Raw genomic sequence first — 72,089 nt, 5'->3', positions numbered from 1 at the left:
CTTCCAAGGTGCCATCTTGATGCTCAAGTGGAAACTATTATTGTAGGAAAAATCTACCATAGGTAAATGTTCATCCCTATTACCTTGGAATTCCAGGGTACATGTTCTCAGCATATCTTCCAATGTTTGAATCATTTATTCGCTTTGACCATCGGTTTGTGGACGGTAAGTTGTACTTAAACACAACTTTGTACCCAATTCCTCCTGTAGACTTCTCCAAAACCTTTATGTGAAACGACTATCACAATCTGATACAATCTTTAAAGTAACACCGTGAAGTCTTACTATATCCTTCATGTAAGCATTAGCAAGTTTATCTTTAACCCATTTTTCATTGGCTGCTATGAAGTGTGCACTTTTATTAAATCGACAATGACCACCCAAATCATGTTGTGACTGCTCTTCATTCTGGGCAGTTTAGTTACAAAATCCATGGTGATGTCTTCCCATTTACCCATGGGTACAGGTGAAGGTTCTAAACTCCCATACGGTTTCTGATGTTGTGTCTTAACCCTCGCACATGTCAGACACTCAGTCACATACTTTGCAACATCGAGCTTCATCGTCGGCCACCAATAATAGGGTTTCATATCCGTATACATTTTCGTGCTGCCGGGATGAATAGCGTACTTGGTCTTGTGAGCTTCCTCCATCAGAATATCTCTTATTCCTCCCATTTTAGGTACCCAAATATCATCTTCGAATACATTCAATCCTTGACCTTTTGTATCGAACACTAACGTTTTGCCCAAACGTTCTTCTTTTCGGTCATTCTTCTCTAAAGCTTCTATATGTGTTTTCTAAATGCTTTCTACAATCGTTGAGAGAACTTCTATTCTTAATGCTCTTGGACTTTTCTTTTTAAGGCTCATCTTTCTGCTTAAAGCATCAACTAGAACATTTGCTTTACTAGGGTGGTAAAGTATTTCACGGTCTTAAACCTTAAGCAAATCTAGCCAACGTCGTTGTCTAATGTTCAATTCCTTCTGATTAAAGAGATACTGAAGACTCTTATGATCAGTGAAAATTTTTTGCTTTGTGAAAATTTTTTCCTTCATATCTTTAGGGTGAATACTAGCGCTGCCAACTCCAGATCATGATTGGGGTAGTTCTTTTCATGTTCTTTCAGTTGTCTCGATGCATATGCTATCACATTATCCCTTTGAGTCAGAACACAACCTAACCCAACTCCAGATGCATCGCTATAAACTACGAAGTCTTCAACTCCTTCATCTAAAGAAAGAATTGGTGTTTCACATAACTTCATCTTTAATTTCTCAAAGGATTCCTTATGCTTTTCACTCCAAGTATAAGTGGCTCCTTTGTGGGTCAATATGTCAATGGAGCGACTATCGAAGAAAAGCATTGGATAAACCTTTGGTAATATCCGGCTAATCCCAGAAAGCTTCGGATCTTCATAGGACTCTTTGGTTGTTCCCACTTTGTTATAGCTTCAATCTTAGCTGGGTCAACCATAATCCCATCCAGGTTAACCACATGATCCAAAAATTGGACTTCTTGAATCCAAAAATCACATTTGGAGAACTTTGCATACAGCTTCTCCTTATTTGATACTTCTGACACTTCTCGCAAGTATCTGCCATTCTCCTCCTGGTTTTTCGAGTAAATCAGAATGTCATCTATGAACACTATCACGGATTTATCGAGGAATGGTTTACAAACCATTTTCATCAAATCCATGAAGGTTGTTGGAGCATTGGTTAGTCCAAATGACATAACCAAAAACTCGTAGTGTCCATATCTTGTTCTAAATGAAGTCTTCTCAATATCCTGCTCTCTTACCTTTAGCTGATGATATCCTAAGATTGATCTTTGATAAATAACTCAAACCTTGCAGCTAATCGAACAGGTCATCAATCCTTGGCAATGGGCACTTTTCTTTATTGTTGCCTTGTTCAGCTCTCTGTAATCTATGCACATTCTCATGATCCCATCTTTCTTCCTTACGAATAACACCGAAGCTCCCTAGGGTGATGAACTAGGTCTAATGAAACTGTTGTCCAACAACTCCTGAAGTTGCTTCATAAGCTCTTTCATCTCTGTCGGTGCTAATCGATATGGTACTTTTGCTAATGGTGTGGTTCCTGGTAACAAGTCTATTCTAAACTCCACTTGTCTATCAGGGGGCAATCCAGGAAGATTTTCAGGAAAGACTTTCGGATAGTCACACACTACTAGTATATTTTTCATTTCCTTTTTCTCCTTTTTGGCATCGATCACGAACGCCAAGTATGATGTACATCCTTTAGACAAACATTTTTTGGCTTTTGTCACACCCCAAAACCTGAACGGCGGAATTGTTTCGGGATGGAGGACATCATGTACAGTATCACAACAATGAATAGTAGTAAACAAGCAACAACATCATCCATTGCATTAATAATATAATTTCATACATGTGTGTTAGTCAAAGTTATAGACACCAAAAATATACATATCAAAAATAAAAGATGGGTCTTGAACAAACTCCATCTTCTCAAAAGCCCGACACCTATACATGTCTAGTGGTGACCTGAGAATACAAGTTATTTTGAAAGCGAGTATCAGCTTAATGCTAGTGAGATCATAAGTATATTAGTTTTTGTGTTTGTATGAAAGCATTTGTAAGATGTTTGTAAGATGTAATGTATAAGTTTTGTAAAGTGTGTATTTGTTTGAACTATCCTAGAAAAACCTATGTTTCCTACTAAAAGTAGCCTTCTACCAAGGCATCTAGTAACTGTGTGTGTGTTTCGTATAAAAGTGTGTATTTTCCCAAATCCGACTATCATTAACCAAAAATATAGTTTTTACATTACCGTGCATTGTGTGAATGTTCACGAAGTGAATGTAATAGGAAAAATATTACAGTACTGTAGTGTTGTATTAAGTAACTACTGTTGTACTAACTACCTTAAACCAATTGTTGATTAAAGTACCATGTGATTGGCCTGTACCCTGCTACCGAGTCAATAGTAAAACGACGATGTAAGACACCGTAAGAAATGACATTTGGCACCCGTAGACTTGCATCCCACTGTAGTGAGCAACAAGGTGTAGGATAGTCAATCCAGTATAGATCTATACGCAAACTCATACGCTCCCCAATTAAGGAGATTCTGGATACAAAAACGGTCATGGCAGGTAGTGCCATGACCCGTTTAACGGCTCACATAACTAAATGTAATGTATATGTAATGTATGTGCTAGTTGTATTGTGTGTTCTTTCACTGTCTAGCCTGTATGTTTGTTTCTCATCACTATGTATTATGTTTGTTTCTCATCACTATGTATTATGTTTGTTTCTCATCACTATGTATTATGTTTGTTTCTCATCACTATGTATTAAGTTTCTTTCTCATCACTATGTATTAAGTTTGTTTCTCATCACTCTGTTCTATGTTTGTTTCTCATCACTATAAGTTATGACTCATGTATGAACTGACTCTTTGTATGATTCATTGTTCTAGTATTAGTATTAGTAAAACCCTAAACTACGCCTATTGTAGTTTACTAGTAATATAACTTGTACGTACGAACATGGGAGTATACCCTTGCTACCCAAGGGTAATGAATGAACTGGAAGAACCTTTATGACTATATATGTACACATGATATATAACTAATATTTAAACGACCTTCGGACGGGTACCCGATATCCCACCAGACCACATCTGAAGCGCAAAAAGGAAATAGGGCGGATAGGCCTTCCTAAGCCTTTTAAACATTGCTTATATAACTATACATACATAGACATGCAATTGATAATATAAAAGTATAAAATAAGTTTCATAAAATCATTTGATATGTAAAAGAGTTTTTAAGACAATTTGAAGTAAAACAGTTTGAAAGTAAGATATTCACTTGTTGATAGTTATTAATCACATGTGATTGAGATAATAACTATCGTAACTTTACTTGTATCCCCCCCCCCCTCCCCATAAAAGTATTCATAAACATTTGAAAACATTTAAAAGGTTAATTTAGGGGTACGAACTCACCTATAATGAGTGGATTGGATTGAAGTGTCGTTACAATGCTAGGTGACAAGTGGAGACTTGTACACACACAACGTGCCTAGTTATCATATAATCAATATATATATATATATATATATATATATATATATATATATATATATATATATATAACTAATTAGGCACTTTATCTCTAGTAATATAATTTAAGACACTATAGAGCATGGTAACACTTTGATTTAAGTGTTTAAAGATCACAACGGTTGCATCCAAGCGTTTGTAGGGCAAAGCTAGAGTGTTTGGGGTTTAAGGGTAAACTCCTTTGGAGTTTACGGTTTTCATGACCATTACCCAAGGAGTTTACGGCAGTAAACTCAAGGGTTTACGGTCATAAACTCTACACTTTATGACCATATGTTCTTTTGAGGTTTTAGAAATCCTTTGAAGCATTTCTACTTGGTGGTTAGGCCTTTGGAAGGATCTAGGGCACCATTTCACTCATAAATGGAGTTTACGGTCCCTTTACCATTTTCCTTTGAGATTACTACCTTAAACTCATAAGTTTATGGTATTTGGGGGTTTTCAAGTCCTTAGCTCAATCATGTCCATAGTCTAGGTTAGATTTTAGACATAAGGAATAAATATGAGGCTTTTATGGGACTTTTATACACCTTTTGTGGTGTTTACGGTTTTGGGAGATCCCCAAACTGTAAACACATAACAATGTAAGGTTTTGGTGTTTTTTGTGTGATAAACTCATCAAGGATGAATCTAGACAAGTCCCTAAGGCATTGTGAAGCATCTAGGCACCCTAAGGCACCACTTTGCACTTTATTTGGTGTTTACAGTTTTGGGAGCCTCCCAAAACTATGAACACCTTGTTCTTGGTGTTCTTGGGATATTTCCTTGTTATTAATATGTATAGCAAGCTTTAAATGACTCGTGGATTGAAGTACTTACTTTGTGGAAGCTTGTAATGAACTAAAAGTCCAAGAACACTAGTGTGTGTTCTTGGTGTTTTGGAAAACTAGTCAAAACACATAAATGGATGGATTAAAGGATGTATAATCACTAGATGTTATGTTATATCAACTAATCAAGTCGAGAAACACTTATGTTTTCGGGAAATCGGATGAAAACCGGGATGATACTTGAGAGAGTTTGGAGTTTACTCTTTTAGGGTGAAAATGAGAAGTGTGGTAATTTGGGGAGTAAACTCATGCTTAAGCATGAGTTTATGTTTTTGGGAAGATTTTTCGGCCCAAACATAAAAGTTTGGCCGTGAACTTCTAAGACACGAGGTGTTTGCGGTTTTGAAATTTCAAGACTCGAGACGGCACTTCCTTTCACCCGTTCGTTTAAAGAATAATATTAAAATAATCAAACGAACTTTAAATTTGCTCAAAATAAGTAATAATGAAATTGACTTATAAATTGAAGTGATCGACTTTTAGGGTTTGACCGACTGAAAATTTCGGGTTGTCACAGCTTTCATCAGGGAAATGATTCCAGAATTCACTCTGTATTTGTCCCTATACACCATAAATGACTCTTTTCTAGGCGGGTTTACCCTTACTATCTTTTTCTTGCATAGTATTTCAGCATCATTGGCACTAAGCCAATCCATCCCCAAAACGATGTCGAAACCATTTAACTCAATGGGTAACAGCTCCTCGTCGAATTCGTTTCCTTTTAAGTTGATGGCAATGTTCTTAATACAATCGCTAACAGGTATGAATTTTCCACTAGCAACTTCTATAATTAGGGCATCATTTAGTTTTTCTATAGCCAATGCTAGTCTTGCACCAAATTTATGTGATATAAAGGAGTAATTTGCTCCGGAATCAAACAATAAATTGGCAGTCAATCCATTTACAAGAAAGCTACATGAAGCGACATTAACTGCCTCCTTTGCAGCTTCCAATCTTATCTGGAAAACTCTGGCTTTTGATTTTAGTGGGAGATTAGGCCTTGCTGCCTTGTTCTTCTTCGGGAAATCCTTCAAAATGTGCCCTTCCTCATTGCACCCATAACAGACTTTCTTAACGAAGGTGCATTCATTTGCATAATGACCAGGCTTTCCACATTTGTAACAAGTGACTTCTCTGTCACATTTTCCAAAGTGCTTCTTCTTGCACTTCTCACACCACTTCGCTTCAACTCCTCCTCCAAATTTCCCCGAACCATATTTCAAGAACTTGTTCTTCTTGTTGGAACCTGAAGTTCCTTCAAACTTTCTCTTTTCGCTAACTACAACCTTTCTGGTGACTCTTCACTTGATCATATATTCAACAGACTTGGCAGCCCAGATAGCTGCCTCCGGAGTAAGTGCCTGACACAATGGCGCCACATACTCTCATGGAAGTCCTTGTGCGTATTTGTCAATTTTTGTCAACTCTTCTGGGACAATACACAAAGCAAACTCCATTTTGTCTATGAAGTTATTGGTGTATTCATCAATAGACACGCTTCCCTTCTTTAATGTTAGAAATTGGTTTTCTAGCTCAAGCAGATTTTGGGCTGAGCAGTACTTGATCTTGAAATGCACTAAGAAGTCTACCTAAGTCAATTGTAGTGGCTCAATAGGACTTAGGGTCTTCCCCAGAGTATTCCACCAGCGAACAGTGCTACCTCTGAACTGACGCACTACAAATATGGTTTGTAACTTTCCTTGGCAACCACATGTTATAAAGGCTAATTCCATCTTTGAGATCAAATCCATTACTCCGATAAGATCTTCTTTTCTAGTGAAAGTTAACAGATTGCAATTCATAAAATATTTGTACTTGAATCCATTTTTCTCGAATCCTTCCTCTTGATTATTCCTCCTATCCATAAGCAGTTCAGTCTGACCAACATATCTACTGTAATTTCCTTCCTCTGACTGGCCGTCATTTAATTTCGGTTGCTCAAAAGGCATTGAAGGTTCACTCCTATTGTTCAGCAACAATTGACTCATTTCCTCCCTTTGTTCAGCCATCATGGCTTGAATCATGGCTCGCACTCCATTCATTGTGATTGGTTTTGGTGAAACTTCTGCTATAGGAACCTGTTCCATCACTTAAGGTTGAGGTTGTTGATTTCTGTTTCATTCCCAACTTCACTTCGAGTTCTTTCCATTTTGATCTATACACCACATTAGGCGAATTTACATCCTTATTCATGATAGATATAAAAATTATCCTTAGCACTCCGAAACATTACATGCAAGTTCTAGTATCGTAGTCATGCGCTTAGAATCCTGAACACATAAGGTTTCCAGATCCGATCGGCAACAGACCATAGATCCAAACAAATAATATCATATATGGCAAACATATAACATTTAACACATAAAAGCATTTTAGGTATCTTTCCTAAAATAGACTAGTGCTCGTGTCTAAAATATGGTAGACACTCATCTCACAATCATCACTTAGCATTCTAAGTTTAAATCTATAAATCCTACAAATTCCTAGTTCACTTAAACTAATGCTCTGATACCAATGTGACATCCCCAATTTCTCGGCCAGAAAATACCGATTTAGATTATGCTTTTAAAATAAAATCATAATAATCTCTCTAATAAAATATGTGGAATTTGTCCCAAAACAAGTATTATAAACAAAAAATTATCAAATAATTTCTTAAAGAAATGTATTTTCATTTCATTACAAAACTCGGGATGTCCACATCGATACAGACCAAAAGCATAAACAGTACATTATAGGCATTACAGCAGTTATTTACATCTACTAGCCTATAATCCAAATATATCTCGTCATCATCCAACTATGCTCTGGGTCCACTACCTATAATATAGAAAGCTGAGTGGGTCAGGCTTGGGAGCATGGTGAGTATATAGGGTTTTCAACCCACAATAAATAAATTTAATAATTTCATCAACCAATAATAACCCTGATTACCCATTCCCCATTCCTGTTATCCTCACTTTATGTCCTTAAACACCTATCACAAGGGACCTAGCCTAAGGATCATCATCGGGATGGACTTTACTGTTAAGGGGAGTCCTCGGCCATATATGTCCGTAAGGAAACCATGAGGGGGATAGAGTACACCAGCGAACGTATAGTTCACCAACACCTACAGGTTGCGAGCATGCTATCATTCCATTGGACTGTCTAGAAAGGTCCGCGGTCGTCATCTATGCTCTGCTAGATGACAACAACAACAACATCGAGGCCTCTCATCAATTTATCACACATCATCTATTTCATCTACCCATGTTTTACCCAACATATTTGTAGATAAAAATTACATATCCAGTTTAAAACCTGTATAAAACATTCATTAACCATCCATCTCAAATAAGCAAACAACAAATATACACATTGCACGTATTTCATAGAAAATACTTCATATTTATGTGTAAGATGAAAGTGATCACACATTCACTTGATAAGAAGATATTAGGCAACACTTTGTCTCTTAAAACGATCGTTTTCGATAAAACCAGGATGTTTTCTCAAAAAAAAAAAAAAAAACCAGGTTTCACGTGCCTAAAACTCTTTTTCTCGGGGTCTTCGGGTTCTTCGGGACTTTCTTATGATGCTAGGATAGTATTTTAGGGTTAGGGGTATTTAGTGTAACAAAAAGGAAAGTAGAGGGTGTGAGGAGTGAATTTTGTAACATAAATACGGATAGCTTCACTCACTATTTATAGTGGCTGAACACTCGAGTTATGCTGGGTGTAACTCTATGGTATGTGGGGCGTACTGCTACTTCAACCACTACGTTGGGCATACATCATCGTATGCGGGGCGTACTAAAGGATCATCTCGGACACGTCAAGGCTACGAACACATGTCCACCATGCAATGGAGTAGGCTACGTTGCCAATTATGGACCATGAACAAAAGTAAGCGAGACGTACATATCTCGTATGTTGGGCGTACATATTTATATGCTAAGCGTACCACTTGGTATACTGGGCGTTCTTCCAGCCTCAAAGTTTGTACCTGAACTTCAAAAATTCATATTTTTTGCACACGAGTTCCATTTTTAATGTTCTTTGTATCCATGCGTAGGTGAAATTATGTTCTACAACTTTCGTTTAGACTCCGTCGGCTAAATCTAACCTTATTTTTAATGTTATATTTTAACAGACCGGGATAGGAAAAGTCCGTTAAAAATTCATAACTTCTTCATCCGACGTCCATTTTCGTCTGTCTTTTTACCGTTGAACTACAATCGACAAGATCTTCGATTCTTATTTAGGTTGTGTTGGCTAAAAAATGCTCGATCCAAAATTCGAGTTTCAGGCTACATACTACTATACCAAATCTTAGAAATTTTCATAACTTCCTCATACGAAGTCAGATTTGGACATTCTTTTTATGCACGCTCTCGGTTAAACGTACACTACGAATTTTATTTAGACTGCTAAGGCTAAAAATCACTTTATCGTAAATTCACTTTTTACGTCACACAGCGTCGTGCCGGTTCTGTCGCAAAACTTCGACAGGTCATAACTTTTTCGTTATAACTCAGATTCTGGTATTCTTTATATTTCCGAAATCCTTGTTTCAACCACTAACACTTTGTTTATAGGTATCGGGTTTATCTAACATTTATTTTCCTTGCTTATTTTTATCCTTAATTTATTAAATCATAATAATTAAGTATAAGCACATAATACTCAAATAATACATATTTATTATTTCAAAATAAGTTACAAAGGTTGACCTAGACTATTACATCATCATTAATGCCTATCCTAGAAACACGGGCATTACAGACGCCCACAAGTCTAGGTTCTCAATCCATCTCGAGGCGATGAAGATGTACAGAGATCTTTGGCCCGATTATCGGTGGCCCTGCATGAAGCGGGACGTAGCTTGGTACGTGGAGAGATGTCTGACCTGCAGGAACTCAAGGCAGAGAACCAGAGGCCTCAAGGCAAGATGCGGCCGTTAGACATCCTCATGTGGAAATTAGAGGACATTACTATGGATTTAATCACCAAGCTTCCCAGCACCACACGTGGCGTTGATGCGATTTGGGTCATCGTGGATTGGTTGACCAAGAGCTCCCATTTCATACCAATCCAGGAGAGCATCTCAACCGAGAAGTTGACCGAGATTTATGTGTGAGAGGTAGTGGCATGACAAGGAGTGCCTGTCTCAGTGGTGTCAGACCGATATGTCTGTTTTACTTCCAGATTTTGGAAGCGGTTTCACTAAGAGATGGGAAATCGTCTCCATTTCAGCACCGCTTTCCACCCCCATACGGACGGCCAGAGCGAGAGGACGATTCAGACTCTCGAGGACATGCTTCGAGCATGCATTTTGGATTTTAGTGGCAGTTGGGATACATATCTTCCGTTAGCATAATTTTCTTATAACAGTTACCACGCCAGTATAGATCGTCCTCACTTTGAGATGCTCTATGGGAGGAAGTGTACAACCCCAATCTGTTGGCGTGAGGTTGGTCATAGGGTCATGGGGAGTACAGAGGTAGTACTCAAGACCACAGAGTGGATCCAGTAGGCTCCAGACTGCTTAGAGTCGGTAGAAGAGTTATACCGACAAGTGACGTTCAGACTTGGAGTTTTGGGAGGGCGGTATGGTCCTCCTAAAGGTGTCACTCTAGAAGGGTGCCATACGGTTCCAGAAATGGAGCAAGCTGGGCCCTAGGTATATCGGCTCCTTCAGAGTCATAGCCCGGGTGGGCAAGGTAACGTACAGACTGGATATTCCTACCGAGCTCATCCAGATCCAAAACACTTTCCATGTTTCCCAGTTACGGAAGTGCTTAGTGGATGACATAGCGGTTATACCCTTAGAGGATATTCAGGTTGATGACAACTTGAATTACATTGAGAGACTGGTGGTGATTCTGGATCGTAAGACGAAGGAGCTGAGGAACAAGAGGGTCGAGCTAGTGAAGGAGTAGTGGCAGCATTGCAAGGGCTCGGAATGGACTTGGGAACCCAAGGAGGAGAGGAGGGAGCACTACCCAGAGTTGTTTTCAGACGCATCAGACTTTGAGGATGAAGTCTAAGACGACTGTGGGAGAATTGTAATGTCCCGTTCCCGGTATGCATTTAATTTATTAAAGTATTTATTTTGTAAAAGCTACTCGACAAGTTGGTAGCCCTAACTCGTCGAGTAGATGTCAGATTGGACGCGAATATTAAGTGGTCTACTCGACGAGTCGTAAGCTTGGACTCGACGAGTAGGTCCGTCAGGAGGAAATCCTAATCTTTAGGGTTTACACCCTATTTAAGAATCATAACAGGTCTCCACCCCAGCCTCCATCACCTCTACAGCCTACTCTCGAAACCCTAATCAGCCTTGTGTGTTATTGTGCTATTTCTAGCCATCTTTGTGATTTAAATCTAGAAGAAGGAAGCAAAGGCTTGGAGTTGCAGAAGGAAGGTTGGAGATCTAGATCTAAGGACTCATTTTCTTCTTCATAGAGGTATAAAGCTTATACCTTTGTTGTTATTCACTTAGATCTCCTTCATAGCTTGTATGTTGTCATTTTTGGGCCATTTCCAAGGTCAATACGAGATTTGAACCCTTGGGGAAGAAAGGACTTCAGATTTGGGAACTCTTGAGCTTTAGAACCTCAAAGTTTCCACCTTTATTCAGCTATGGACCCATTCTATGTCTTAGACCTTCATTTTGTCTTAGATTGGGTGTTTTAGCTTCATAACACCATGCATGTACGTAAAGTTGGCAACTTTACTTGTAATTCTAGTCTAAGTAATCCATATCTATGAGTTAGAAGCATTGGAATGGATTAGAATCGACTAAATAGATATGTCACATGGAGGACTCGACGAGTTGTTCTTGGACTCGGCGAGTCGGATCATGAACCCTAACCCCTTTTTCTGGTTATGAGTGAAACCATTGAGTTTAGGAGAGGTCTCAGTGAGTTGGATAAGATTGGGACTCGAAAGCTGAAGAACTCGACAAGTCCAAGGAGGGACTCGACGAGTTAGAGTCGATATGTCCCGATGATATGACATGAAGAACTTGATGAGTCTAGAAAAGGACTCGACGAGTTGACTCATTTGACCACGTGTCTGAGTCGTTCATGAACTCATCGAATAGGGAGATGACTCGACGAGTTGGAGTTGACCTTGACTTTGACTTTTACCTAAATGGTGACTTTGACCAGGGGTAAAATGGTTATTTTACCCTGAGAAAGATTATCAAATTTTGACTAAGTATTGTTGTGATATTAATAGTCGGGGGAGTCATTGGAGCAGTTATTAGATATTCCTCACCGTGAGTTTTTGCAGATAGCTTTGCGAGGTGAGTTTTCCTCTAGTAGGAACGGGTCGAAGGCACCCATGCCGACCCGTTTATGTATTTATAGTATGTGGGACTTCGGTTCGATGTCGGGGTTAGCCCGATGCAGAGTATATGTTTCCCAAACTTAGTTCCGATACCGGGGCGGTCCCGAGAAGAGTATATGTATGCTTTATGTCTTTGTGATTCATGCATGTTATTTGTTATGAGTTCCGGGGCAAGCCCAATGCATGTTAGGTAGATGTTATATGTTGTACTTATTTGTTATGTGTTATGGGGCAAGCCCGATGCATGTTAGTTAGATGTTATATGATATGGTTTGTGTATATGATTTATGATATGTTGTGTCTGTGCCGGGGTAAGCCCGATGCCGGGGTGAGCCCGATACCAAATGTAGTCTAATGCCGGGGTGAGCCTGATGTCGGGTAGGAGTCCGATGTCGGGTTTGTCCCGATGCAGCTGGGCGGTGTCCCATAGTTGTATTATCTATTATTTGATATATGTGTATGGTATGTGGTATTTTGGGGGAGCTCACTAAGTTTAATGCTTACATTTTTCAGTTTTGGTTTCAGGTACTTCCACTAGCAAGGGGAAACTCGAGATGATCGCATGGCACACACCGCAGTTTCGGCCTGGGATTGTTTTAGACTCTGATATTTTCTCATTTGATTTTGATACAGTATTTGACATGATGTTTTAAGATACATGGTTCTTGAATTTTCTTATGATGATGGATGATTTATGGTATTATTAATGATTTAAAAACGAAAATTTTGGATTATATTTTTGGGATGTTTCATAAGGTTTCATGTGTGTTCTGTACCTGAGATTCACTTAGCTATGACTGAATTAAGGGCGTGTGCAGATCACCTTCTATACATATGATTGATTAGGTGTGTGAAATTCCTCGACAACAGAAGCCTTTTCTTCCGACATAGCTTAGCAAAATACTGCATCAACACAATACATTTGAAGTTGGACAGTGTCAATAAAAACAATGACAACATGCGTAAAAAAACATAAAATTGGAGAAAAAAATATTATCCTTGAAATTGTTTGACCCCTGATGGAATAGACAACAAATCGGTGGAAAGGTTTTAAAAAACCTAATCACACATCAGATCATGTACCTTAGGCTTATCGGTTCTACCATGGATCGATGCGGCTGTAGGCATACGACTAGTGACCTTCATGAAGCAAAAGAGAGGCGGTAGGCAAGTGAGTGGAAGGAGCGGGTTAATCATAAGTTTACTCACCTAATATATAACATATATAAAGTACATAAAAAATAGAAGAGTATCCAAAATCTCATAAAACCTTAAAGTTGTTTGGATTTTACCATCGAACAACCACCAAAAAAACTAATTTACATATTGGTAACACATCACAAAAGGAAAGAACCTTGAGACACCATTCCAAAGAACCTTGTAGCACAGGATCTTGACAATTACATAAGAAACAAAGATAAGTGATAAAACAGATCAAAATAACTCAATTTCACATTAGAGTTGCTAAAAACCTAAATTTGAATATGAAAGAATAAAACTAAAACCATGAATCTTGAGAAATCACCCTAAAAGTGTGACGGAGGACCTTTGAAGATGGTCAACGATCTAATTGGAAAACGAAGGCAGCGGCTCTGTGATGCACTCTCAACACGTGTTTCGACATCGTCATCAAGCAGAGAAAGCAGCAATTGGCAGTGACTGTTGGAGATGATGGGGAACGCCCAGGATATTGCTGGTGGTGATGCGTCCGCAAAGCACAGAGCAGCAGAGAAGCCAAATGGCAAAGCTTTGAAGCGAGTTCTTCCACTAGTGTCGATATTGAAGAGAGAAAGTGGAGGAGGAAGTAAGCGGCGCATATATGAAGGTGGGGAGCTATAGAGTCGGAATAGCAAACCGACGAAGTGGTGGCTGTGGCAGAGAGAATCCATGAAGGATGGAATAAGAGAAATATGATGAATCGATTAGGTGAAAGGTAATTGGATGTGAGGGGCGGTGAGAAGATGAGGAAGATAGATGAAGAACACGCATTAAAGCGATAGATAGAGGAAACACCACATAACACAACACGTGTTTAAACAATAATCCAGACATCGATCGTATAGAGAAAAATAATTGCATAAATGGATAAAAAAAATTAGAATTGGTCTAATAGAAACAAAAGGTGGTTCTAAATTAATCTTTATATATAACATGGTGCTATGACATATCTTGAACCATATTCACTTAAAATACTTGTTTTATAAAATTTATAAAAATTACTGCTAATCATTTAAAATCATATAACTTTTTTTTAAAAGCTAACACACATGTATGTGTATTGCTATATTCCTTAAATTAATGATACATCTCATAAGAGTAAATTACACGAATGGTCCCTATGGTTTGGGGTAATTTGCACGCTTGATCCCTAACTTGTTTTTTTAACTCGGAAGGTCCCTACTGTTTGTTTTTGTTACATGCTTGGTCCATAGAGTTTGTTTTTGTTACTCGCTTGATCCCTATCTTACCTAAAAAGACTATTATTTGAATAGGAAAAAATGGTGAGGTAGGTAAGATAATATGAGGTGGGTAGGGTTGGGGGTGTGTTTATTTAAAAAAAAAAAAATTAAAAAATCAAGGGCAAAATAGTCCTTTTAGGTAAGATAGGGACCAAGTGCGTAACAATCTAAAACGTGCAAATTACCCTAAACCATAGGGACCATTCGTGTAATTTACTCTATTTTTTTAGAACCGGTCTCAAAACGATTTAGGCTTGGACTGGTCTTAGAAGTCAGAACAATCTAATTTTGGACCAGGCTCAGAGCATTTTGGTATTTTGTGGGACTTGTATCAGATGGTTTTTTTCAGTCAGGTATTTCTTGGATCGATTTTATTTTAGTTCGGATTTGATTTTTTTAGGACCGATCCGAGACCAATCTATATGTGTAAGTTTCGTCTATGAAAGCATAATGACTTTAAAGGATAATATTGTTTTTGTATTGTGCATCTTTTGTCACTATTGTTTTTCTTTTTTCAAAGTACATTAGTTAACTTGTTGTTTTTGTCCACATTACGTCCTTATGACATCTTATAGGTTTTCAACAAAAAGATTGATTTTCCGGTGACATGTGGCATCTCCGGCAAGCCTCTAGTCATCTTCTCCAGCAACATATGATTTTTTCGGCGAGCTTCAACTTAATCTTCATATGTTTTCATGAGATTTGTTTAGATTTCTTTTGACTTTATATTATTAGAAACAAGCTAGAAAATTGGGATCAACAAGAAACAACACACGCTGACCACATATATCCGCAAGAAGCAAGAAACAAGAAACAGGAGCAGACTAAGGTGAAGTCGGCACTGATTGAGGTTAGATTTCCGGTGAGCATTTTTGATAAGGTGGATCTGTGTTGCGATGTGAACAAGAACATAAAGTGTTTTCCGAAAATCCATGATATATATGTTTTCATATGAAGATGAAGATAAAGTTTGCCGGAAAAATCATATATCGCCGGAGAAATAACCGGAGGTTCGTCGGAGATGCCAAAATTGTCTGGAAATTCATCTTTTGTCCTTAAACCTACAACAACAACAGATCATAGAGACATAATATGAATAAAACCAACGAATTAACTAAGCGATGTCTATAAACAAGTGCAAAGTAGAAAGTGTAAATTAAGCCCATTTTTTAATTAAGTTGAGCCCATTTTGTACTATGGTTATGGTACTTTCTCCTGTTCAATGGGCTTTGCGCTCCCTTGAGGCTTGAGCCTTAAGGTCACGTGCTCAATCATTGGATTCAATGTCTTTCATAGATCCTTTACAAAGTTTTGTTTGAAGAAAAATAAAATTGATCGACTACAATCAGTAAAATTGATGAAATCGATGTTAAAGAGTAGACCAAAACAACACTTGAGAAATTCAACAAAACAATGATGCTCACACATGGATAAGCATTAGTGCTTACATTCCCTTTTCCTTATAAAAAATTCAATAATCACCATATATAATACCCATCCAAAAAAAGCACCATATCCTTAGATGCATATTTATGCGCATTATTTTAATATCTTTGGAGAGAACACCTTACGTTAGCCTATATTTCATAACCAAGGAACTTAAATGAAATTAACATAACCAAAAGGGTTAAACAAAGCTTCACACAAATCATAACCTTTGCCTTCTTCACCTTCATATCTATAAACTACAAAAATTCCAACTCCCCACTCCTTTGGATCCTTTAAGCCTTAAAGATTCGTAGGTAGGTCAACAATCCCACACATTCCTCAACCCTATTTCACTATATATGCCACCTTATATCTCGCCCTCACCATTTCATGAAAAAACACAACATTTACCAAAATGACCATTCTACCCCTCACATTCCTCTATCTCCTTGCTTTCTCAAGGGCAATATCGTCAACCAAAATCGGCGTAAACTTCGGCCGGGTAGGTAACAACCTCCCATCACCATCTCGATCCATTGAACTGCTCCAAACCCTAAAAGCGGGTCGGGTCAAACTCTACGACGCCGACCCGGAAATCCTCCGACTACTATCCGGCACGAAACTCGAAGTCATGATAATGGTCACGAACGATGAAATATCCGCCATTGCTAGAAATCAAGAACTTGCAAACCAATGGGTTTTTGACCATGTCATTAACCATTACCCCGAAACCATGATCCGATTTATCCTTGTTGGAAATGAAGTGTTAAGTTTTTCGAGCACCGATCAAGATCGACAAATAATGGACGATCTCGTCCCCGCCATGCAACGGATTCGCGATGCCCTTACAACCGAAGGGATTAGCAGTATCCAAATCAGTACCCCTCTCGCTATGGACATCATGGAGAACACATTTCCACCCTCGAGCGGACAATTTAGGGGCGAAATCGTCCACGAAATTGTCCCGTTACTTGAGTTTTTGCGCGAGTCAAATTCGGTTTTTTTCGTGGATGTTTACCCGTATTTTTCATGGGCGGATAATCCGTCGAGTATAAATCTTGATTATGCTTTACTTGGTGGACATCAGATATATATGGACCCGATGAGCGGGTTGACCTACACGAACCTTTTGGATCAAATGCTTGATTCCGTGGTTTTCGCGATGGCTAAATTGGGCTACAATGATGTGAAGATCGGTGTAGCCGAAACCGGTTGGCCACATGAAGGTGGAATTGGAGCGAATAGAGAGAATGCCGCAATGTATAACCGGAATATCGTAAGAAAAATGACCATGGTCCCACCAAAGGGAACCCCGGCTAGAACCGGAATCGTGATTCCGACTTATATTTTTTCGTTGTATGATGAGAACCAAAAATTTGGTCCGGAATCGGAGAGGCATTGGGGGTTGTTGCATCCGGATGGGAGTCCGGTTTATGAAGTGGACTTAAGTGGGAAGGCGTATAAGAGTTAAGAAATGATTGTTGATTCTAAAGATGTGTAAGGTTTTGGATTCGGAATTGGAATTTGATATTTTATTTTAAATTGAGGAAATTCAATTCCATCGTATTCTTCAAATTCTATGGTTGATGGATTTTGTCGGACCTATGGATGGGTGAAAGGATTTCGATTTTCATTCTTCCACCAAAAATCCAAAATACGCTATTTTATATATTTTGAAAATTAATAGTTACACCAACACCCCTTGTAATTTCTAATTCGAAAATTGATACTTACACCATTAAGGTATTAAGGAAATTTTATGAGTGTCATATATCTAAAGGATTAATTTCATAGAATAAAAACGTACTTTTTATTCTCTCACTGAAGTCACTAAAGTGATTATTATACATTATCGATCTTTGTACATTGAGTAACTAGTTGACTAAATCAAATGCGTTGAAGTGATATCTACATCAAATACAAAGTTCATATATTATTTTTCTTTAATAAAGTTATATATTTACATTAGATCTAGTTAAAAAAATGCGTAAACATAGGATCGATGTCACGTAAAAAACCTCAAGTCTAGTTCCAAAAGACGCATATAACTTTTAAGGAAAAAAAATTAAAAAAAAAAAAAAAAAAAAAAAAAAAAAAAATCATAGTGTATGAATTCAAAGTTAGGTGAAGTGGTATCTTTATACCTACAGTGTGGCATCCACTTGCAACCTTTAATATAAAGTGCATTCAAAGTGGGAAATACAAAAAATCCAAAGAAGTCCCATTACACAAATGGAATCACAAATTCGCATCAAGATTCTTCTCCTCCACCTATCTCTCTTCTCCGCCGCCCTCCACCACCATGTAGATGCAAGTTTCTTGCCGGAAAACACCGCAACACTGCCTCGTTATGGTTCATTAGAAGATTTAGTGGAGGAGTTGTTGGAATCGGATATTTCAAGAAGGTATTTGGAAGAAAAGAGGTATATTTCTACCGGAGCTTTGAAGAGAGATCAGCCGGCATGTGGTGGTGGTGGTGGTGGTGAAGCTTATACAAAATCCGGCAGCTGTACTCCTCCTCCTTCTAATCCTTATAGTAGAGGTTGCTCAAAGTATTATAAGTGTAGGGGTTGAATAGTAAGGTGTTTGGTTTGTATAATGTTTTTGGAAGAAATGGTATATGTTAAAGGAATTGGAATACAAAGAAATTGTAATTTGTCACGTGATGGAATTTGATAATGAAAATTTATGATTTTACAATTTTACTTTTATGTGCGTATTTTTTTTTTTTTTTTATTTCGTACATATCATAGGTGCATTTTGGTTTTTTTTTTTTTAACAAAAAAGGAATGAATTTTGCATTCCTTCAATATCTATAATTGGAATTTGTTACAAGTTTTTACTTATACTTTTATAATTAAAATTCTTTTAATTATAATTACGTTTTCTATGTTTTAACATCAATTTGGCAACCAAATAGCCATTGAATGGAATCTTGAATTCCATTACCGGATTCCATCGGAATCCACAAGCCAAAAACATTCTATGAATTCACAAAGTGTTTATGGAAGTCATAAAATACTTAAACATGAATAATTAGTTATGCTTTTTTCTATGTTTACTTATTTTAATATATAATTAGGATATTTTGGTCTTTCAATAAAAAAAAGAACAATATAATTAAATTCCTTCTTCAACTGTGAAATCAATCAAACATGGAATTTGAAGGAATTGAATTCCATCCATTTAGCAAACCACCAAACGCTCGAAGAATGGAAACACAATTTCCAATTCCTCTAGGATCCGCAAAACGAGAGTTGTTGATTTCCGGTTCGTCCAAATAAACACATTATCCCATAACTATCGAAGATGCATTTCAATTTCTTGAGGTTAAATTAGTAATTTCCACATGTGAAAATGCACATGGTAAACCATAAAGAAGTTATCTTTACAATAAGAGAAGTGAAATTGTCAGAAAAATCTTAATATTTTCAGAAAAGTTTCACTTTAGTCCAAAAAAATTGAACATAAAAGTCCCAATTATTTCATTTTAGCTCAAATTATCAAAACAGTTCTTTTTTTCTTTTAACTAGAAATGACATTATCATGTAAAATCAAATAATCGGGACTTTTATGTTAAAAAAAAATTATGGGGACTAAAGTGAAACTTTTCCGAAAATATCAGGACTTTTCTGACAATTTCCCAACAAGGTTGAAGCAAATCATAATAACTCATCTATTAGTATGAAAAACAACTTAAACAAAAATTAAGTTAACACTCATTGAACTTCCTTCATGTGGAGATGATTAATAATTAATGACTATATTAGAAGACAAAATTCAAGAAATAGCAACAAATTTTTAATTTTTAAACATCATAAAATGTCACTTAAATTGAAGCTTCCACACCTCACGAACATTAGACGATCCACCCCCAACCTCCGCAATGAGGCTAGCTGCCATAACATCTGGCATCAAATTTATAATCTCAATTTTCTAAACTTATAATAATAAAAAAAAATTATAATAATAATAATTGAAAGTATGTTGTCATTTCTTACTCACCATCTTTCTCAACCAATGATATGAAACGTCTTGATCCCCCTCCAACCCCAAAATAGTACTTTTTTGCAGCCATGTAAACAACACCATGAGGATGACTCATACACTGACAAACAAAACAAAAAGTCAACATTATTATCAAGGAATTCTAAAAGGTGTAAACAAAAAAAGTCAACATTATTGTACTTTGAAAATTTTACCCAATTATAGCATTGTACTTTTAGTTTTTTTCTTATTATGACATTATACTTTAAAACATTTACTCATTAGTCATTCCTTTGTATTTAAATAAAATGGTTGATCTCGTAAAAGACCTTATATTTTATGTTTTTTTCTAGATTAAATTTCATCTTTATTTTTTTCATGAAAAAAAACTTATATTTTTCATTTTTGAGTAAATTAAACGAATGGTCACAATGGTTATAGGGTAATTTGCACGTTTGGTTTCTAACTTATTCTTTTATCTCAAAAGGTCCCTCCTATTTGTTTTTGTTATGCGTTTGGTCCCTATCTTACCTAAAAAGACTATTTTTTTTCTTGATTTTTTAATTTATTTAAACAAACACACCCCTAACCCCATCCCCCTCCCCTCGCCTTATTTACCCCACCATCTTTCCCTATTTAAATATAAGTCTTTTTAGGTAAGACGGGGACCAAATGTGTAACAGAAACAAACAGTAGGGACCTTCCGAGTTAAAAAAAATAAGTTAGGGACCAAACGCGCAAATTACCCAAAACCATAGGGACCATTCGTGTAATTTATTCTTCATTTTTTCCGAAAAAAACCCTCAAATAATAATAAACGTCAACCTTATGAAGGTTTCCAAATAAACCCTCAACTTTTTTAGCTTTTCCTGAAAAAAGTCACATTTTACAACTTTTATTTAGAGAAAAATGACTAAAAGGGCCAGATCGGAAAAAATGAACAAATGCAATGTCTTTTTCATGAAAAAAATAAAGTTGAGGTTTAATCCGTAAAAAACACAAAATATAAGGTCTTTTATGAGAATAATGAAACTACATTGTTATTTCTTGCATTTGATCTGAAAATTAAATAACATTATGAAACAACAAGTCACCTTCTTTATAAGTTGATAAAGAACAGGAAGAGTAGAAATTGAGTAAACTGTCTCAGCCATGAGAATGACATCATAACCAAATGACGAAATTGACCCTGAGCTACAGTTTGAATCCAGGTCATTAATTTGTAAATTGGGTAGTATTTGATGTACTTCACTCCAATCACCAGCAAAGAAACGAACTTCTGAAGATAAAGACTCAGACTTTACAGGAAGATTAGCAACAACATTGGGAATCGTGAGACACTGTAGGACCTCAGAGTTGAAATCTTGGAAATGTACACAAGAAGCACCCTGAAGTATAAAGTAAAAGACATAAATACCCTCCTCATTTCCCACATTAAAAACCATCATCTTGTATGGCCCAAACAAAAAGGTGGGATAAGGACTCCTTTTCAATCTCTTGTCTGTACAAAAGACATGAATGCCCTCATCAATAAAAAAATAGCCCTAGAAAGCTTACTTGGAGGAAAGAAAATATTCCAGGAAGTCCATGGCCACAACCAAGCTCTAATACTTTCTTTCCAACCAATGAAAGATTGCCACATTCCATCTCTAATCGAAGAGTCTTGATCAAATCCAATGAGCCTTCCCATAACTTTAGCCCTCCTAATCCACAAAATGAAATGCCCATAAGCACAATAAGACAAGAAGATGTTAAAAAGTGCTTAATAATCAGCCATTAAGACACTTGGTGTAACTGTATAACTGATTAAGTGATTAAGTGATGAAGCAGTATTCACAAACCTTCATATTTTCCTGGTACTAAATCTGAATTCGATAATGCAAAAACTTCATGGGTACTCACTCGACCCTACAAGAAAAAGAAACTTCAAACAAACGATCGTATATTTTAGCATCACATGGATCGATGAATTGGGGAAGTCTAACAACCCTAAAAAGATCGGTAGTTGTACTCGATTGTGACTGATGTATTTGCCCTTTTGCAACAGAAATTAACCACCCATAGCGATAACAAAGAGATGTTAGTTAGCAAAAAGTTGTGTTTGGAAGTTATGGAGATTTGAGTTAGTAAGTTAACACATTTGAGTTCGAGGTCGAAAAAGCCGCAAGATAGGAGATTCAGTTACCTTTAGCAGAGTAAGTCCGTCGAAATTGACAGGCTCGAAAGTTGGTTTTATGGATGATGAAACCTGTTATTAGTGCAGGTAGATGGAGATGTGAGTTTTTTAATGGAAAGGGGATACTGGATAGATAGAAAAATGATACCTCGGAAAGAAGGACTTCCAGGCAAGGAGGTGGAAGTGGAAGAGGAGGCTTTTCCGGCGAATCGTCAAGAAACGACAACCCTAATTGTGTTTTGTTGTCATCTGTTGAAGGAAACAGGCGGAAAGAATCAAGTTCTGATTGATTTGCCGCCATTGTTGGCGCTGCTAAGACTTGTGGGCACTTTGGGTTTTTCAAGCCTAGAGAGGGTTGTTGGTAAATTTTAAACAGTACAGGATGCTTTTCTGAGAGGAATGGAATAGGTTAACGTAAGGGGTGTTCGAAACAAATCTGTAAGCCGGTAGAAAATTGAGTTTTTTTTTTTTTTTTAAATAAATCTAGGTTAAGGGGTCGTTTGACCCGTTCAGTAGTCAGACTGTTTGATGGGCCTCCATTGTAGCTGACTCGGTAAGCAATCAATAACCAAGAGGCTGACTCGGTCAAAAAAAAAAAAGGTTGACCGATGCATTTTTCTTCTCCTGCGCCCTAACACAAATCGCCGCTCATTCTTCCTCTTCCTTCAATATTCAGCGCAACAAGCAGCAATAACTCCTGCTGCCATCGACGACACAACAATTTCCTCCAGCTTCTGGCCAACCTCCTGCGCCGACGAAGATACAGCTCCAGCGACGAAGACACAACCCCGGTGAGGAGATCGACTGCAGGTACGTTTCTTCGTTTTTTTTTTTTCTGAAATCACAAAACCCTTCAATGTTTGCTGTCAAATTAATGATTTCATTCTGAAATTAGGGTTTGAAATTACTTCTTTCATTATTCTTGGATTCAATTAGAACAAAGGGTTGGCATGAAATCAATTTATAATGTGTTTTTGTTTATGAAATCTGATTTTATCTATATGAAGGAATGAATTGCTTGTGTATGAAATTTGTATGAACTAATGTGTGAAATCACAGCCCCTTATATAGTTAAATCGAATGAATTGTGTACTGTGTGTATATGATATGTTTATGTGCATATGTGTGTAAGATCAAAATGCTCAAGACAATGATTAGAATTTGTTACATAGGTATATGTGTATTACCAAACTGATATATGAGATCTTGTCTTCAAGTTATGTACTGTGTGTATATGATATCTCCCAAGTATTGTCTTCAAGTTGTATTATCTTTAGGTTAAACAAAAAAATATATGTTTTATCTTATTGACATCAAGCAAATAGTGTTAGCTATTTGTAAATGTGTGTTATGTGGATGATTAGATTTTTTTTCTTTTTACAATTGACATGGCAGATAAAAGAATTAGGGTTAGTTGGAAGTCGGAATTGGTGGACAAAACTTTTTTGGAAGCATGTATACAAGAATTAACAAGCAATGGCCAGGAGGGTAGCGGACTAAAAGCAAGCTCATGGGCTGTGGTCGCGGAGAAATTGAAAACAGATCATAATTTTATTGTCGACAAAAAACAAATGAAAAACCGATATGACTTAAAAGCAAAGTATGCAGTGTGGTTAAAACTTAAAAACAAAACAGGAAATATTTATAATCCGGTTACAAATTCTTTTAACATGACTAATGAAGAATGGGAAGCGGAAGCGAAGGTACATATATACATATTTTTTAAAGTAGATTATTTTTTTACTACTTTAATAATATTTATTAAATTTGTCAAACAGTTGAACAAGTATGTAGATAAGTTGAGAAATGCACCCCTCCCTTGCCCTGAACTTTGTACCCAACTATTTGATGGGGCGACCTCGACCGGTGTTCACAGTTGGGGGCCATCTTCGACATTACCTCATCCCAATGAAACCTTCAGTACACATGATTTTGAGGATACAGAGATGGATGAGCCAGCACCTCATGCAGATACCCCAAGCTCAACAGTACCTCAACCTACAAGTGAGGAATCATCTGGGCAGACAAAAAAACAAGGGGGGCAAACGAAATGGTCCTAAAGAAACCACACTTGATGATGAGTTGAAAGAAGTTGGAAAAGAGATTATCAAGGTTGCACACGCATTCACCGAAGCAAATAATCTTGACAAGGAGATGGATGCTTGTATAGCGAAGTTGACAAGCTTGGAGTGGATAGAATATGATCCGAAATACACCAATGCTCTTATGTTATTTGCTGAAAGTGCTGGTAATAGAGAACTTTGGTTGCGCCTTAACTTATCAACTTGTGAGTCGTGGGTAACAAATGCGGAAAAAAAGTTTGGATTAGTTGGTTGACTTTAGTATTTACATGTTACGTTTGACTTTAGTATGTTATGGTTCATTGTTTGACTTTAGTATATTATGGTTCATTGTTAGACATTAGTATTCTATGGTTTAGTTATGTTATGGATTGTTTTTCTTAGGTGCGGTTATGTTATATGAATTTATATGTTATGGAATGTTATGTTTTTCGTATTTATATGTTACGGTTTGTTATGTTATGGATTGTTATGTTATTGTTTAAAATGTAATTTGTACGTATTTGACATCTAACAGGACACATGGATAAAGAAGGTGACTTTTTATATTTTCTTATATTCTCATGGTATTGGTTGATGTTGGTCCGACAAAGGCAAAGAATAAGAGCTAGCTGTGACAACCCGATATTTCAACTACATGTAAACGACCTAAAAAGTCAAGTATTGTAACCACGTTAGTTGTAATAAAATTTACTTCGAAAATAAAATATCAAAAAAATCACTAATTAAATTTCCTATTATGTTAGAGGTCATTAAACCGTGATCGTACATAAAAAGAACGCCCCGCGTAACCTCGTACACCCCGCGTACCGAGGCCTCTCAGCCCCTATAAAAGGGTTGCGAGGGTTCCGGGGAAACTTGCTCATTTTCTCTCGTTTTTCTCGCGTTTTGCCTCGTTTTCTGTGCAATAATTATCCCGAAGCCCCGGTTCCCATACTCAAGCCCCGAAGGAAGTTTCACGCTCCCGAGATTCCCGAGAATCCCGAGAGAATCCATTTTTTCAAGCCAAAGTTCTGCTCGGTTTCCAACACACCTTCTTCAATCTATCAAGTGAGTTCATACCCCTATAATTCACACTTTTAAATGTTTTATAAGTACTTTTACATACTTTTAAGGGGGGAATACAAATAAAACACTCGATTATTATCGTGTGTTATATAACCTTTCACTATACGTGTTTTATTCAAAGGAATCATATGTGATTTAAAACTATTATAGGGAAACTTTCATATGCAAATTATACCACGACAACATTTTATCTTTTGAAATGAGAAACGATTTATGTATTTATATAAGTCAGATACTTTGCTTATGCTACATTTCTGTGTGTCGGTTTGGCACTACAAAAACTACACTTTTCATAACAAGTGAACATTTTCACTAAGGGTTTATTATACAAACGAAACACACTTTTAGGAAACTATAATAGGTATAGTTTTACGAGAATACTACGAACTTTTATATACATGGAAATACTGTTTCAAGGAGCTACTTTCATATCCAATAACGAACGAACGTTTTCACACGTAAATCTGTTTTATACTAAGTTTTGTGAGACATTAACTTAACGTACGTTCGAGTACACATTTCAAGTCGTGTATTATATACCAGAATCCCTTGGAGGGGGAGCATGGTGTTTTTGTATAGATCTATAAGGGCTTGACAACCCGCGCCTTGACTGTTAGCTACAGTCCACCATTTGGGATGACAAACATCAGAACATTCCAACGCTTGAAGAATGTTGTGTATAGGCATTTCTAGTCAATAGCATGGTTATAAAACTCACATAGAGTATTAAAAACACAATGATTTATGGGGTTTTTCAGATGTATTGGAAATTTTATACGTACATACTTTTACTAGAAACAAACATTGGTCTTGAAAGAAGGCTACATTTATACTAGTAGAAAATATAGGATTTTCTAGGAACAAACAAACAAGAACAAAAACATTTCATTTTATACAAACATTGTCATTAAATACTTATGAAACTCACCAGCTTAAATGTTGATCTACTCTTTCAAAACTACTTGTATGTCCCAGGGATTCAGTAATTACAGGTAACAAACAGGTCTTGGAGAAGGGACGCTGAGGCGCCAGTTTAATTTCATATTTTGACATCATATTGTAATTGGTTTTGAACATGTACTCCTTTAAACAATGTAAACTTTCAATTATATATATGATGGTTGTATTGCTTTCTTTACTATGTATTCATTTGTTACGTTACCACATGAAGTCATCCGCCCCCGAACGTTTCCGCCGTTCCGGTTTGGGGGTGTGACAGATTGGTATCAGAGCAATGTTTATAGTGAACTAAGTATATCGAACCTCATAAGATATACAAACTATAAATTCTTAGGGACTCAAAGTCTCTGACAAAAGTTTTCGTACCTAAAATCCTTATTTCATGTAAATAGATTATTTTTGGTTATGAAAATCCAAAATACATGCATACGATGACATATTTTCATGATGAAAACTATACAAAAGTATTAAGATAAGTTGGACACTACGATTAGTTCTCGAGATATGTAATCAAATTTGGGATGAATATAGCCTGATCAACTATGTTTATCCGAAATTAGACTAATGTATATCGAGGAATGATTGTAGTGAGCAACAAGTCAAAACTTAACAAAATAGACACAAGTATCTAACGTACAATTTAAATACTATAGGAGTATTTGGTGCATACAATAGATTAATTAGTATTACATGTCTCAAGTTTTATTCGGATCTTATAACCCTATTCTCGTATAGTCAAATGGCTGGATTTCACCCGCATGGGGACCCCTACTACCCAAACCAAGGCAACGGAGGATGGATAGAGGAGGATCCGGAAGAGGATGAAGAACCTATCGAGTTGGATGGAGGGGACGACTCTGGTACAGACTCGGAACCAGAGATAATCAACCCTCCAGCCATTAGGAGGAACTTCCAAGGACCGACTCCCGTTTGGGGAAGTCACCTCGTCCACTGGAGCCAACAACAAGGGATACGCTCTCCCTACGGTATGTATCGAGACTTCTACGACATCAGGGACGGAGGTTCAGCCGACCGAGCACTTCCGGCAATGGTAGGTAAACTGGCCAATCAGTCCTACCAATCGGGGGTTCAAGCAAACCGAATCCGAGAAGTCAACGTGGAAGTACAAGTCCACATGGCCGATATCCGCCGTTTGGATATGTTGCAGAATGACATCCACCTCCGCGCCGAAGCATTCCAAGCACAAACGAATGCAGCCCTCGCAGAGTTGAGGGAACAACAAGTCGCCTTCGATAGGCGTCTTATGAAGTCGAAGCAATCGGATGCGGAGTCGAGCTCCAAGCGCAACACACGTCGCAAGTAGTACTTGCGAAAACCTCAAATTTTGTTATAAGATAGGACTTCGGCTAAAAGTTTTTACTTCCTTTAAATTCTTGTAATCGGAGACCCTTTTAAGGGTCAAATTTTCGTGATCGTTGTATCATCTATCATATTAATATAATTCGCATGCTATTACTACTACGTTGAGTATCGCGTTCAATCTCTAAAATATTATGGAAAAACCATACGCTTGTTCATATATTTGGATTTACGAATAACCTTCACTCTTCTATCTGTGAGACTCATACTATCATCTGTTGTTGAACTATAGCAATTTAGTTCATGAGACACATTCCTTATTCATTTATTCTTATCCATATCGTCATCTTTTAAACGTATAGTTAAGGATGCCGCCACGTAGGAATCCCAGGCGTAACCCTAACAACGAAACATCAACACCACCACCTCCACCTCCTCAATTTGATGTTGTCATGTTCCAGGCAGCAGTCACTGCAGCTGTGGCAGCTGCCATGTCACAGATCAATACCCTTGTTACTACCGGTTCAGGAATTGGCATACATCCCTCCAACCATGGCGATAGTCATGGGCAACCCCGGGAGTGCACCTATAAAGACTTTACGAATGCTAAACCCCGGATGTTTAATGGAATGGGTGCTGTGATGGTTTTAAGGCAGTGGATTGAAAGAACGGAATCAGTATTTGAAATCTGCTCCTGCCCCGAGTACAGCAAAGTCAAGTTTGCAACTTACACATTTACTGATAGGGCTTTAACTTGGTGGAATGGCCACGTTAAGGTACTTACCCTGATAGTGGCAAACTCGATAAGCTGGGAGAGCTTGAAGATCATGTTGATGAGAGAGTACTGTCCACGAGGAGAGATTCAAAAACTCGAGCACGAACTCTGGACTCTGGGAATGATTGGTACCGACATAGCAACTTATACCAACAGATTCTATGAGCTGGCAATCCTTTGGCCAGATATGATTGCTCCCGAGAGCAAGAAAATAGAGCGATACATTTGGGGACTGTCGCCCCAAATTTAGTCAAGCGTGTTAGCTTCAAAAGCTGACACTTTTGAAAGTGCCAAGGAGTTGGCACAATCGCTTATTGATCACGGAAATCATCAAAACTCAACAACTCTGCACCAGAACCACACAAGGGAAACAACAATAACAACAACAAGAAGAAGAGAGAGTGGAATAAAGGGAAGGGTGGGTCTTCCCAAGAATCCTCGAAGAAACAACAACTGGTTGCTGTAAACGCTGCGACGGTGCCTACTACCGTTCCTACAAATCTCTACCCAACAAAGCCTTATGTGGGCAACCTCCCAAAGTGCACCAAGTGCAATTACCACCACCACAGACTGTGTCGGGAAATGCAGTGCTCCAACTGTAACAGAAAGGGGCACACTGTCCGTTTCTACAAGGCCCCCACAAAACCGATCACTCAAGTTCCCGGTGCTGGTGTAGGCCAAGCATGCTACGGTTGTGGCGAGGTGGGCCACTACAAAAGAAACTGCCCAAAGGCAGCAAATACCGGCGGAGTGGGACGAGTATTAGCTATTGGTCACGAGGAAGTCGTAGCTGATCCTACAATAGTTGCTGGTACGTTTCTTCTCGATAATTCATATGCATGCATCCTATTTGATAGCGGAGCAGAGAGAAGCTTTGTGAGCCAAAACTTTATTCACTTACTTAAACGTAAACCTAGCATGTTAGAAGAATCATTCACTATGGCAAATGGGAAAACGGAAAACACTAATTGCATATACATGGGTTGTACATTAACTTTAGACGGTCACTCTTTCCCAATCAACCTTATGCCAGTCCAAATAAAAAGTTTCGACGTTATAGTTGGTATGGATTGGTTAAGTCCTCTTCGCACCGACATCATGTGCTTTGAAAAAGTCGTTCGTCTAAATCTCCCTAACCATGAAACATTAGTGATCTACAGCGACAAATCAAGTACAAACCTTCGCATCATTTCGTGCATCCAAGCTCGAAAGTGTTTGATGAAGGATTATCAGGCATTTGTTGCACACATCGTCGATACGAGTCGGGAGGTAAAGGATATAAACAGCATCCCATAGGTACGGGATTTCCCTGATATCTTCCCAGAAGACCTACCGGGATTACCACCACAACGCCAAGTCGAGTTCAGAATCAACTTAATTCCAAAGGCTACCCCTGTAGCAAAATCGCCTTATCGTCTGGCACCAGCAGAGATGCAAGAACTTTCCAGTCAGCTTAACGAACTTCCCCAAAAAGGATTCATTAGACCAAGTTTCTCACCTTGGGGAGCACCGGTCTTGTTTGTAAAGAAGAAAGACGGATCGTTCCGGATGTGCATCGACTACCGAGAGCTGAACAAACTCAGTGTCAAGAATCGTTACCCTCTACCCCGCGTTGACGACCAATTTGATCAACTTCAAGGAGCGAGCTACTTCTCGAAGATAGACTTACGATCCGGATATCACCAATTACGAGTGCTGGAGGAAGATGTTCCCAAGACAGCCTTCTAAACCCGTTATGGACACTACGAATTTGTAGTGATGCCGTTCGGATTAACCAACGCACCCGCAGTATTCATGGACCTAATGAATAGAGTATGCCGTCCTTACTTAGATCGGTTCGTCATAGTATTCATCGATGATATACTTATCTACTCCCGAAGTAAGGAAGAACATAGTCAACACCTACGGAACGTCTTAGAAACACTACGATCAGAGAAGCTCTATGCGAAGTTCTCTAAATGTGAATTTTGGATTCAAAGAGTCAAATTTTTCGGCCACGTTGTTAGCGAAAAAGGGATACACGTGGACCCCTCCAAAATTAAGGCCATTAAGAACTGGTCGGCACCAAAGATACCTACTGAGATTCGTCAATTTCTAGGTCTAGCTGGCTACTATCGCAGATTCATAAAGAACTTCTCTAGCATCGTGAAACCTCTTACTACATTAACCCAGAAAGGCGTGGTTTTTGACTGGGAAGCAAAACAAGAGAAGGCGTTCCAAACTCTGAAACAAGCCTTATGCACCGCACCAATACTATCCCTCCCCGAAGGGATAGAAGATTTTGTAGTGTATTGTGATGCATCGAATCAAGAGCTTGGTTGTGTTCTTATGCAATGAGGGAAGGTTATTGCTTATGCCTCCCGTCAGCTTAAGACACACGAAGTAAACTATACGGCACACGATCTCGAGTTAGGAGCAGTGGTATTTACTTTAAAGATCTGGAGACACTACCTGTACGGAACAAAGAGTATTATTTACACCGACCACAAGAGCCTTCAACACATTTTTGATTAGAAGGAGCTCAACATGTGACAAAGACGATGGGTCGAGTTACTCAATGATTACGAATGCGAGATTCGTTATCATCCTGGCAAGGCCAATGTAGTAGCTGACGCCCTCAGTCGATGTGACATCCCCAAAATCTCGGCCAGAAAAGACCGATTTTCATTTATGCTTTTAAAATAGATTCAGAGTAAATCCTTTTGATTTGAAAGAGTTGCGGAATTTGTTCCCAAAAACAAAATATGATAAAACAATGTTTACCAAAGCATTTCATAAAAGAAATGTATTTTTCATTATATAATCAAAACTCGGGGTGTCATGTTCCGATATAGACCAACAAGCATAAACGATAACATTACAAGTCATTCAACAAATATTTACATATACAGACTTGTAAACAAAACAACTTGATGGTTCATCCATCTTACGCCCTTGCGCCACTTCCTGTAATACAAATAAAACTGAGTGGGTCAGGCTTGGGAGCCTGGTGAGCATATAGGGTTTTCAACCCACAATAAATAATTAAATTAATTATTATCAACCAACAATAACCAAGTTACCCATTCCCGTTATTCTCACTTTACGTCCCTAAAATAACTAACACAAGGGATCTACTTTAAGAATATTTTCATCGGGGTGACAACACATGCTGCGGGGGTTCCTTAGTAATATAAGTCAAATAAGGCAACCATGAGGGGGATGGAATACAGCGGATGAACACCCAAGTTCATTAACACCTACAGGTTATGAGCCTGTTAGTGTTCCACTGGACTGTCTAGAAAAGTCCGTGGTCGTCATCTAAATTCCGCTAGATGACTGGATCAAAGCAACAACGAGGCCTCTCATCTGTTTATTACACACCAACTATCTACCCATGTTCTACCCAACATATTAGTAGATAAAAACATACATTTTTATACATATTTTCAAAACTTGTATAGCATGCTTGGTCAACACATTTTCCATATAACAGATGGGGCACACACATAACACGTATTTCATATAGAAATAATCAGATCTGTAAGATAGAAGAAAGTGAATATACATTCACACACATAACAACAAAATATACACATAACACCTATCTCGTATAAAATACTTCATAGTTATACGTTATGAGAAAGTAACAACGCATTCACACGTATAAACGACAATAAACTTAATACACTCGAACCATACTTGTATTATTATTGCGTTTATGAAAGGTAGTATACACTCACTTGATCAGAAGATGATCGGACAACACTACGGCTTGCAGAAGTCGTAATCCTCAGCAGATCTGGAAGATCTCTACGAAAATCGAACTTCTCACGGGTAGAGCTTCGGCTCGGAAACTGCACTTCTCGGGATCTTCGGGATCTCGGGACTCGCTTCGGGACTCGGGAATATTATCGGGGCTTCGGGATGGCTTCGGGGGTAAAAACGCAGAGCTTCGGCACAAAAACGAGAGGAAATTAGCAATTAAACCCGGACCCCTCACATCCTATTTATAGGAGGCTGGAACCCCCTCGTACGCGGGGCGTACCTCGGATCAGATTTGTGACTTGCCTTCGGATAATACTGAAATTAAATAATTAAATTTAATTATTAATTATTTAATAAACTTCGAAAATTCATATCTTCTTCATACGAACTCCGTTTTCGACGTTCTTTATATTCACGCGGAGGTGAGACTACGCTCTACAACTTTCGTTTAGACTCCGTCGGCTAATTTTGACTTTATTTTTATTATTAATTTTTAATAGGCCGGGACAGAAAATTTCGTTATAAATTCATAACTTCTTCGTTTGATGTCCGTTCTCGCCTAACTTTTTATCGCTTTGATACTAACAACGAGATCTTCGATTCTCGTTTAGATCACTAAGGCTAAATATCGCTCTAACGTAAATTTCACTTTTTACGTTATTCAGCGGTGCCAGTTCGGTCGCGAAACTTCGACAGGTCATAACTTCCTCGTTATAACTCGGATTTCGGCATTCTTTATATCTTCGGAAACCTTGTTTCAACTATTACAACATTATCTAAATATATCAAGTTTATTTTACACTTAAATTTCGACGCTTATTTTTATTCGTAATTAATCAAACCACATAATTAAGCAATTAAGCACAAGACACATAATATTCAAATAATACAATCTTATTATTTCAAAACGGGTTACAAAGGTTAACCTAGACCATTACATTGCTAAAAAATGGCAACCCTGGAAACACAGGCGTTACAATTCTCTCCACCTTAGAATGATTCCGTCCTCGGAATCACACCTCAACAAATAAATGCGGATAGCGACCCATCATATCACTCTCCGTCTCCTAGGTGAGATTCGGCCCATTCGTGTGTTTCCATCGGACAAGCACTAACTCGACCATCTTGCGTCGCAACTTCTTAGTCTTTCGGTCAACAATTGCCTCTGGTTCTTCAATCAACCTTTTGTTCTCATCGATTCTCAACTCCGAAAGTGGAATCATGTCGGGAACTTCCCCCGTGAACTTTCGTAAATAACACACATGAAAAGTGTTATGAATTCCATTTAGTTCTTCTGGTAGTTCGAGCTTGTAAGCTTGGTTCCCAATCCTCTGAAGAACTTTAAACGGTCTAATAAACCTTGGACTCAACTTTCCCTTTTTACCAAATCTTATAAGTCCTTCCACGGCGAGACTTTAAGCAAAACCGAATCCCCAACTTCAAAAGTCATCGGTCTTCGCTTTTTGTCAGCATAGCTCTTTTGACGATCCTGAGCCGCTAACATTCTTTCCCTAATTATTTTCAATTTTTCAGCAGTTTGATGAACCATCTCCGGTCCCATAAACTGCTTTTCCCCAGCCTCAAGCCAACAAGACGGCGTACGACACTTTTGTCCATACAAAGCTTGGTAAGGTGCCATCTTAATGCTCGAGTGAAAACTATTGTTATAGGAAAATTCTACCAATGGTAATTGTTCATCCCAATTACCTAGGAATTCCAAGGTACATGCTCTCAGCATATCTTCAAGTGTTTGTATCGTTCTTTCACTCTGACCATCAGTCTGCGGATGGTAAGCTGTACTTAAACATAACTTGGTACCCATTTCCTCTTGTAGACATTTCCAAAACCATGAGGTGAAACGACTATCACGATCCGACACAATTGTTAGCGGAACACCATGAAGTCTCACAATTTCCTTCACATAAGAATTCACAAGCTTTTCCATAGACCATTTCTCCCTGGCTGCTATGAAATGCGCACTCTTAGTGAATCGATCAACGACCACCCAAATCATGTCGTGACCATTCTTTGTTTTGGGTAGTTTAGTGACAAAATCCATAGCAATGTCTTCCCACTTACCCATAGGCACAGGTAAAGGCTCTAAACTCCCATACGGTTTCTGATGTTGTGTCTTGACTCTCGCACAAGTCACACACTCAGCCACATACTTCGCAATGTCAAGCTTCATCGTCGGCCACCAGTAGTAGGGTTTCAGGTCCCTATACATTTTAGTGCTACCGGGATGAATCGAGTACATGGTCTTGTGAGCTTCTTCCATCAGAAGATCTCTGATTCCCCCTGACTTAGGTATCCAAATCCGATCTTGGAACACCTTCAGTCCATGACTGTTTACCCCAAACACCAACGTTTTGCCCAAACGTTCCTCCTTTCGGTCATTTTTCTCAGAAGCTTCCTCTTGAGCTTTCCTTATACTTTCCACAATGGTCGAGACAACTTCAATTCTCAACGCTCTTGGCCTTTTCCTTTCAAAATTGACTTTCCGACTGAGAGCATCAGCAACAATATTAGCTTTACCGGGGTGGTAAAGTATCTCGCAGTCGTAGTCTTTAAGTAATTCCAGCCAGTGTCGTTGTCTCATATTTAATTCCTTCTGATTAAAGAGATATTGGAGACTCTTATGATCAGTGAAAAGTTTTCACTTCGTGCCATAGAGGTAATGCCTCCATATTTTCAGAGCGAAAACTACCACTGCCAACTCCAAATCATGAGTCGGGTAGTTCTTTTCATGCTCTTTCAATTGTTGAGACGCATATGCTATCACTTTTTCTCTTTGGGTCAAAACGCAACCCAATCCAACCCCAAACGCATCTCTATAAACAGCGAAGTCTTCAACTCCATCGGGTAGAGAAAGTATCGGTGCCTCGCATAGCTTCTTCTTTAGCTTCTCGAATGCTTCTTTATGCTTCTCACTCCAAGCATAAGCAGCTCCTTTGTGGGTCAAAGCTGTCAATGGAGTAGCGATCGAAGAAAAGCCTTGGATAAACCTTCGGTAATATCCGGCTAATCCTAAAAAGCTTCGGATCTCTGTGGGACTTTTCGGTTGTTCCCACTTCATCACAGCTTCGATCTTCGCTGGATCAACCATTATCCCTTCTTGGTTGACCACGTGACCCAAGAATTGGACTTCACGAATCCAAAAATCTCATTTGGAGAACTTAGCATACAACATCTCCTTCTTCAAGACTTCTAACACTTCTCGCAAGTGTCTGCCATGCTCCTCCTGGCTTTTTGAGTAAATCAGAATGTTGTCGATGAACACTATCACGGATTTATCAAGGAACGGATTACAAACCCTATTCATTAAATCCATGAATGTTGTCGGAGCATTGGTTAGTCCAAACGACATAACCAAGAACTCGTAGTGTCCATATCTAGTTCTGAATGCAGTCTTCTCTATATCCTGCTCTCTTACTTTCAGCTGATGATATCCTGACCTAAGATCGATCTTCGAGAAATAGCTCGAACCTTGCAATTGATCAAATAGGTCATCAATCCTCGGCAACGGATATCTATTCTTTATTGTTGCCTTGTTCAGCTCTCTGTAATCAATGCACATTCTCATACTTCCATCTTTCTTCTTCACGAATAACACCGGAGCTCCCCAGGGTGATGAACTAGGTCTAATGAAACCTTTGTCCAATAACTCCTGAAGTTGCATCATCAGCTCCTTCATCTCCGTCGGTGCTAATCGATAAGGTGCTTTTTCTATTGGCGTTGTTCCGGGCAACAAGTTAATACGAAATTCTACTTGTCGATCGGGCAGTAATCCAGGAAGATCTTCGGGAAATACTTCCGGATAATCACACACCACAGGAATACTCTGCATCACCTTCTTTTCCTTCTTAGCATCAATCACGAATGCTAAATATGATGTACATCCCTTGGTCAAACACTTTCTGGCTTTCATTAGGGAAATGATTCCAGCGTTCACTCGGCGTTTGTCCCCATACACCATAAACAAATCTTTTCCAGGCGGATTTACTTTAACAATCTTCTTCTTGCATAAAATTTCGGCATCATTGGCGCTGAGCCAATCCATTCCCAACACGATGTCGAAACCGTTAAGTTCGATAGGCAATAATTCCTCGCGGAACTTATTCCCATTCAAGTCAATTAAGATGTTTTTCATACGATGGCTAACAGGTACAAACTTGCCACTAGCGACTTCGACTAATAAAGCATCATCTAGTCTATCAACAGGCAAAGCTAGTTTTCTACCAAATTCATGCGATATAAAGGAGTAGTTGGCTCCAGAATCAAATAAATTTGGGCAGGCAAATTGTTAACGAGAAAGGTACCTGAAGTGACATCAGCTTCATCCTTAGCAGTTTCCAGTGTCATCTGGAATGCTCTCGCCTTCGGCTTTGGTGGAATGTTGGGCTTAGCTGCCTCCTTCTTCTTCGGACAGTCTTTCAAAATGTGCCCCTCTTCATTACAACCAAAACACATCCTTTTGTTGTTCGGACATTTATTGGCAAAATGTCCAACCTTTCCACACTTGTAGCAGGTCACATCCTCGCTACATTTCCCAAAGTGTTTTTTCTTACACTTTTCACACCACTTCACTTCTCCTCCTTTTCCCCCACTAAACCTTTTCAAATCAGATTTCGAAAATTTACTTTTCTTACCAGAACCAGATGTTCCCTCAAACTTCCTCTTCTCACCAACCTCAACCTTGTTGGTGGTTCTCCTCTTTATCATGTTCTCAACAGACTTGGCAGCCCAGATAGCTGCCTCTAAAGTATGTGCCTGACGTACTGGCACCTCGTACTCCCATGGAAGTCCCTTCGCATACCGATCCACCTTATTCAGCTCGTCTAGAACGATACGCAAGGCAAACTCCATCTTATCGGTGAATTTATTGGTGTATTCATCAACTGACATGCTGCCCTTAGTTAATGTCAGGAACTTGTTCTCCAACTCCAACAGATTTTGAGCCGAGCAGAACTTGCGCTTAAACTGCACCAAGAACTCTGCCCATGACAATTGCAGTGGCTCATTAGGGCTCAAAGTCTTCCCTAGAGTGTTCCACCAACGAACGGCTCCACCTCGGAAATTGACGCACGGCATAGATAGTTTGCAACTTACCTCTGCAGCCACACATCATGAAGGCTAGCTCCATTTCGGAGATCCAATCCATAACCCCAATCGGATCCTCCTTTCCATTGAAGGTCGATGGTTAGCAAGTCAAAAAGTCCTTGTACTTTCATCCCATTCCATCATTCCTTCCATCACGGTTATCTTGCCTAACTATCGGTGGGTTGGCTGGACCAACAGACCCACTAAAGCTTCCACCTTCCGAGTGCCCTTCATTCAGTTCAGGCTCTTCCACACGAATCGACAGTTCTTCACGATTTTGTTGAAGCAACCGTCTAGTTTCATCCATCTGGCGATCCAACATTGTTTGAATCATCATTTGCACCCCAGCCATTGTAATTGGCTCAAGGTCTTTGTTCAATCACTGGTGGTAGATTCCTGTTTTCATCAGCATTTTCCAACTCTACTTCTTGTTCTCACCATTTTGATCTACACACCGAATAAGGTGAAATTAGTATGCCGTCCTTACTTAGATCAGTTCTTCATAGTATTCATCGATGATATACTTATCTACTCCCGAAGTAAGGAAGAACATAGTCAACACCTACGAAGTGTCTTAGAAACACTACGATCAGAGAAGCTCTATGCGAAGTTCTCTAAATGTGAATTTTGGATTCGAAGAGTCGAATTTTTCGGCCACGTTGTTAGCGAAAAAGGGATACACGTGGACCCCTCCAAAATTAAGGCCATTAAGAACTGGTCGGCACCAAAGACACCTACTGAGATTCGTCAATTTCTAGGTCTAGCTGGCTACTATCGCAGATTCATAAAGAACTTCTCTAGCATCGTGAAACCTCTTACTACATTAACCCAGAAAGGCGTGGTTTTTGCATGGAAGCAAAACAAGAGAAGGCGTTCCAAACTCTGAAACAAGCCTTATGCACCGCACCAATACTATCCTTCCCCGAAGGGATAGAAGATTTTGTAGTGTATTGCGATGCATCGAATCAAGAGCTTGGTTGTGTTCTTATGCAATGAGGGAAGGTTATTGCTTATGCCTCCCGTCAGCTTAAGACACACGAAGTAAACTATACGGCACACGATCTCGAGTTAGGAGCAGTGGTATTTGCTTTAAAGATCTGGAGACACTACCTGTACGGAACAAAGAGTATTATTTACACCGAACACAAGAGCCTTCAACACATTTTTGATTAGAAGGAGCTCAACATGTGACAAAGACGATGGGTCGAGTTACTCAATGATTACAAATGCGAGATTCGTTATCATCCTGGCAAGGCCAATGTAGTAGCTGACGCCCTCAGTCGATGTGACATCCCCAAAATCTCGGCCAGAAAAGACCGATTTTCATTTATGCTTTTAAAATAGATTCAGAGTAAATCCTTTTGATTTGAAAGAGTTGCGGAATTTGTTCCCAAAAACAAAACATGATAAAACAATGTTTACCAAAGCATTTCATAAAAGAAATGTATTTTTCATTATATAATCAAAACTCAGGGTGTCATGTTCCGATATAGACCAACAAGCATAAACGATAACATTACAAGTCATTCAACAAATATTTACATATACAGACTTGTAAACAAAACAACTTGATGGTTCATCCATCTTACGCCCTTGCGCCACTTCCTGTAATACAAATAAAACTGAGTGGGTCAGGCTTGGGAGCCTGGTGAGCATATAGGGTTTTCAACCCACAATAAATAATTAAATTAATTATTATCAACCAACAATAACCAAGTTACCCATTCCCGTTTTTCTCACTTTACGTCCCTAAAATAACTAACACAAGGGACCTACTTTAAGAATATTTTCATCGGGGTGACAACACATGTTGCGGGGGTTCCTCAGCAATATAAGTCAAATAAGGCAACCATGAGGGGGATGGAATACAGCGGATGAACACCCAAGTTCATTAACACCTACAGGTTATGAGCATGCTAGCGTTCCACTGGACTGTCTAGAAAAGTCCATGGTCGTCATCTAAATTCCGCTAGATGACTGGATCAAAGCAACAACGAGGCCTCTCATCTGTTTATTACACACCAACTATCTACCCATGTTCTACCCAACATATTAGTAGATAAAAACATACATTTTTATACATATTTTCAAAACTTGTATAGCATGCTTGATCAACACATTTTCCATATAACAGATGGGGCACACACACATAACACGTATTTCATATAGAAATAATCAGATCTGTAAGATAGAAGAAAGTGAATATACATTCACACACATAACAACAAAATATACACATAACACGTATCTCGTATAAAATACTTCATAGTTATACGTTAGGAGAAAGTAACAACGCATTCACATGTATAAACGACAATAAACTTAATACACTTGAACCATACTTGTATTATTATTGCGTTTATGAAAGATAGTATACACTCACTTGATCAGAAGACGATCGGACAGCACTACGGCTTGCAGAAGTCGTAATCCTCAGCAGATCTGGAAGATCTCTACGAAAATCGAACTTCTCGCGGGCAGAGCTTCGGCTCGGAAACCGTACTTCTCGGGATCTTCGGGATCTCGGGACTCGCTTCGGGACTCGGGAATATTACCGGGGCTTCGGGGGTAAAAACGAATAGTTTCGGCACAAAAACGAGAGGAAATTAGCAATTAAACCCGGACCCCTCGCATCCTATTTATAGGAGGCTGGAACCCCCTCGTACGCGGGGCGTACAGGCTCCGAAATGCGTCACTGCATGCGTCATCCGAAGTGTCGACACTCTGGCTGTACGCGGGGCGTACCTCGGATCAGATTTGTGACTTGCCTTCGGATAATACCGAAATTAAATAATTAAATTTAATTATTAATTATTTAATAAACTTCGAAAATTCATATCTTCTTCATACGAACTCCGTTTTCGACGTTCTTTATATTCACGTGGAGGTGAGACTACGCTCTACAACTTTCGTTTAGACTCCGTCGGCTAATTTTGACTTTATTTTTATTATTTATTTTTAATAGGCCGGGATAGAAAATTTCGTTATAAATTCATAACTTCTTCGTTTGACGTCCGTTCTCGCCTAACTTTTTATCGCTTTGATACTAACAACGAGATCTTCGATTCTCGTTTAGATCACTAAGGCTAAATATCTCTCTAACGTAAATTTCACTTTTTACGTTATTCAGCGGTGCCGTTTCGGTCGCGAAACTTCGATAGGTCATAACTTCCTCGTTATAACTCGGATTTCGGCATTCTTTATATCTTCGGAAATCTTGTTTCAACTACTACAACATTATCTAAAGATATCAAGTTTATTTTACACTTAAATTTCGACGCTTATTTTTATTCTTAATTAATCAAACCACATAATTAAGAAATTAAGCACAAAACACATAATACTCAAATAATACAATCTTATTATTTCAAAACGGGTTACAAAGGTTAACCTAGACCATTACATTGCTAAAAATGGCAAGCCTGGAAACACAGTCGTTATAGTCGAAAAGAATACACTGATCGGAGAGTCAAATCTCTGAATATGACCATCCATTCCCACTTATCCACACAAATTAAAGAGGCTCAACTGGAAGCTTTACAATCCGAGCATGTGACGGGTAAATCCCTGAGAGGAATGGAAAAGAATCTAGAAATCAAGGGTGGCGGAGCCTATTATCTCATGGACCGTATCTGGACACCAAGACATGGTGGTTTCAGGGATGTGGTCATGACTGAAGCGCACAACACGAGGTAGTCCGTTCACCCAGGTTCAGATAAAATGTATTTGGATCTTAAGAAACTGTACTGGTGGCCTAACATGAAAGCAGAGATTGCTACCTTTGTAAGTAAATGTCTTACTTGCGCTAAGGTTAAGGTCGAGTACCAGAAACCTTCAGGATTACTACAACAACCAGAGATACCGGAATGGAAATGGGAACGTATCACTATGGATTTCATAACCAAGTTGCCCAAGACAACGGGTGGACTTGATACCATATGGGTCATCGTCGACAGATTAACCAAATCCGCGCATTTTCTACCAATCAAGGAGACTGACAAGATAGAAAGACTTACAAGAACTTACATAAGGGAAATAGTACGATTGCATGGGGTTCCGATGTCCATTATCTCCGATAGAGATAGTAGATTTACATCAAGGTTCTGGCAGTCACTACAAAGTTCCCTAGGGACTAGATTAGACATGAGTACAGCCTACCATCCACAAACAGACGGGCAACGTGAGAGAACGATACAAACTTTGGAAGATATGCTGAGAGCCCATGTGATTGACTTTGGAAAGGCATGGGATATCCATTTACCTCTTGTCGAATTTTCATACAACAATAGTTATCATACGAGCATAAAGGCTGCTCCATTTGAAGTCCTTTATGGCCGCAAGTGCAGATCCCCTCTGTGCTGGACCGAAGTTGGCGACACACAACTAACTAAAGGACGAGATACTGAAAACACTCTCACCGGTCCGGAAATCATACGAGAAATGACAGAGAAGATCGTTCAGATTTGTGAACGGTTGAAAGCATCTAGAGACCAACATAAAAGCTACGCTGACCAACAGAGAAAACCTTTGGAATTCCAAGTAGGAGACCATGTTCTATTGAAAGTCTCTCCATGGAAAGGATTAATACGCTTTGGAAAGCGTGGAAAGCTAAATCCAAGGTACATAGGGCCTTTCGAGATTCTCACCAGAATCGGCCCTGTAGCTTACAAACTTAATCTACCACGTGAACTTAGTAACATACACCCAACCTTCCACGTATCGAATTTGAAAAAGTGTCTGCCCGATGAGACTCTTGTTATCCCACTCGACGAGATTGAGATCAACGAGAGCCTCAACTTCGTGGAAGAACCAGTAGAAATCATGGACCGAGAGGTCAAACAAATGAAACAAAGTCGCATACCCATCGTGAAAGTCCGCTGGAACGCTAAGCGAGGACCTGAATTTACATGGGAACGCGAAGATTAGATGAAACAAAAGTACCCACATCTTTTCTATGATTCACTTGTATCTTTCTTGCTTTAAATTTCAGGACGAAATTCCCTCTAACGGGGGGATGATGTGACAACCCGATATTTCAACTACATGTAAACGACCTAAAAAGTCAAGTATTATAACCACGTTAGTTGTAATAAAATTTACTTCAAAAATAAAATATCAAAAAAATCACTAATTACATTACCTATTATGTTAGAGGTCATTAAACCGTGATCGTACGTAAAAAGAACGCCCCGCGTACCGAGGCCTCTCAGCCCCTATAAAAGGGTTGCGAGGGTTCCGGGGAAACTTGCTCATTTTCTCTCGTTTTTCTTGCGTTTTGCCTTGTTTTCCGTGCAATAATTATCCCGAAGCCCCGGTTCCCATACTCAAGCCCCGAAGGAAGTTTCACGCTCCCGAGATTCCCGAGAATCCCGAGAGAATCCACTTTTTCAAGCCAAAGTTCTGCTCGGTTTCCAACACACCTTCTTCAATCTATCAAGTGAGTTCATATCCCTATAATTCACACTTTTAAATGTTTTATGAGTACTTTTACATACTTTTAAGGGGGGAATACAAGTAAAACACTCGATTATTATCGTGTGTTATATAAACTTTCGCTATACGTGTTTTATTCAAAGGAATCATATGTGATTTAAAACTATTATAGGGAAACTTTCATATGCAAATTATACCACGACAACATTTTATCTTTTGAAATGAGAAACGATTTATGTATTTATATAAATCAGATACTTTGCTTATGCTACATTTCTGTGTGTCGGTTTGGCACTACAAAAACTACACTTTTCATAACAAGTGAACATTTTCACTAAGGGTTTATTATACAAACGAAACACAATTTTAGGAAACTATAATAGGTATAGTTTTACGAGAATACTACGAACTTTTATATACATGGAAATACTATTTCAAGGAGCTACTTTCATATACAATAACGAACGAACGTTTTCACACGTAAATCTGTTTTATACTAAGTTTTATGAGACATTAACTTAACGTACGTTCGAGTACACATTTCAAGTCGTGTATTATATACCAGAATCCCTTGGAGGGGGAGCATGGTGTTTTTGTATAGATCTATACGGGCTTGACAACCCGCGCCTTGACTGTTAGCTACAGTCCACCATTTGGGATGACAAACGTCAGAACATTCCAACGCTTGAAGAACGTTGTGTATAGGCATTTCTAGTCAATAGCATGGTTATAAAACTCACATAGAGTATTAAAAACACAATCATTTATGGGGTTTTTTAGATGTATTGGAAATTTTATACGTACACACTTTTACTAGAAACAAACATTGGTCTTGAAAGAAGGCTACATTTATACTAGTAGAAAATATAGGATTTTCTAGGAACAAACAAACAAGAACAAAAACATTTCATTTTATACAAACATTATCATTAAATACTTATGAAACTCACCAGCTTAAATGTTGATCTACTCTTTGAAAACTACTTGTATGTCCCAGGGATTCAGTAATTACAGGTAACAAACAGGTCTTGGAGAAGGGACGCTGAGGCGCCAGTTTAATTTCATATTTTGACATCATATTGTAATTGGTTTTGAACATGTACTCTTTTAAACAATGTAAAATTTCAATTATATATATGATGGTTGTATTGCTTTCTTTACTATGTATTCATTTGTTACGTTACCACATGAAGTCATCCGCCCCCGAACGTTTCCGCCGTTCCGGTTTGGGGGTGTGACACTAGCGAACAAGTAGCAAAGGGATTTGTGTATACGCAAGATTTGATACACGGATGTGCTATACAATGTTACGATATGATACGTCTTTCACAAGATGCATTTTTACTATTATGCAATCACTTTACACAAAGAAATTGGTTCCAATCTAGTAGGACGATAAGCGTTGAAGAGAAGATGGCTATGTTTTTACATGTTATAGGACATAATGAACGTTTTCGAGCCGTTAAAGAAAGATTTCATCACTCCGCACAAACGATTCATCAATGTTTTCATGAGGTCTTACGTGCAATGATGTGTTTTGCACGAGAAATTATAGTACCAACCTCATCTAATTCAACAAGAAATACCTCAGAACGACATAGACGGCTAATGCAGATATTTCCCGGAGCAATAGGTGCACTAGATGGAACACTTGTACATGCAGTTGTGCCTGTTGATCAACAAACTCGTTATAGGGGAAGAGGAAAAGGTGAATGTTATCAAAATGTAATTGGAATTTATAATTTTGATATGATATTCACCTTTGTATGGGCTGGATGGGAGGGCATAGCACATGATTCTAAAGTTTTGAAAGAAGTTGCATTTAACCCAACTTCTGGATTTCCATTCCCTCCACCAGGTTTGTAACTTTACTATACGTTTTATTACCTATATTATTTATATGATAAATTTGTCATACATCTACAGATAAATATTACCTTTGTGATGCCGCATACACCAACACCCGTGGATTTATGGCTCTCTACCGCAATACTAGGTATTGGTTAGCCGATTTTCGAAGAAACAGAGCTTTGACTAAGGAAGAAATGTTCAATCATGCTCATGCACAACTTAGAAATTACATTGAACGTGCTTATGGTGTATTGAAGGCGAGATTTCCAATTTTAAAACAAATGGCTCCTTATCCTTTTCCAGTGCAAAGATACATAGTCATTTCTTGTGTTGCGGTCCATAATTTTATAAGGAAATATGATATTGAAGATGAATTATTTACGAACTTTGAACAAAACACTATGGTTAGTCATAATGTGGGTGGTGGAGGAAATGAGGGTCAAAACATAAAAGACATATAATGAGGTTCAGAAGCCGTTAACTATATGACTAATTTGCGTAACCAGATTGCTAATCAGTTACTTTCAAATGGTTCACGTTAAATGGTGTACTTTTTTTTATTATGTATGACAATTTGTATTTGGATTTTGTATTACACTTTGTATTTGGATTTTAATTGATGTATGTTTAATTTGGATTTTATATGATAATTTGTGGTTTTATAATTTTTTTTATGTAGCACAAGAGACGACACAAGGGTAATATGATCATTTTTTCATTCAACACAATCATTCAGATAAATAATCAAACAACATAAACTCAGTCAGATATGGACTCAGTCAGCATTTATAACCCAGTCAGCTTCTAACCCAGTCAACAACTATCAAACGACCCCTAATTTATTAAATAGTCTGAAATTAATTTTTTTACACAAAAAAATAAAAAATAAAATAGCAGTTAGCATTTTGATATGAACTAATTTTGTAAAGTGATAGAATATTATTATTTTTCTGTAAAAAAACATTATTATTATTATTATTATTATTATTAAAAACAAAAATAAATATATTATTTTTTAAATTCGTTATTATTAATATTACAAAATAAATACATGTATAAATACATTTTAAATATATATTTATAAATATAAAAACATATCTATATATAAAAAATACATATAAATATACTAAATACATATGAAAAACGAATTTATATATTTTTAGATATCTTAAAAAACAATTTAAATTTTTTTAGACATATTTATACGTATTATTAAATACATATATAAAAACGTTGAATAAAGAAAAACTATAAACATGTCTTTAAGGTGTATATATATATATATATATATATATATATATATATATATATATATATATATATATATATATATATATATATATATATATATATATATATATATATATATATATATATATCAAGGTTGTAAAAAACGTTCGACGTTAGCTAGACGGTGGACTGGGGTTAAGAGATTAATCGGTTAGGTGGGGATTAATCGAGGACCATTAATTATTAAGAAAAAATTTTAAAATTAATAAATCTAACTTCAATCATAAAAATATAAGTAAATTGTCAAATTTTATCAACTTTCGTACATATAAATATAATAAGAAGATTGAAATTTTATATGTATATATATAAATATAATCAAATAAGAATGATTCAAACTTTATGACTTTTGTTGACAAAAGTATAAATATAAATAAACACTAAAGTCATTTTAAGTGGTTAGATTAAAATTTGCAATTACTAAATTAAACTGTATGTAATCGTGAACAAGGTTTATTTCAACCTCTATATATGTGTGTTTTGGTTGTGCGCAAAAGAGATACATAATGTGTGTTTTGTATATATCTTAAAAGAATTTTATATCTTAAAAGAATTTTAAGACAAAACTGCAAATTTAGTCATTGTGGTTTGCAAAATTTTTTTGGATAGAGTTTAAAAAGTTTTCGATTTGCATAGGAGGTTCAAAATCAAAACTTTTCCGTGAATTTGGTCCAAATAAATATGAAAAGACTATTTTGCCCTTATTGTTTCTTTTTTACATTTTCTTTGTTTATTTTGACTATTTTAATAAAAGAGAAAAAAAAACGGGCATGACCATTTGACCACACAATACCCACCCCACATATTTCTTTCTCTCTCTCTCTCTCTCTCTCTCTCTCTCTCTCTCTCTCATCAAAAAAGACTTCCATGATCAATTCGTTTCCATAACTATCACCTTCCTTTCCCATCAAGATGCCCTACAATAGTCGTCGACCCTTCTCGCCGGTAAGTTTCGTATCTCACACTGCCTCCATTCCCCCTTCTTCTTCTCGAGCCAATGGGTTTAAATTTTAGAGCTTGAAGCCTTATATCTAGACCAAAACCTCGATACGAGAACGGTGAATCCGATAGCAAATTCGACAGCTTGAAACGTGTTAACTTGTGATAGCCTACTAATATCTTTCCCCCAGCCATCAAAATCTTCTAAGTTTCCATTTTAGATTTGATTTTGTGTTTTCTGAAAATTTCTAGGTTAGCTTAGAATTTTGATTTTCAATTTCTATAATTGGTGTTTATTATTATGTGGGTGGGTGTAGATTTTCTGGGATCCATTCGTTATCTCAAAGACTTTGTGAGTTTCAATTTCTACAATTTTTGTTCAATTTGAGCAATTCGTGTTTATTAATGAGGAATTGGGAGTTTTCTTTATGCATATTACTGATGAAGAACATATGATTGAATTTGATAAATATTGGAATCACCCACTTCATGATGGATATTCTGAAAACCCATGAGCTTTTATGCATCTTTATTAGGTGGAATCCCTGACTGTGGTGTGTAGATGTAAGCATGATTGAACCGATTGGTGTTAAACTGAGTTGGGTTTGTGTAGGATTAAATTAATGAATGCAAAACCGATGGATTGAAGCTTTTAAGGTAAGTCTTTGTTGGTTTTTTTACAGCTCGATTTGTTTGAAGGAAACGTAAAACCGATGTCCCTGGAACATTTGGAGATTGATTTTAAATATGTAATGGTGGGTGTTTTGGATCCAATTGTAGGTTAGAGGAGGTAGTCCCCGTTGGGTCTTTTTTTTTTTTTTTTTGGGTTTTTCCGACGAAGAAAATAGGAGGGAGGAATAGTGGGTTGCAATGAAGCTTACACTCAATATTCAAGTGGATTTGTGTTTTGTTGCAGGTTTTAAAGAAGAAGAAGAAGAAGAAGAAGAAGAAGAAGAAGAAGAAGAAGAAAAGAAGGAGGAGAGAGAGAGAGGGGGGAGGGAGAGAGGGGAGAGAGTGTGTGTGAGAGTGAGAGAGAGAGTCGGTATGGTGGGGTGTATATATATATATATATTTTTTTGTAATTATAAAAACATTATAAATGGTAAAAATAATGTAAAAAAGAAATTAGAAAGGCAAAACCGTCATTTCAGGTCTTCCAATGACCAAAACCACAAGAATCTTCTAATTTTGGGACCAAATTCACGGAAAAGTTTTGATTTTGGACCTTCCATGCAATCCGAAAACTTTTTGGACCTTATCCAAAGTTTTTTACAAACCACAAGGACCAAATTTGTAGTTTTGTCTTAAAAGAATAAAAAGAAGATGTGTAAAGATGTGAAAACCGTAAAGAAGTGGAAAAGTTCAAGGTTTGGCATCCCACGAAAGTGGAACAAAAGATGAAGGAAAACATACTTTATAAAAAGGGGGCTGGATCATCACTTGGAAGAACTCAGCCGTCAGTTGAGCTAGTTGGTTCTTTCTATCCAGAGGTTCCTTGGCTACCTAGCTCCTTTGAGCCGGAAAGTTCCTTGCCTAGGTGGCTCTATTGAGTCGTTAGTTTTTTTTAGAGTTGGCTTGATTGGTCAGGTCCGATTTAGTGTCCGAGTTGGACCGATTTAGTCCGATTAGGACCGAATTGGACCGATTTTGACCGAATAAGACCAAAGATGATTAGCTTACCCTCTAACACTTATTCGTAAGCAGTTAGAGGCTGCCAAGTGTTTAGGCGCCGATTAATCGACCTATATACATACATACATACATATATATATATATATATATATATATATATATATATATATATATATATATATATATATATAAAAGTACTTTTTTCATAAATATGTTTTTCATATGTATTAAATACATGTATAAAACCGTTTTTTATTAATATGTTTTTCATAAAACGATTTTAAAATTATTTTTTCATTTAAATATATTTATAGGTACTATTAAATACATATATATATATTTTGGGTGGAATAGATAAAGTACCAAGCTAATTTTTTTCAAACCTTGTATCGTATCAATTATAATTGGTAAATAAATTTAGCTATTAGTACCATACATACCATGTATATTTGATATATACCAAAAACTTAAACTAATATATATATATATATATATATATATATATATATATATATATATATATATATATATATATATGAATTGATTGGTAATGTACAATCGTGGCATTCAAAGTAGTAACATCTCATTTTTACAACCTAATTTTTTTATTTTTATCAAAGTAAAACTTCCTAATTATAAAACCATTATTAAGAAAACTGTTTATTCCAAAATACATTTATTGAAAATCAGAGTAATATAAGAAATGTAGAATCCTCAATATTCTGATGAGTGTGTACAGTGTCGTTTTTGTCTTCCCACGATCACCGATAAAACCTGAAAAACATAAACAACTAGGTGAGCATAAAGCTTAGTGAGTTTCCCTAAAATACCTGATACAATAACCATACAAACATGCATAACGACCCACAATAATCAGATTCGAATGTTGTGACAACCCGAAATTTCTATGTTGTACAACCATTCAACTCAGTCAAAGTCAGACTTGTTTCAGCTAACTTTTAGCGCTGTTTAGAGTCTATTTGAACATTCTAAGCCTATTAAATCCAAGGAATGAGTGTTAGGATGTGTCAACTAAAGTTCAAAACCAAAAATCAAGCCATAAACCCCTTAATAAGGAGTTTGCGGCCAAGGCACATGAGTTTACGGCCGTAAACTCATGGTAGGCTGTAAACTCTTGGCTATATATATGTTTCTTGGCCATTTGTCAACCCTTTTACCACTTCCAAGCCAAGAACTCGGTTTTGCTCTCAACTATCATCAATGATTCTTCACTTTTCTTCAAAAATGTAAGTGATTCCTTCCATCTGTGTGTTAATACATCTCTTATTCTTGAATCACCTTTGAATTCATCCATGAATTCCATCTTTTGGGTCTAAATCTTCAAGATCCTCAAGAACATCAAGAACACATTAATTCTTACTCTTTCAAGCTTCTACATTGTAAGTATCCTCTATTATACTTACTACCTTGTAAAGACGTTTGAATTACTCCTTGAAATCAAGCATTTCCCAAGAACATGAGGTGTTTACGGCCAAGAGCATCTCCCTTGGCCGTAAACCCTAATTAGTGGTGCATATGGACCATAACTTCCTCCCAAGGCTTGGATAAAAGACTAGAACATTTCCTTATGATTGTAAGACCTTTAATCCACTCTTTGACACTAAACTTTATGAGTTTACGACCCTAAACTCATAGGGCCATAAACCCTATGGTCGTAAACTCACATGAAGCATACCACTTGGCCGTAAACACTAATGTGTGGTCATACACCCCTTAGATGCAACCCTTTGTATTTCTAGCACTTGAATTTAAGTGTTTTCTATGACCTAGGGTGTATTTCCTTACATAATTAGTTGTTTAAACACTAATTGTATACATATATGTATCATTATATGATAAATAGGATCCGTGTGTGTGCTCAAGTCTTCACTTAGCACTTAGCATCCTATACCACTCGTTCATCCAAACCACTCACTACAGGTGAGTTTATACCCCTTCATCTACATTTTAAATGATTTTAAATGCTTTCATGGGGGGAGGGGGGAATACAAGTTGAAACGTTATAGTTATTATATCAATCGCATGTGATTAATAACTATCAAACAAATGGATTTACAATACTTTTAACTATTTTATCAAATAAACTACTTGAAAATGTTTATTAAACTCTTTTACATACTAAACTCTCTATCAAACTTGTTCTTATATGCCAAACCTTTTCTTTTAACTCTTTCAAACTTATATATTGTCAAAACCATGTCTAATGCATATATAGTTATATAAATAAGGTTAGAAGGACTTAGGACTGATAACTCACTTTATTTCTTGTTCCTTGTTTGGTTGTGAACTTAGAGTACCATGTTGTTTGTCCGAGTGTCGTTTGATCCTTAGTTATATATTATGTATATATGTATAGACATAAAGGCTTTTATCTCAGCTCAACACACTCATTCATACAAACAACTCTACTAGTAAACTATAATAGGTATAGTTTAGGAAGTCACTACTCACTATTTCTAGTACAACGAAACATACAAGAGTCAGTTCATTCATGAGTCAATACAAATATACTATTATGAGAAACTGGACAAATATACTATTATGAGAAACAGAACGAATATACTGTAATGAGAAACTAAGAGAACATACAATACACGACACTATACAGGAGAACATACTACAATGAGAAACAAAGAGAACATACTACATACTAGACAGAGAGAACATACACTACACTAGTACATACAATACATATACAAGAATACTATAACATAAATGTGAGCCACTACTTCGGGACATGGCATCACTGCTATGGCTCGTTTTGTAATCAGAGTCTCCTGGAGGGAGAGTGTGAATTTGTGTATAGATCTATATGGGACTGACCGTCCTACACCTTGCTGCTAGCTATAGTGGGAACTGCAGGTCTACGGGTGACGAATGTCATACCATTTCGATGTCTTCGAGCGTCGTGTTTTACTAGTTGATCAACCATGGTTACAATTATATCACATTATACCTTAATTAACAATTGGTTTAAGGTAGTTAGTACATCATTAGTTACTATATACAACACTACAATACTTTATTATTTTCCCATTGCATTCACATTGTGATCTTCCCATTGCATTCACATTTACAAGAAACAAACATACAGAACATTTGATACCTTGGTAGAAGGCTACGTTTAGTAGAAAATATAGGATTTTCTAGGAGATACAAACTTATACATCAAACACTTACAAACATTTTCATACAAACAATGACGCTAAAATGTTTATGAACTCACCAGCTTTAAAGCTACTAAACACTTTCAAAATAACTTGTATTCTCAGGTCATCAGTAGACAGGTACCCAGGCCAGACTTTGAGAAGACGGAGCTTTCAAGACTCATCTCTTATTTTGATCATTCATATTTTGGTGTCTTATAACTATACGGAACATACTTGTATTAAATTATATTATTAATGCAATGGATGATGTTGTTGCTTGTTTACTATTATGCTTTGTTGTGATACTGTACATGACGTCCTCCGCCCCGAAATGTTTCCGCCGTTTAGGATTTGGGGTGTGACAAATTGGTATTAGAGCATTGTTTATAGTGAATCGAGTATATCAACCCATAAAAGATATATAAACTATAAACACAATGGGATTAAAATACTTTAGTTTATACTTTTAAATAATAATATATTTAACTAAGTATACATACGTGCATTTATACTAAAATCAATGTCACTAGGACAGAACAAAAGTATTACTATTGTTGAACATCACAAGTAGGCTTGGGGATGTATGGTCAGTTCAGGGAATGACATAGCCTGATTAACCACGTTGGTCCGAGAAGTGATTAGCATATGCCCAAGAATGGTTGTGAAGTTGCAACAAGTGTAAAAACTTACTAACACTACTACAATGAGAACATTAGAACAAAACATAAACTTAAAATACTATAGGAGTATTTTGTGTTACTATAATTACTTATTTGAGAACTAGAAAGGTCTTCAGTAGTTAGTCAATAGTTGCTAAGTGGGTACGCTAAGGTTATATGTGATTAAGGTGTCATAGACTTAGAATCTGTGATCTTTGCTTTACTTCCTGTTCCTTGTTTGGTTGTGGATTTGGAGTTAAGGTCACTTATTCGAAGGTCTATCCTGTTTTGATTTCATATAACTGGTACACACTATGCAAGTATTGAAGTAACTGGTAAGGATCATCTTATAATCATCTTATCTAGTACGTCTATTTTTATTAGATTCTTATACCCCTTTTCTCGCGTAGATATCATGGTTGGATTCCATTCACACGGCTACCCGTACTTCCCAAATCAAGGCAATGTTGGATGGCTTGAAGCAGAGTGAGAAGAGGATCATCCAATCCCTTTGGATGATCACCTCACAGAAGGCTTTTCGGATGGTTCTGACTCCGAACCAGAAGTCAACAACCTACCTCAAGAGGCTCAAATCCCAAACCTTAACCCCCGACCAGCATTTCAATGTCCCACACCCTTGTGGGAGACAAAATTGAACCGATGGAGTCACGATCAGGGTCAACCTTTACCCTTCAATGGAGACCGAAGCTTTTACAATCTAAGTGGGGGAGGCTCAACTGATCGAGTCCTGCCCATTATGGTCCGTAGAATTGCTCGGAATGACGAGCATGATAGGGCAGCCATCGACCGAGTCATGGAAGTTGACGCTAATTCGGGCATTAACACGGTTTGCATTCTCCATCTTGAAGAGGCTATGGAAGGGACTAGGAGAGCCAATGAAGCTCTTTAGCAACAACTAGCTGCATCTCGAGCTGAAGTCATAGAACTTCTAGTGCGTCAGAGAGCTCATGAGCAACATCTTCAAGACATAGTTCGTCAACTGGCAGATCTGAGGGTTCGCCTGAGGAGTACCCGTTGCCAGTAGAAGATGGCTGACTCATCTTTTCTTTTGATTTAAGGAATAACCTTTCTTATTCGTGCTCTAAGAAGCACTCTTCTGTAAAATATTCATGTTTTTCAAGCACTATAACTAGACTTCTAAGTTGTCAACATTTTCCCTTATGGTTTGATGTAAGACCTACTGTTAGGTCACTTTCCCGAACTTGTTACATCAATAATACCAGTAATATTGACAATTATCTAATCTGTTGGAAAATATTTGATCTTGTGTTTTCCTGCTCTTACAGTTATATCTCTATTTCAATCATACACTCATTCAACTGTTGTACTATGGAAATTTAGCCCATGGATCACTCTCACTATACTTACAATTGATTCTTACTATCATGATCATCTTTGTAAACTTTTAGTTAAAAGATGCCTCCATGCCGATCAACGAGATGCGGTCCTCCGATAACTTCAACACCACCACCTCCTCCGCAATATAATCTGGCGGCTATCCAAGCTGTAGTAATTCACCTCGACCGGTACTAGTAGGATTGAAACTTATGTGCCTCCCACTATTGCAGAAGCTCCAGTGTGCCCTAGAGAGTGCTCGTACAAGGACTTCACCACCTGCAAACCCAGGGCCTTCAATGGAATTGGCGGAATCATTTCCCTCTCGCAATGGTTCGAGAAAACGGAGTCGATCTTTGAGATCTGCTCCTGTCCGGAAGGGAGCAAGGTAAAATTTGCCGCATGCACCTTCGGAGACCGAGCTCTGACATGGTAGAATAGCCATGTCAAGTCACTATCTCTTATAGTGGCTAATGTTATAGGCTGGGAAGCTCTTAAGGATCTCATGATCGAAGAGTACTGCCCAAAGGGCGAAGTTCAGTTGCTGGAGTAGGAGCTCTGGAGCCTAACCATGAAGGGCTCCGACATAGTCTCCTACACTACCAGATTCAAAAATCTGGTAGCGCTATGTCTGGGAATGGTCCCTTATTAATCAAAGAAGGTCGAGAGGTATATTTGGGGGCTGGTGCCTCCATTTAAGGGGAATGTACTAGCTTCAAACCCCGCTAACTTTGATAGTGCCAAGCGATTGGCACAACGACTCCTTGACCATGGGGTCCGTACCCCGTCAACAACAACAACCCTAGCCATCTTGGAACCCTCCAAAGCCGCTGATAACAAGTGGAAGTTATAGGATGACAAGAAGAAGCAGAAAGCTACCAAAAAGAAGCAGGTCGTGGCGGTTCATACTGTGATAACATATGTCATTGCTGCTCTGGTAAAGCAGTACGCTGGAAACTTGCCGAAGTGCAACAAATACAACTTCCACCACACTGGACCCTACCAGGAAATACATTGTTCTAACTGCAACAGGAAGGGGCACACCACCTGTATCTGCAAAGCTCCGACAAGGCCAATCAATCAAGTCCCCGACGTTGGTGTGGGCCAGTCTTGCTATGGATGTGGCGAGGTGGGCCACTACAAAAGGAACTACCCTAAGGCAGGGAATGCCAGTGGAGTGGGAAGAGTTTTGGCTATAGGCCACAAGGAAGCAGTTGCCGACCATACAGTGGTCACTGGTACGTTTCTCCTCGATAACTCTTATGCATGCATACTGTTTGATAGTGGAGCGGAGAGGAGTTTCGTGAACCGAAAATTTGCTCACTTGCTTAAGCAAAAAACACAAGCACTTAAAGAACCGTTCACTGTAGAAATGGATAACGGAAAGACTGAGAGCACTAGCAGTATATACATAGGATGTAGTCTAATTCTAGATAGCCATTCATTTCCAATTGACCTCATGTCAGTCTCAATTAAAAGTTTCGACGTCATAATCAACATGGATTGGGTGAGTCTTCATCACGTCGACATCATGTGTTATGAAAAAGCTGTTCGTCTTAACCTTCCGTCTAGCAAAACTCTTATTATCTACGGTGACAAACCCGACACGAGCCTTCGTATCACATAATGTATTCAAGCCCAAAAGTACTTGCGTAAGGAATATCGTGCATTCCTTGCACACATTGTCGATACGAGCCAAGAAACCAAAGACCTAAAGAACATCCAAATAGTACGCGACTTTCCCAACATCTTTCCAGAAGAACTACCAGGATTACCTCCGCAATGACAAGTCGAATTCAGAATCGACTTAGTGCTAGGGGCTACCCCCATAGTCAAATCACCCTATTGTCTAGCACCAGCCGAGATGTAGGACATTGGCCATTCCCTGATCCATTTTGATACTTTGTGAATATAGCAAGATGTAGGGCATTGGCCCAAAAGAACTACAAGGATTACCTCCGCCATGACAAGTCGAGTTCAGAATCGACTTAGTGCTAGGGGCTACCCCCATAGTCAAATCACCCTATCGTCCAGCACCAGCCGAGATGTAGGACATTGGCCACTTCCTGATCCATTTTTGATACTTCGTGAATATAGCAAGAAATCATTCGCTTTAGGTGATCCAAAATTGGTCCATACTCCTTTGCATTGGTAAGAAGAATATTGAAGAGCGGAATCCAATCATGTGGATTCAGGTTGGGAAGATCTGAAAGGGAGATAACCGACATCGAGTTATCCGAACCTTGAGTTATCTTGAAAGAAATGTTGATAAATTTCCCTGCAGGTGATGGCTTCAGTACCTTGACAGTAATAATCTTCTGTGCACTCCAAGTCAGATACTGAGGATGACCGAACTTGAGATAGAAATCGACTAGTTCACGATCTACCTAAGGATGAGGAGAGGGAACTTCAGCAGTTGAATCAAAGCAATGAAAAATGAATGCCTTTCGGCTGATAGGCTTATCGAACTGTGAATCCCTTGTATTATCATAGTCAAAAGAACCAAAGTGTGCTTAGAGACTTTATAGCTTCCTTGATTAGTGTTTCCTTTGTCCACGGAGGGAACAACATGTTCTTGCAACTGAGAGCATCATCCTCCTCTTTCTTTTTCTTCTCTCTCTCTCTCTCTCTCTCTCTCTCTCTCTCTCTCCTCAGCTTCCTTAGCAACCTGAAGGGTTTCATCAATCTCCGCATCCCTCTTTTTGCGTTTCAGGATCTTGGAGATAGTTTCTTGATCCTCATCACTTTCATCATGTTCACCAATAACACGCTTTTTCTTCTCTTTGATACTAGAACCCGAAGCTAAATTATCCTTCGGTTTGGTTTTGACCTTCAGTTTAAGAGGAATTGGTTGTGGCTTTTCTTCTTCTCCCCCTTGTTGCGGAGGAACAACTCTCTCCGAAACACCCTTCATTTCTCGTAAGAGTTCAAGCGAAGGAAGGAGTTTGGAGGTCAAATGATTGCGAATGGTGAGCGTGAGAATAGGATCATGAGCATGAAGCACGTTGTGCTGCTGGGACAGAACATCACCAGCACAACTACGAAACACAACTCTTTCGGTTTTTAGTAAGGAGATTTCACTTTCTGCTTTGGCTAGGTCAGCTTTCTGTATCGCATTGATAGCAGTCTGTTGGGCAAGATCCTCTCTGAGTTGGCTTTCGAGGAGAAGATCAGCTGTGAACTTTTCAAACCGAGAATCAAGGGAAGACAAGAAAGTCTTGTTATCAATAGAGATGGCAAAACGGACTGCCTCAAACTTTGTATGTTCGGCTTGAAGGGATTGAGAAAGCGAACCGATTGACTCGGTGACCTTAGCAACATTAGAATCTGCATGACCCTTGAAAGAGTCAAGAAAAACTTGAGAATCACGGAGAAGATCCTTAACCTCAGAAGTGGCTCTTTTGCACAATGAAGTAGAATCATCCACAGCCGCAGTACATTTATCAACGGATTCAATATATTGATGAAGGGCTGTATCCATGAAGGCTTTGAGAACAACATCACTGTACTTTTTGTTGGAATCGATCAGTGTATCAAGTTTTTTGTGAACACTATCGATTTATTGGTTGGTTGCAGGAATAGATTCATCTTCTTCACTCGGGATTCGGTAAGGGCTATAGTAAGTGGAGTCGAATTCAAACTCTGCTCCTCCAAGAATTAGACTGGAATCAGCAGAAAGAGTTGGGAAAAATTGGCTCAGTTGTAACTTTTGGGGGTTCTTCAGTCTTCGCCCCCACATCAGATTTGTTGACGTTGACAGAAGGATCTACAGTAGAGGTGATGATAGGAGTTGGTATGAAAGTGGTGATGATGGGAGGAGAAGTAACAAGTGGTGGTGAAGCAATCGTTGAAGCAGGTTGAGATACAAGTGTAGGTGGAACCGAAGATGGAATAGTGGTTTTGGGTGGTGAGGATTGGGGTGTAGGAACAAAATCATTTAAAACTTCCACCAGAGTTGGAGACCGAGGAGGTGTGTTTCCCTTGGGTGAACCCTCATGTTGCTCTTCCTCTTCTTCTCCTCCAAACTGCTCTTGGTTATGTTCAAAATGTGAAGGTGAAGGAGTTCGTGTTCGGTGAGCCATTTTCTTGACTTTCTTGGGTGCAGAGGAATCACCCTTGGCAACTTTTCGTTTCTTTTCCTTAGTCGGTTTGGAAGAGGGTTCTTCAGTTGGTTCTTTCTAGAAAACTGCCTGGTTTCCTCTCTTGTTAGGTTTCTCCACCTCGTCCAATGCAACTTGCATCTCTGGAGTTAATTGACGAGGACTCTTGGGAGGAAGCAGTTTATAATCAGAGATAAGTTTTCTCTCCTGAGAGACAGACCAGTACATGGTTTCCAGAATTGATCCGTTGTGCAAAAACATGGTTGGATCGGACACAATAATCTTTTTGGTATGGAAGGAGGAAATAGAGGAAAGTAGAGAATACTTTGTGACGGGTAGATTGAGGGATGTGATAGCCCGTTGTGCAACAATGGTCCAAAATCATCCACATGAAATTTCAGAGTGCCTAGTGGAAGAGGAAAGACTCTGTACCAGTTGGGACCATATAAACAACCCGTAGTCCAAGTTAATCCCATTGTAAATTCCATACATTATCGTCATAAAGCACTTGTTCAACCCATCAGAACCACCAACACGTTCAACCAAACCTTTGTGAAGAAGGGTGAGCAACCCATTCCATTGTGGAGGTAGGCACGACTTCTTGAACTTAGTGAAAGTTGTAAGAACCTCTGTGTAGCTCATCTTGTAGAACACCGAGAATAGTTGAGTTATTGTGATGAAGTCCGGTGAGATGACGTAGGCATCGACAGCAAGCCCTAGAAGAGAGCAAAATCGTCTTTTGGAAATCGAAGCTTTGTGATAATAAATCTTAAAGTAGATGCGCTCCTTGATTTTATCGTAATTTGCAGTGAAGTAAACTTGAGATAAGAGGGACACGGGAACAGATTCCACTTTAGTCAAAGCAATTAAAAAAGGAGAATACTTTAGGCATTCTACAACTTGAAGCATGTAATGATCATACAGGAATGCAGTCATCTGAATGATCATATTTTGGTTGGGCTTGATTGAAAGCAATGATGACAATGCCGTTTGATCTTGAAGAGATGAAGAATCCGCCATTGTAGATCGTTGTGAAGAAGATGAACAGTTTAGCAAGCGCCCGTTTGGTTGAGAGAAGTGGAGTGTGATAAATAGTACAGTGAAACTAGAACCCCTTTATATATGATTGCCAGGAGAGAAAAAATCTTCTATAATGATGAAACGATCTCTGAAAAAGCGCCTGGAAAAGCGAGATTTGACAGCTTGGTTTTCCCCAGATATATAGCATGTGGCGAAGGTTTAGGAGCTGTTTCAACTTCACATGCCTAATTTTGAACTTATCCACAGACACATTGGAACGTCGCATCCATTTGACTTCTTCAATCCAGTAATCATTTAAAGGCTAGAGTCCCTTATCACTTCCATAAGACATTTTAATGTTTAGAACCGAAAGTGAAACCACCCATAATTGTCACGAACTACAGTTTTGGAAAATCAAAAAGATCTTCATGCAATAGAGTGTCAACCAAGAAGAAATAAAGAAAATAAGTGTATGGGATGTGAGTGATGTCAAATATGACATAAAGCTGAGCATCCCGGGCATGAATCTCTTCCTTCAAAGTCAAGAAAGACTTGAAGTGCTTGTGTGGTTTCCTGTGGAAATACGATCAAGTGTTTGTCAAGAAACATTGAAAGGCTTCTTTTTAATCATAGGCTTTAGAGGTGCCTAAGCTTCAACCGAAGGTCGATGCTTCATATAAGACCGAACGTTGGATGAAATACTTGTGAGACCAATTTAGTCTGTTGAACAAGTAGGTTTGATAGGTTGGAAGTAACAGAATTTAGAATAGAAATCTAAAAAACAAAAACTAAAGTGGATCTTTCGGGAAGAAAGGTCTTGGTGTTAGACAATTTCATAAAGACCATGCAAGAAAATAAAATGAGACTTCTGCAGGTAACAAGTTAAAGTTTGAAGATTAAAATTCACCGTCAATTCAGTATTGGTGTTGGATGTAGGGTCTCACTCAGCATGTGGTGTACGTATTTAAGATCATAAACACAGATTTTGTGTAACCATAAACCTCAGTGGTAAATCCTGAGAGTCTCAAGGGTTACATTGATGAAACGAAAGTAGATGTAGAATATAGAGGAGGTGGTTAAAGAGTTGAATGTACCCCTGCTTTTAAAGAGTGACGTAGCAGAAAACTCTTGACTCATTTGAGAAAAGTAGGGTAGCTCGGGACTTGAGTGAATGATACAACCTAATTGGGAAGAAACGATAGGTGTAAATCGAATCATTAAGGCCTCACTCAAAGTTCTAAGAGGCTTTAGACTACATGTAGCAGCATGCTTCTAGGGACACCTAGCTAGTTCATGGTGAAAAATGATATACCAGCCCCTCTACGAGTCCATAAGCTTTCTTGGCACTTACTATATACCAAGGAAGAAGAGAGCAACAAATGAAACAAAAGCAAAAAATGATAAAACAAAAAGTAAAATCTTTTGGAAATTTTGGATTTCCTTAAAAATAAAAAACTTTAAAAAATCTTAGAAATAAAGAAAAAATAATGGACGAGAAAAATAGAGTGCAAAAATATACAGCCGAACCTTCACCTTAAATAATAGAAGCTAAATAAACCGAGTGATCATTTCATTTTAGTACCCAAAAAAGTAAGGAGCCGAAATGAGCAGAGTGTTCGGTTCATTTCGGTTCCCTAAAATTCTGGAGCCGAAATAGACCGAGCGATCAGTTCATTTCGGTTCCCGAAAATTATGGAACTGAAATAAGCAGAGCGTTCAGTTCATTTCGGTTCCCTAATTTTAAGGACCCGAAACAGACCGAGCGTTCAGTCAATGTCGCTTGCCTAATTTTTCAGAGAGAGGTTTGAGGATTCGGTACCGACTCTGATTCCATCAAACCCAGACCTTGCAAAATTTTATTGAAGCTTGCTTCTGGTAATGCTTTAGTGAAAATATCTGCAAGTTGATCTGAGGACCGGATGAAATGGACTTCAACGTTGCCATATTCAACATGGTCCTTGATAAAGTGGTACCTGAGTGCTATATGCTTTGTCTTTGAGTGTTGTACCAGATTGTGACATATTCTTATCGTGCTTTCAGAATCACAATAAAGCGGAATCTTCTTCATACTCAGTCCATAGTCTCTAAGTTGACTTTGTATCCAGACTATTTGTGAAGTACACGAAGCGGAATCAATGTATTATGCTTCGGTTGTTGAGAGAGATACACGGGTTTTCTTCTTGGACTACCAACTAGCTAGTTTACCATCAAGGAACTGGCATCCTCCAGTTGTGCTCTTTCTATATAGACCACAACCACCCAGATCAGCATTAGAAAAGGCTTGAACAAAGAATCCAGATTTGGCTGGATACCAGAGACCGAGCAACGAAGTATGCTTCAAATATCGAAAAATATTCTTCACTGCCACCATGTGAGGTTCTCTAGGATTAGCTTGAAACCTGGAACAATAACAAACAGAAAACATAATGTTCGGTCTACTTGCAGTTAGATACATGAGATAGCCTATCATTTGTCGATAGAGAGTCATATCTATAGCATGCTTTTCCAAAGATGGTGTTAACTTGGTGCCAAACGCCATAGGAACCTTTACCTTCGAGTCTCCCATCATTCCAAATTTTGCCAACAGATTCTTCGTGTAATCCTCCTGGTTAATAAAAATACCTTCTGGTCCCTATCTTATATTCAACACAAGAAAAAAGTTAATTGGACCCATTGTGCTCATTTCAAATTTAGTCTCCATCAGTTTCCTGAATTCAATCATTAAGCTAGGATTCGTGGAGCCGAAGATGATATCATCGACATAAATTTGAATTATCATCATATGTTCGCCTTCTTTCTTGGGAAAGAAGGTTGGGTCAACCGAACCTTGCTTGAATTTAGACAATTTTAGAAAGCGAGTTAAAGTTTCATACCAGGCCCTTGGTGCTTGTTTCATTTCATACACAGCTTTATCTAACACATAGCAATGATTAGGGTATTTCTCATTCACGAACCCTGGTGGTTGCTCATCATATACCGTTTCTTCTAGTTCTCCAGTCAGGAAGGCACATTTCACGTCCATTTGAAAAACTTCGAAGTTTTTATGAGCATCATATGCTAGAAAGATACGAACCGATTCCAATCTAACAACAGGAGCGAAGGTCTCCTCATAGTCTATTCCTTCTTCTTGGCAATATCCCTTTACCACAAGACAAGCGTATTCCTTATAACGTTGCCTTCTTTATCCATCTTATTCCTGAAGACCCACTTCAATCCAACCACAGAAGCATCATTCGGTGTGGGTATTAGTCTCCAAACACGATTACATTCAAACTCATGAAGTTCATCTTGCATAGCCTGTACCTAATCAGCATGATCAAGTGTAGTGTTGATTGTCTTTGGTTCGATTTTAGAGACAAACGAATTAAACATGCAGCATTCAACTTGAGAATATAATGCAGTTTGCTTCGCTTTCAACTGAGATCGTGTGAGAACCCGTTTGGTTGATTCACCAATTATCTATGTTTGAGGATGATCATTAGTCCATTTTGTGAGAGGAAGGTAGTTCGGGTCATAATGAGGGTCCAACTCTGCATTAATCTCTTCTTCAAATTCTGATTGATTGTCTTCGTCATTTGCATTTGCATTCTCCCCCTCAAATGGCAAAGTATGTTCCTTGTTAGGTTCAGGATCCTCCCCCTCAATTGGAGTAGGATTCTCTTGCTCGGTTGTATGAGATACATATGAGCCCCCCCCCCCCCCTCGAATATTGCATTTTTATTTGGAGGTTCATTGGAGGGTTTATTATCAGTTTGTTTTGGAGCATCCTTTGCCATGTCTTTTGCGACATCTTCAATGATCTTTTTCAGATGGACGACTTTGTTGTCTTCTGCATCTGCCTATGAATGTATAACTTTTTCCGGTTCATCAAATAACCTCATATATTCTTCAAATAAATTTGCAATAGGAACCGATACTTGTCCTGATTTAGGAAATAGTTCACCCATAACACTTTAATTTGGATGAACTTTCTTTATGAAGTTGTCATCAAAGGTTACGTAATAGGTCTCCTCAATACGTTTGGAGTGTTTATTCAGAACCCTATAAGCCTTTGAAGTGAATGAATAGCCAAGGAAGATTCCCTCATCCGCTTTAACATCAAACTTGTTTCGGTTCTCTTTAGAGTTGAAAATGAAGCATCTGAAACCGAACACGTGAAAGAACTTGACATTGGGTTTTCAGTTGTTCAGAATCTCATATGGAGTGACTGGGAATCGCTTGTTAAGTAAGGATCTATTTTGAGTATAACAAGCAGTAGCAACAACATCAGACAAGAAGTATAGTGGGAGAGAAGCAAAGCTTAGCATGATTCTGGCTGCTTCACATAAGGATCGATTTCATCTTTCAATGATTCCATTATGTTGTGGAGTGTAGGGAGCAGAGAAGTTGTGAGACACTCCCTTGTCGGCCAGAAAGTCTTCAAAATATTTTTTCTTGAATTCAAGCCGATTGTTGCTTCTGATGTTCCTTACTAATTTTCGAAGCTGCAGTTCAACTTGCTTGATGAACGTCTTTAACTTGGGAATCACTTTTGATTTCTATTTAAGAAAGAAAACCCAGGTGAAACGTGAAAAATCATCTACGATAACAAGAATGAACTTACTACCACCAATACTTTCAATTGTTGAAGGTGCACATAAGTCAATATGTAGAAATTCAAGAGCTTCAACAATCTTGGTATTGATACATGATGGATGGCTCTTTCTGCTCTGTTTATCCAACTCACATGCTACACACAGGTGTTCCTTATCAAACCTGAGAACTGGAAGACCTCGAACATGATCACCAAGCACCAACTTATTGATATCTTTAAAGTTCAGGTGCGAGAGTCGTTGCTGCCACAACCAGCTTTCATCTGAATTCGCCTTAGACAATAGGCAAATTGCTGGTTTTCCTTTAATGGGACTGAGGTTTAGAGGGTACATTTCTTCTTTTCGTTTAGATTTTAACAAGACTCTTTTGTATTGTTTCTTGACAATTTCTGAACCTTCATCATCAAATGAGACTTTCAGCCCTGTACCCACAACCAATTACAATACACTTATGAGGTTGTGATGTAATCCTTCTACATACGCCACTTTGCAAATTGTAAACTCTTCGTTGGTTATCATTCAACATCCTTTGATTGTTCCATAAGAGTTGTTGCCATACTTCACGCATCCACCATCCTTAAGGGACCGAAACTCCCTTAGCTTTTCCTTTCTCTCTGTCATGTGACGTGAGCAGCCACTGTATCACACCCCGAAACCGATAGCGGAAACGTTCCGTGGGTGGAGGACGTCATGTAAGTATCACAACCAATGTACATAGTAAGCATAGTAAACATGAAACATTACATTACATATGAATAATTACATTTGTTTAAAAGTAAAGTAATACATGTTTTATCTATACATAAGTTTGAACAAAAGTAAGACGTGTCTTCTAATGTGGACTTGAGAATACAAGCAGTTTGAAAATCAGAATAAAGCTGGTGAGTTCATAAGCTGTTTGTTTATGTAAAAAGATCATGTTTCCTTTGGTTTTTGAAAAGTTGTTATCCAAGAAAATCCCATATTTTCTTATAAAGTCAGTTTAGTTATTCGTTCTGAATTTCCGTTCGGTACAATAGTAGATAGTTTAATACGTAAAAAAAATATATATTGAAAACCCCCTGGAAATACCATCCAGGACAATAGTAGGTAGTTTTAATACATAAAACTATAGATTGAAAACCACTGGGAATACCATCCAGTACAACAGTAGGTAGTTTTAATATATAAAACTACAGATTTAAGGAAGATATAGAATCCGTGAATAAACTTATATATTAATATTAATACGTATTGTGAGTCGGATAACCATGCTAATATGACAATGAGACCTCCTTGACATTCTTCAGGCGTCGGACGATATCCAAAATTTGTCACCCCATGCGTGCCCGCCTAACTGTAGCTAGCAGTTAAGGTGTGGGATTGTCAGTCCCGAATAGATCTATTCACAAATTCCACGCTCCCCCTCTAGGAGACTCTGGTTATACTTCTGGGGAGGATTTACTGATAACCCGAAGGGTTTTAAGAAGATAAATCTCACAAGATAATATTAAATTATTCACGGTGTACTCGGTCGTTATCAAACATCTTAGTCGTTTTGAAACATCATATAGTAAAAACAGTTTAATACAATCAAATTATATGGCATGATACTCTAAATTAAACAGAGATAAACTGAATCAGACATAGTTTATCTATTAACTTTGCATTAAATCTGTGTCCGTAAAACAAGAACTGAAGATCCCAAATTATTCCCATAATAATTTGATTAGTTTGATTGTTTCCTTTACTGTAATTGAAATCCATGTCGTTATGTTCTAGAAAACATCCCTTATGCTTCGCATAATACATAAGGGGTAAAGATATCTAAAAGTTTGCCATATATTTATAGAATTTCATCAGTTTTAAGTTTCGAAAACATTTATACTTTGCTTGTATCCCCCCCCACCCTGAAAACATTGAAAAACACGGAAAAGGCGTAGGGGGTATGAACTCACCAGTCAAGAAAAGTGTTGGTTGGACGCTATGTGTCAGTTCAGGGATTAAGAATGTGCGAGGTTCCTATGTAATATGAAGAGATATATAATTGTATCTAATTAGACTTTGAACCACTAATTAGATAATAGTAAACACTTCTAGACGCGAAAACACTTCAATTCAAGTGTTTGGAGTGACCCGGGTAGCATCTAAGGGTGTGTAAGGCTTGGATATGGAGTTTGCTCTTCAAGAGTAAACTCCAAAAGGATTTTACGGCCCAAACGACCAATTCCCCATGAGTTTACGGTCGTAAACTCATGGTGAGGTGTTCTTGGTTGCTAAATGGCCTTATAACACTTGTGGGGTAATGCTAGACTTGGTTTCAAGGCATTTGAATGAGATTTGAGCATATTAGGGACCATTTGAGGAGTTTACGGTAGTAAACTAGGAGTTTATAGCCGTGAACTCTTATGTGCCAAGTCTTAATGTGTTTTGGTGGTCCTAGATTAATCACATGTGATTCCAACTCATTCTACAAGTCATTGGATGAAGTTAAGGCACCATTTGACCAAGTTATAGGAGTTTACGGCCCAGGAACCCATCCTTGGGGGGGTTTACGGCATTGAACTCCTAAGTGAGTGGTTTTTATCAAGTTTAAGGTCCCTAACACATTTGTGGTTGCATCTAGACATTATTCCAAGGCTTAGGAGGTGTTTAAGGGGCATCTTAACACCTTTAAAGGGGTTTACTGCCCATGAAATGGTGTTTACGTCCCAAGCATGTTCTTGGGCAGTAAACTCATGTTCACCCCTTAAATGTTAAGGTTTTGGTGTTCTAAGTCCAGTATTGTAAGCCCCTAAGTTGTATCTAAGCTCCAAATGTGGTTTGGAAGGGTTTTAAGGCTCAAAAACCCCATTTGTATGAGTTTGCGGACCAAGGGTGTTCTAGGGCCGTAAACTCATGTTTATGGTCCTATTTCATAATTTAAACATGAATTTGAAGGCTAAAGATGTTAATCTATGAGTTAGGATGGATATCTTACCGATTTGGAGCTTGATTTGGGTGATTTTGGATCAATCTTTGAGTTTCTAAAGAGAGAGTAGAGAGAGAGGGGAGAAAAGCTTCAAATGAGACCCAAATCAACTTTATATATGGTTCGGGTTTGGGGCTCGGTGGAATTCTACCCGATACTGACGTTGCACGGGGCTTTTGGTCGTACCCGATTTGGTTACCGTAACCCGACGTGGTCGAAACTTATAATTTTTCCAAATAAATATTTGGAATGTTTTCACGCAATTCTAATGTGTTCCGACACTTATGATGTAAAAATGAGAAGTCCCAATTTTATTAATTTAAACATAGTTAATCGGAAAAATTGGAACATAACGACTTAACTGACAGAAAACGGGTTACAAAGACGGAAAGTTTTCGGATTGTGACACACTGTCTATGTACCATTCGTCGTCAAATTGCTCGTCACTGATAACCTGCAAAGTTAAGCAGATTTAGGAACCCAAAGTCTCTTGGGTCCTGGTAAGTTTTTCACAGAAAAAGGAACAACAACAGATATATCAACAAGATTGGTTCTTTTTACAAGTGTTGTTTCGTCTTTCTTTTGATAATGTACACTTTTATTTTATTTTTTTCTTGTTTGAATTTCAATGTGTTATATGGTGTTGTTATGGTTGGAGTCCTTCTTGGTTCTTTAGGGTTGGCTTCCTTTTTATTATGATTGACTTCTGCTTTAGAATCAAGCTTTCCTTTCCCTTTAACATCCTTTGTTGAGTTATGTTTCTGTTGGGAAGAACCGAGACTCAAACTTCGGCTCTCAGTTTTGGTGTTGGGACCGAATCATGAAGTTCGGTTCTGAACTCAGTTATTGAAACCGAAACTGGATGTTCGGTTCTGTCCTTTGGAATCGGAACAGAGGTGAGATAGACAACTTGACAGGTGATCCTACTTTAGAGCCACAACCAAATAAAGAACATGCAAGAAAGCCTAGATCAAGGGTCCCCATTCTATCCTACATGACCATATACAGTCCCCATGACATCCCTCCACTAAGACATAACGAAAACTAGTGGGCTGATATTGGTGCCTTTGACCTACGGGCACAATGAAGCAAAACTCACCTGAATCGAAGAACCTTGAAACACTGTGATATGCTCCTTTCTACAATATCTGCTCCCTCGAATCCGTTAAACATCACAGCCAGATAAAACCTTAATCAACAGTCCAAAACCCTCACTTTTGTCCTAAAGTCAAACTTAGTAAAAAAGTCAACGGTCAACAGAAGTCAACAAAAGTCAAATTACAAGGTTGTTGAGTACACCCAACGTACGCCCAACATATGCCACCTGCGCTCACTCATCCATTAAACACTTTATCCATTAAGTCCTTTTGTCTAGAGCTCAAATCTAGACTTAGAACATCAACTTAAGTCGTAAAGTTTCCACCTTTATGACTTTCCATGGCTAGAAAAGGTCCAAAACCTAAAACCCTAACTTGTTAATCCATTAAGACATTATAGCTCTTGCATGGAAGGGATAGAAGGACCAAGATCACATTTTTATGGTTTCTAATGGCTCCATAATGGATAAAGTTTCCAACTTTATCCATTAGGATGGTCAAAACAACCGAGATCTAGTGTTTAAGTCTCAATGGGAGCAAAAGTGCATCTCTCTCAACTTAATCCATTAAGTCCAAGTCTCCAACCTTTAGATATGAATCAATATGATGTTGAGATGGATAAAGTTCCAACTTTATCAATAACAAGGTCAAAAACTTTCAAGATCTAAACTTTATTCACTATAGTGACTAAAAGCCTATAACACCCAAAACTAGCTAGATCTAATAAATGCATCATCAAGATTCAAGCTTTATACCTCCAAAAGAAAGATCGATGTGAACAATGTATGGATCTACAAGCTCCGATGCAACCAACACTTCTCCAATGGGCTCCTTATTCTCCACGATGCACCAAGAACACTCCAAAGCACTTAAAAACACCTTCTTTTGCTCACAAGGTTCAAACTAGGGTTAGGGTTTCAAGGGAGGACGTTGGAGAGTGATAGATGTCATTTTATGCATCTTTTAGGGAGATTTTTATTAGAATTTAGCATCATATTTTGTACATTTGCATGTCATTAGTAATAATAATCTTCAGCCCATGTCTTTTATCAAAACTCTCATACTGCTAGCGTTTTTGTGTCTTTTTTAGATAGTTTGAATGGAGAAGTACTCTAGCAGCATTTGGATGCATATTTTGAGGCTAAATTGAGTTGGAAATGAATAAGGATTCTGAGGAATGCTTAGAAGCTATTTTGGTCGAGAAAAATTCGATCGAATTGATTTTACGAAGATAGATTGCTACAATCTAAAGCATAAATGATGTTGTTGGTAGCTTTGACCCCCTATTAGTATTTTGACCATATCTCATGACTCGTAACTCCGATTGACGAGATTCAAAATGTTCTGGAAAATAGACAAAATTTCGTACGACTTTCATCCTTACTTAAAATGAAAAATCGTGACTAAAAACGTGTCAAAAAGAAAATTTGTGATCGTATTTTTCATATATGTGATCGCATAAATGCATCAAAGTTTCCTTGGGTCGAAAACATCTTCTTTTGCTCACAAGGCTAAAACTAGGGTTAGGGTTTCAAGGGAGGACGTTCAAGAGTGATAGATGTCATTTTATGCATCTTTTAGGGCGATTTTTATTAGAATTTAGCATTATATTTTGTACATTTGCATGTTATTAGTTACCTTTAGCAGAGTAAGTCCATCGAAATTGACAGGCTTAAAAGTTGGTTTTTTTGGAAGATGAAACCTGTTATAAGTGCACGTAGAAGGAGATATGAGTTTTTTTAATGGAAGGGGGACGTTGGATAGATAGAAAATTGATACCTCGAAAAGAAGTACTTCCAGGCAAGGAGGTGGAAGTGGAAGAGGAGACTTTTCTGACAAATCGTCAAGAAAGGACAACCCTTGTTGTGTTTGGTTGTCATCTGTTGAAGGAAACAGGTAGAAAGAATCAAGTTCTGATTGATTCACCGTCATTGTTGATGCTGCTAAGATTTGTGGGCACTTTGGGGTTTTTCAAGCCTAGATAGAGAGTTGTTGGTAAATTTTAAATAGTACAAGATTCTTTTTTGAGAGGAATACAGTAGGTTAATGTAAGGGGGAGTTCGAAACAAATCAGTAAGCCAGTAGAAAATTGAGTTTTTTTTAGAAAAAATCTTAGGCTAGTTTATTAGATAGTCTGAAATTATTTTTTTACACAAAAAAGTAAAAAATAAAATAACAGTTAGCATTTTGATATGAACTAATTTGTAATGTGATCCAAAATATTATTATTTTTCTGTACAAAATCCTAATTATTATTATTATTATTATTATTATTATTATTATTATTATTATTATTTTATTAAAAAATATATATATTATTTTTTAAAATTCGTTATTATTAATATTACTAGAAAAATACATGTATAAATACATTTTAAATACATATTTATAAATATAAAAACATATCTATATACACAAAATACATTTAAATATGTTAAATACATACGAAAAACGAATTTATATATTTTTATATTTCTTAAAAAACGATTTAAAAAGTTTTTTTTTTTTTTTTTTTTTTTTTTTATATTTAGAAGTATTTATACGTATTATGAAATACATATATAAAAACGTTTGAATGAAATAAAAAAACTATAAAAACATCTTTAGGATATATATATATATATTAAAGGGAAAACTACAATAAAGTTCCTAAGTATTGCACGTATAATCGATTTAGCCCTTATATTTTTTTTTTTGCAATTTAGTCCTAAATACCTGTAAACGTAATCAAAACGAGATATTTAATAGGTTAGCCGGTATCTAATTGATGTGGCAGCTTACGTGGAAGTCATCATGTGAAATAACATCCTACGTGCCATTTAAGAGGGCTAAATCATTGAATCGAGCTCGTCTTCTTCAATCTCCAGTCAAAGGAGCGAACGATTAGGGCAAATTGGCAACAGGAAATCGATGTCGAGTTCGTCAAGCACCAACATCAGAACGTGCTATTGTGGAGATACGGTTGGGATGTGGACATCATGGACTCGAAAGAATCCAGGTCGGAGGTTTTTTGGTTGCCCAAATTACATGGTATAGAATCTTCAAAACTCACTCAAATTCTTCTAATCCTCTAAATTTCCCATTTTTCTATGTTAAAAACATGCATCTTGCTATGTTATGTAGGATGAAGAGAAGGACTGTGGGTATTTTCGTTGGATTGACCCACCACTATTGAATAAGTGGTATAAAGAAAGAATGTATGAGTTAGGAGCTGTTGCTAATGGGGGTGTAGCTATTCCTTTTAATAACCCTGTTAATGAAGGTGAAATACCTGTTGATGGCCCTATTGCCCCTGTGAATGTTGATGTCCCTATTGCCCCTGCGAATGCTCTTGAACCTGATAATCAAATTGCAATGTGTGACAATACACATGTGCCTAGTAATGAATTTGGATTCTGCAAGTGGATGATGGTTTGTTTTGTTTGTTTCATTGTAGGGATGATGTATGGTTAGTTTAGTGTAAGTTGTAGGGTATTATGGTATGGTAGGGATGATGTAATCTTTTGGTTTGTTATCATCATGATGTAATAGATAAATTTTGATGTAATAGTTTAATGTTTCGGTTAATGAAATGGCAATATGTTATTATGGTTTGCATAAATGGTGTACACTAGACAAATATAACCATGATTTAACAATTGGTGTTGAATTTGGGACTAAAATGATCACCATTGACAACAAACCAATAAAGCTCCAAATCTGGGACACAGTTTGTCTCCTTCTTTTCTTCTATACCTTATTCTCTTGTTACATTTATTATAAAAAGAAATCTTAAAAAAATCTCTTCTTTTTTCTTTATATATTTGTTAGGATGGTCAAGAATCATTTAGATCAATAACAAGATCTTACTACAGAGGTGTTGCTGGTGCCCTTCTTGGTTTGCATATATGGTGTACACTTGACAAATATAACCATATTAAGGGCATTCACAATGTTTCAATGTGGCTAAAATAATTAAACAACAAACTCCAATATGTCATTACCAACCATGTTAAGGGCATTCACAATGTTTCAATGTGTTTACAAAAGATGTACAAAATATGGTTATCAGTAATTTAAGGGCATTCACAAAAGATATACAAAAGTAGCATTCACAAAAGATGCACAAAAGTAGCATTCACAAAAGATGTACCAAAATACCCTTACTACCCTTAACACCCTAACACCCTAACACCCTAATCCAACTCCAATGGTGAATTTGAAGAAGTCCCAACACATCCCATCTTCTTCAGCTTGGTTTTAACAATCCTCTCAGAGGGCCTTCTTTTTTTCACAATCCTAAGGTGTACTGGTAATTCATGGGTGTCATTAATGCCTTCTTCTTCTTCCTCACTTTCTGGTTGTGTCTCAGGGATATTTTCTTCATCCCCATCTTGTGTCTCTGTCTGAGGTGGATACTCCTCTTCCTATAAAACATCAAGCAATTAATAACATAAACGAATGTAAACATTAAGGTAATATAGAGGGTTTACCATAGACATAGGAAGAACTTGTTCAATAGTGTCATTGTAATCATTGAGTTGTTTCATATGTGAATCTGTCAGACTAAGTGACTTTTTAATTTCTTCAGTTGAATACCGTGATAGTTTCAAATCTTGCATTGCCTTCCATAAA

At 37.8% G+C, this 72,089-nt stretch overlaps 5 protein-coding genes and 1 pseudogene across 5 annotated transcripts; 5 read left to right on the top strand and 1 right to left on the bottom strand.

Moving 5' to 3' along the window:
* Positions 1 to 16,579: 16,579 nt before the first annotated feature.
* Positions 16,580 to 17,712, top strand: LOC145028985 (putative glucan endo-1,3-beta-glucosidase A6 pseudogene; annotated as a pseudogene).
* Positions 17,713 to 18,404: 692 nt separating this feature from the next.
* Positions 18,405 to 18,746, top strand: LOC145029946 (protein RALF-like 32). The gene has a single exon (XM_078978390.1). The coding sequence runs from the start codon at positions 18,405 to 18,407 to the stop codon at positions 18,744 to 18,746; it is 342 nt and encodes a 113-aa protein (XP_078834516.1).
* A 1,148-nt stretch (positions 18,747 to 19,894) lies between these two features.
* Positions 19,895 to 22,740, bottom strand: LOC145031271 (Putative methyltransferase family protein). Its single transcript, XM_078979797.1, has 7 exons — positions 22,484 to 22,740; positions 22,345 to 22,407; positions 22,001 to 22,067; positions 21,717 to 21,862; positions 21,254 to 21,547; positions 20,178 to 20,280; positions 19,895 to 20,080 (listed from the first exon to the last, which is right to left on the bottom strand). The coding sequence occupies exons 1-7, from the start codon at positions 22,634 to 22,636 to the stop codon at positions 19,998 to 20,000; spliced, it is 909 nt and encodes a 302-aa protein (XP_078835923.1). The 5' UTR covers positions 22,637 to 22,740; the 3' UTR covers positions 19,895 to 19,997.
* A 983-nt stretch (positions 22,741 to 23,723) lies between these two features.
* LOC145029945 (L10-interacting MYB domain-containing protein-like) lies at positions 23,724 to 24,395 on the top strand. Its single transcript, XM_078978389.1, has 2 exons — positions 23,724 to 24,038; positions 24,114 to 24,395. The coding sequence occupies exons 1-2, from the start codon at positions 23,724 to 23,726 to the stop codon at positions 24,393 to 24,395; spliced, it is 597 nt and encodes a 198-aa protein (XP_078834515.1).
* A 19,837-nt stretch (positions 24,396 to 44,232) lies between these two features.
* LOC145029944 (uncharacterized) lies at positions 44,233 to 45,372 on the top strand. The gene is made up of 4 exons (XM_078978388.1): positions 44,233 to 44,527; positions 44,746 to 45,074; positions 45,177 to 45,207; positions 45,350 to 45,372. Exons 1-4 carry the CDS (start codon positions 44,233 to 44,235, stop codon positions 45,370 to 45,372), a joined length of 678 nt encoding a protein of 225 aa, XP_078834514.1.
* Positions 45,373 to 70,250: 24,878 nt separating this feature from the next.
* Positions 70,251 to 71,076, top strand: LOC145028984 (uncharacterized). Its single transcript, XM_078977653.1, has 2 exons — positions 70,251 to 70,505; positions 70,599 to 71,076. The coding sequence occupies exons 1-2, from the start codon at positions 70,386 to 70,388 to the stop codon at positions 70,926 to 70,928; spliced, it is 450 nt and encodes a 149-aa protein (XP_078833779.1). The 5' UTR covers positions 70,251 to 70,385; the 3' UTR covers positions 70,929 to 71,076.
* The last annotated feature ends 1,013 nt before the right edge of the window (positions 71,077 to 72,089 follow it).

This window comes from Lactuca saligna, chromosome 2, assembly GCF_052625555.1.
Source record: "Lactuca saligna cultivar CGN05327 chromosome 2, ASM5262555v1, whole genome shotgun sequence".
Taxonomy (NCBI): domain Eukaryota; kingdom Viridiplantae; phylum Streptophyta; class Magnoliopsida; order Asterales; family Asteraceae; genus Lactuca; species Lactuca saligna.
This window is presented reverse-complemented; position numbering and strand designations above follow the sequence as displayed.

Excerpts from the sequence above, each read along its gene's own strand:
- LOC145029945 (XM_078978389.1), top strand. The coding sequence starts at position 23,724 with ATGGCAGATAAAAGAATTAGGGTTAGTTGGAAGTCGGAATTGGTGGAC. Across the intron at positions 24,039-24,113 it reads AATGGGAAGCGGAAGCGAAG|TTGAACAAGTATGTAGATAA; the intron begins GTACATATATAC and ends TTTGTCAAACAG.
- LOC145029946 (XM_078978390.1), top strand. The coding sequence starts at position 18,405 with ATGGAATCACAAATTCGCATCAAGATTCTTCTCCTCCACCTATCTCTC.
- LOC145028984 (XM_078977653.1), top strand. The coding sequence starts at position 70,386 with ATGTCGAGTTCGTCAAGCACCAACATCAGAACGTGCTATTGTGGAGAT. Across the intron at positions 70,506-70,598 it reads TTGGTTGCCCAAATTACATG|GATGAAGAGAAGGACTGTGG; the intron begins GTATAGAATCTT and ends TATGTTATGTAG.
- LOC145031271 (XM_078979797.1), bottom strand. The coding sequence starts at position 22,636 with ATGGCGGCAAATCAATCAGAACTTGATTCTTTCCGCCTGTTTCCTTCA. Across the intron at positions 22,408-22,483 it reads TGGAAGTCCTTCTTTCCGAG|GTTTCATCATCCATAAAACC; the intron begins GTATCATTTTTC and ends CACTAATAACAG. Across the intron at positions 20,081-20,177 it reads ATCATTGGTTGAGAAAGATG|ATGTTATGGCAGCTAGCCTC; the intron begins GTGAGTAAGAAA and ends ATTTGATGCCAG.
- LOC145029944 (XM_078978388.1), top strand. The coding sequence starts at position 44,233 with ATGGCTATGTTTTTACATGTTATAGGACATAATGAACGTTTTCGAGCC. Across the intron at positions 44,528-44,745 it reads TTATAGGGGAAGAGGAAAAG|ATAAATATTACCTTTGTGAT; the intron begins GTGAATGTTATC and ends ATACATCTACAG. Across the intron at positions 45,075-45,176 it reads ACTTTGAACAAAACACTATG|ATTGCTAATCAGTTACTTTC; the intron begins GTTAGTCATAAT and ends TTGCGTAACCAG.